Source organism: Spermophilus citellus (assembly GCF_964194105.1).
Source record: "Spermophilus citellus genome assembly, chromosome: 15".
In the NCBI taxonomy this organism is placed as follows: domain Eukaryota; kingdom Metazoa; phylum Chordata; class Mammalia; order Rodentia; family Sciuridae; genus Spermophilus; species Spermophilus citellus.
Genome location: NC_138195.1, coordinates 86096523 through 86168181, shown reverse-complemented (window position 1 = coordinate 86168181; position 71659 = coordinate 86096523). Strand labels below are relative to the sequence as shown.

General features: G+C 47.8%; 1 long non-coding RNA gene across 1 annotated transcript; it reads left to right on the top strand.

The window, feature by feature from the left end:
• Window positions 1–15149: 15149 nt before the first annotated feature.
• Window positions 15150–68085, top strand: LOC308634355. The gene is made up of 3 exons (XR_014019006.1): window positions 15150–15672; window positions 65191–65414; window positions 67561–68085. It is a non-coding gene; the product is annotated as an uncharacterized lncRNA (long non-coding RNA).
• The last annotated feature ends 3574 nt before the right edge of the window (window positions 68086–71659 follow it).

The window sequence follows — 71659 nt, the reverse complement described above, 5'->3', positions numbered from 1 at the left end:
AAAAGTGTCACCTTGTTTCCTTTTTAGCTCAGAAATGCAATGGACTGTTTCCCGGAGGGTGCGGAGGGCTGAGCTGAGGTCTGGGCTGCCCTCCTTGCTGTGTGGGTTCCCTCCGCCACGCTGCTGGAGCGTGTTCACAGATGGTCTCTCCAGGTGAGCTGGACTGGTGTATTTGATTTGTTTCGAATAAGCATTGCTTCCCTTGTTGCCTGGTGCCAGACTCGAGTCTCAGGGACGGGCTCAATTACAATATCAAATTAAAATTTTAACATCAATATTAAACCTGAACTGAGAAATTTGACTAAAATAAGAGAAAGCAGAGTATGCACGTGGGATTTCCAGGGAGGGGTCCTGAAGCAGCAGGCACACGGTTCTGCTTTTTTACCAAGGCTTCCAGCAGCAGGAGGAGGGTTGGGCAGAGGGGCGAGGGCAGTGGGTGCCCATGTGGCTCCCTGGTCTTCCAGTGTGAGGCCCCATTGCGGCTCAGGCCCATGTCACCTGACAACAGGTTGGGGAGGAGACACCTGGAAATCGGGACGTCTGGCAACAGGCAGGTGGCTGAGTAAGTGCACTCTGACGAACCATTTCAGTGTTTTGTCCTTGGGACGTAGAGGCAGCACTGAGAAGGTAGCAGGAGACTCTGTCTCAGGCAGGAACCCGGACCTTCTGGTGGAGAGCACCCCTTCTACCTCGGCAGACTTTTTCCTGTCAAGAGACAGAGAGCAAATATCTGAGGCTTTGTGGGTCTGAGCTCTGTCATTCTTTGGATTGAAATACCCTAGATTTCAGTCCTTTTGTTGAAGAGGCTGCGGGCTGGATTTGGTCAAGGGCCACAGTTTGGCCAACTCTGTGGTCATGTCACTATGTATTGCCCTCACAGAGCCTCTCTCAGTCAAAGTATTATTTTATTTTCTGTTTCTCTGCCACAGTGTGAACCCCACAAGGGCCACGGTCTCCACTGTTTTATTCTCTGCCGTGTTACTGAGGCCTAGCGCTTTGCACGGCACCAGGGGGCCGCTCCAGTACTGGCTGAAGGACACATGTGCCATCAGCCCCAGTCTCATCTTGATGACTCACCTGTGAATGGGGGGACCTTCCAGAACATGCATTCTGTGAGTCTGACTCCAGAGCAACGTGGGGACTTGTGTTCACCTGGCAGCTGTGTGAGGGCTCCCTAGACGTCCAGTGTGCGGCAGAGCCTGGCAGACAGACCAGGGCTTCCCTCTCCCCTGCACCCTTCCCAGCATCAGGCCACCCTGATGGTGCTCACAGAGGGATTTTTCTGTAAAATGAGCCTGGCCCTCAATTCTTAGATGACAGTGTGTCGCCCCAGCTGCTCTCCAAAGAGGCATGATGGTCAGCTTGTTTAGTGGCTGGCAGAAGCACAGGCACTGGGCAATCAGGATTGACCCTGGCTGTGAACGCTGTTTCCGGGCTGCTTCTCCACTGTGGCCCAGCCTATCCTCCACCTGGGCTGCGGCTTAGCACAAACAGCCTCCCTCTGTGTCCATGCTGATTCTTCCACCTGGGCTGTCCTTCCCAAGCTCCTTTCCCTGGGCCTGGCAAACTCCTACGCATCCATCCAGACCTAACTGACCGCCAGCCCTCCGTGCCCCAGGCACACTTGCTGCTCCTTTGTCTGCTTTCCCATCGTCCTTTAACCCTTCTCAGTTGTCAGACGTCTAATTGCCATTGACTTGGGTCTCTGTCCCCTCCGGCCTCACTCCTCGTATCCGGCTTCTGAAAGTGCTCAGGAATGGCTTACAAGAATCGAGAGGATTTCAATCCCTGGCAGGTTCCAGGGAGCCCGAGACCAGGCTCGCCTGACATTTCTTCTCCTGGGTGGTGACACTGGGCTTTATCACAGTTGCAAGTGGCATTTTCGAGAGCCTTGCATGAGGAGGGAGCTGGACGGCAGAACGGGACAGCTGGCCCTTTAAGAGCTGGCACCTGTCCTAATGGTGCCTCAAGCCCACTGTGGCCATCTGGAGGAGGCAGAGCTGGGAGGCTCAGGGTAGGGACTCAGTGGGCTGAGTCCAGGCCAGGTGGTGGTGATGGGGACAGGCCTTAGCCTCAGGACATCAACCTGGTGGCAAGTCCTCACCTCTCAAAGCCCTGGCTTCTGTCCCTTTCCACAGTCGGGCTGTACCCCGATTCCCCCTGACGTCCCTTCCAGGGTCAGTGGCGATTTCCCTGAGGAAGTGTTTGGTCATCTAATTGGATCCTCCTGCTGATCAAAATACCCCCAGCCTTCAATGCTGCCCTGCTGGGGGCCCTCCTCCTGCCCTTGTCACCTTCCCTCCTGGGACGCCTGTGCTAGGAGACAGGGCCAAGGTGCCCTGCAACTCGGGGACAGCTGTGGCTGCGAGACAGAGCTGTGATGACAGTGTGTCGCCCCAGCTGCTCTCCAGAGAGCTCCGCGCGCCCACCGGTCTCACAGTCCTGTTGTTCAGTGAGGCTCAGAGGAGCGAGGGGTGTGCTGTGGGTGACCCCTCGGCCCACGTCTGAGGTCACCTACAGACTGTTCCTGCACGCACCGGTGACTTCTGTGTCTCTCTCTGTGGGTGTTCTCTGGCGGAGGGAGAGAGTGGCCTGTGCGCCTGGCTGGTGTGAGGTGCCAGAGAGTGACACCTGGAGCCCTCCTCAGATCCCCATCCAAGGAGGGGGAAGGTGGGCAGGTGACGCCACAGCTTCCATGCCCTCGGAACTCCCCACGGAGGCACCGCCCACTCCCTCTCACTCATTGGCTCTCTTCCCCTCCCGTGGCACCGCCCACTCCCCTGCCTGTGCTTCCAGACCCTGTGCTGGAGTCCACCTCTGGGGAAGCCCGATGAAGATCCTTACCTGGAACCCACACCTGCTGAGTGGCCAGCCGAGCTCTGACCCTGCACGGCTGGCGCAAGCCCCTCACCACGCTGAGGTTCGTGGGCCTGTGGAAACTTGCTGGGTCTAGGCCAGAACTCGAGGCCACAGGGCCGAGGTTCTGGGTGTTCGTGGCCTCAACCTCTGACTTCAGTGTGGCCTGGATGATTGTCATTGGATGCAGAAAGCAAGACACCAAAGCTGCCTCTGGCTTAGAGCAGGCTGTTGGCTGAAGGGGGAGAGAAGAGGTGGGACAGTGGGGAGGGGACCAGGGATGCCACTCGCTGTCCTTGCCTCTGGTCACTCACATTTCTCCTTCCTGGGCCCACCCTCGGCCCCACGTGCCGTCTTAGCCACTGTCTTCAGGGGCCATGAGCTTGGCAGGGAAGGGGGTCTTCTGGGGCAGGTCTGGCCAGATCCACCTGCATAGCAGGCCCTGTGTGGACTGAAGGGCGTGGACATCCTGGTCCCTGACCTGAAGGTCAGAAAGTGGCTTGGCAAACCACACTGGCTCTCCTGGAACAATTGTGAGCTATTTGAGGCTCAGGACGTTTCTGTTCTAAATCGAGGGCTACTGACTTCAAGTGATTAGGGCAGCTCAAGGAGGGAGCTGGAGCAGTCCAAGGAGGATTCCTCCAGAAGGGGGAAGAGCACTTAGGTCCTGCAGGAAGCAGAGAGGTCATCAAGTAGGGCACCTGAGGAGAGTCCGTACAGGGAGGAGGGGTAGGACAGGACCTCAGCACAGCAGCAGGGATCACAGCACCTACCACTCTGGTGGGAGGGGACAGGAAGGACAGAGCGTGGAGCTAGAGCAGGGTCCCTAGCCAGAGCTGCTGGCCAGGAGGCGAGGAGCCAGCCCCAGCCCATCTGTGGCTTTTCTGGGAGCAGCTTCTCTGACTGTGATCTCCAGCCTCTTGTGGAGGGTGCATGAACCCAACAGGGAGCTGGGGCCCTGGGGATAGGTCAGGCCCAGGGAATAGCACTGGGCAGGGAAAGATGCAGTGGCCACAGGAGACCTCAGCCCGAGGGGCTTCTGGGGATCCTGGCCTGCATTTGCACATGGCAGCGTCTAGCATGAAAGTGGCAGCCGGTTTCTGTGGTTAGGCTGTCGCTGGTTTAATCAGCAAGCGTGCCAGCCTGGAAGCTCTGGGGACAGCTTTCCTTTGGACTGGGCCCCCCTTCTCCACCGAGAGCCACAGAACTGCCTGCATTTGGAGCGATTTCTTAGTTTGCCCCTTTGCTTGTGTTTCACTGACCTTGAAAGAGCCATTTCCAGGACAGTCACTAATGGACCTTCACATGATGACAATAAATATCCTGGCGCTCAGAAAAGAGAAAGGAGAAGCTGACTCTAGAGATGTTTCTTGTGCACCAAGGTCCTCTTACGAGGAGTGTTGTGACCGATTCCCCCAGACTTCCTCTGACGGCCCCTTCAATGCTGGAAATGATGCTGGGTTTAAAAGTCCTTAAACATTTGTGCAAAACCCATTTCACCCCATAGAGTAACGTAATGGCCGATAGCTTATTTGTTTTTATGTGCTTTCTGTGAACACAAAACACCAAGAGCGGAGGGTGAGTTGGCCATGTCAATCAGTAGTGGGTAGGAAAGATTCTGCCGGTGGATGCATTTGGAATGTTTATTGAGTTTTCTGAGACTTAAAAGATTCTGTAAACTAGGGAAGTGGGATTCCAGGCCCTAACTAAGGCTTATTTTCCTCCTCACCTGCCGACATGCTGCTGCAGCCCACCCGGGAACCCTGCCTGTGCAGATGGCCCGATATTCAGGTCTCCATCTGGGCCTGCCTATTCCCTCCTAGCCAAAGGGTGGAAATGAATCCTCTTTGCAGAGCCAGCCTCTCTACCCAACCTGGGAATAAGGAACAGGCTTAGCTAGCGGCCTGAGCAGTTGCCTAACGGCTGTGGGCAGCTGTGGTAAGCTTCCTCAGGATGGGGAGCCCCCTGGGGGTGGGCCAGCAGGGTTTTGAGCTGCCTCTGAGCCAGGTCTCCAGGTGCGCAGGCAGGGTGGAGTTCCTGTGTGGTCTGAGAGCTGAGCTTAAGTGGAAAACCTTGTCCAGAGAGCCTCCTTGGAGGGCTGCAGCCTTCCTGAGCAGACCCCTACCTTCGGGTCTGGACTTGAGGACTTACTTACATTCTGGCTTTGGCCTCAGATTCCTCTGGAACCGGTTCATGGTGGGAGGTCCCTGCTGGTTCAGAGTACCCCAGGCTTCCAGGCTGTCCCAAGGCACCCTGTGCCCCATCGTCATGATCTCATCACCCCTCCAGATCCCTGTGAGGTGGTCACGAGGGCAGTTCATCTGGGGCTGCTGATAACCAGGGTCTGGCCCCTCTGCTTGTCCCATGCCTTCAGACCCCTGCCTGAGCCACCCCCTTGGAGGGACAGTGTCCACCCCACCTGAACTGGTTTGCTGCTGTGTACAAATGGCTACAAACAGGGGCTCAAAATAACACACTCTTCAGGAGGTCAGAGGTTGACAGGGTCCTGGGCAGCCCTGGGCTCACAGTGCCGCTGAGCAGGGCTCTAGGGGAGAATTGCTTCCTCCCCTTCTCTGGCCTTGGAGGCCACCTGTGTCCCTTGGTGCTGGCCTCTTTGTCCATCCTCAAGGGCAGGGAGTCGAGTCTGCTTGGTGCCTCTCCTGTGGCTGCTCCCTTCTGCCGCCTTTTCCATTTTTAAGGACTCGTGGAGTCGGACGGGGTCTGCCATGGTTTCCTTTCCCAAACACGCGTTGAAGCCCGATGGCCACCGTGGTGGGGTTAGGAGGTGACAGGCCGTTGAGAGGGAGTTAGCCTTTGTCTGGCAAGTTGTCTGTGGGACTGGATCAGTGGGTGTAGAGCGAGCCCCTCTCCAGGCTTTGCCTCCTCTGCACAGGCCTGTGCCCTTCTGCTTTCCACCATGAATTGAAGCAGCACGAGGCTCTCACTGGAGCCCGAGAAGATGCTGCAGCCAGGCTCTGGGGCTTCCAGCCCCCAAACTGTATTCCTTGGAAGTCACCCAGTCTCAGGGATGGTGTTACAGCAACTAAAAATGGCCTCAGATAGGACTCATTCAGATAATCCAGTCTCATCACCCGTCTCAGGGTCCTAGGTCATGAAAGGCAACACTGGCAGCCTCAGGGAGGAGAGCAGGCACTTTGGGGGGCCATTATTCAGCCGACCACCCCACCCTGCTCACTCGAAGGCTTGAGGGTTGAGCAGGGGCCACGGCACCTTTCCTCTGGGCCTTGCTCAGGTGCTGGAGAGGGGCTTCTCTTTGCAGCCCTCCTGTGGCTGCCTGCTCTCTGCTCCACAGCCCCGCGCATATTTTGTCATGCAGAGTGGCAGTGCTCCCTGGTAGGTTTCCTCTCTCTGGAGTCCCTAGTGTCCATGGGGTGAAAAGCGAGCCCTCAGGCTGACCCTGGGGGCCTGAGCAGCTCCAGGCTGTTAGCAGAACAGAGAGATTCACCAGGGACTCTGGCAGGAGCCGAGTGGCTATCCTGGTCACACCTGCGTGGATCCTTCCCTTTGATCCTTGGGAAATAAGCACGGATCATCGTCCCATTTTACAGGTGAGAAATTAGAGGCTCTGAGGGGTTCATGACTGCTCAGTCTCCAAGGGGAAGTGACAGCAAATCCTATGGGGCCTCCTCGCTGCCTCTTAGCCCCTCTCCCCATTTTGCTCAGTCAATAAAATTTTTAAAATATTTATCTTTTAGTTATAGTTGGACACAAGACCTTTATTTTATTTGTTTATTTTTATGTGGTGCTGAGGATCGAACCCAGGACCTTGCATGTGTGAGGTGAGCGCTTTATCGTTGAGCCACAACCCCAGCCCCCTGCTCAGTCAATCTTTACTCCACAAACTGCCTTTGGGGGTTGAATTGTGTCCCTTACCCCACCCTAAATTTAGAGGTTCTATCCTAACTGCCACTGTCACAGAACATGGCTTCGTTTGGAGATAGGACCATTGCAGGTGGAACTGGTAAAGATGAGGCCATTCTGGATCAGAATGGACCTTATAAAGGGGACAGTTGGACAGAGATCCACCAAGGAGAGCTGATGAAGATTCAGGTAGAAATGGGGTGACATTTCTCCAAGCCAAGGAATGTCACTTATTGCCATTGACAGCCAGAAGCAAGGAAAGAGGCTGGAACAACCCCCCACCAGCTCCACCCCCAGCCTCAGAGGAACTGTGACTTAGGATTTCTGGCCTCCTGAACTAAGATAGTACACTTCTATTGTTCAACCTTCCAGTTTGTGGTACTCTGTTATGGCAGACCTAGGACATAAGACACTGCTCCTAATACAGTGGTCCAGTCCTCAGGGATCTCTTGAGCCCAGCTGAGTTGGCCCTTCTGAGCCTCTCTCTCCCTTCTCCTCTCCTCTGTGGCTCCAGCCACCCCAGCCTTCTACATGCCCACAGTTGCTTTAAGGGGCCACGAGAGCCTTACAATTCACTGCATGTAAAGCGTGCAATTTGATGGGTTTTGACACATGTAGACACCCATGCAACTGCCACCCCTATCAAGATAATAAGCAGACCGGTCACCCTTAAAGTTTGCTGAGGCCCCCACTGCCTCACCTCCCATTGCTGTCACTCTAGACGAGTTTGCATTTTCTACACCTGTCAGTGCTCTTCCTGTTTTGTGAACTGGACTATTTGCAGTTTCTGGAAATATCCCTGCCCTCCTGCCACAGGGTCCGGCCTTCCCTGTTTCTACCATCCTGCCCCCCACCTGGTTAACATCCCTCAGGGCAGCAGTTTCTCAGAAGCCTCCCAGGCCTCCTGGCTGCAGGCCCCTAGGATGTACTTTGCTGCATCCTCCTCTGACGCTTAGCAAGGTGCAAGTGCACGGTGCATAGCTGATTAATGCCCAGACGACCATCAGCCTCTGCTCTGGGCTGTGATGGATTCTGCTCATCACTACCTCTGGCACCTGGAAAGTGCAGAGCACAGAGGGGGCACCTGGTGGACAAAGGCACACCAATGGGAACAGAAGTGGCAGCTCAAGAGCTGGAGCCTGCAGTCAGCCTGCCCAGGCCAACCTGCTGCCTGGCCCAGGGATCTCAGGCGAGATCTTATGCCTCCTGCCCATGCTTCTCTCTCCTCATCTTTGAAATGGGTGCCATAACGGTGCCTGCCTCCCTGGGTTGTTGTGAGGTCTACAGGAGGAGATGTGCACAAGGAATTTCCAAAGATGGTGCTTGATCGATAATAGACACACATCTTGAGGGTTGCAAAGGAAAATGACAGACCTGCCGCCTGGAGCTAAGTTTGTCATCCTTCTGAACGATGGGCCACAGGCTATTCCACCTCTTCTTGCTAACAAGCTGCGTAGTTACGAGCCTCTTGGTGGCTCAGTAATGCTGGAGAATTCAGAGCAGGGCTTAATCCCTCATGTGAGCCTGGTTCTGGCCTAGTGTTGGGGTTTCATTAGTAGCCTGCAGTGCTGTATTCTCCTTAAGTTCTCTTCCTGGGAACTCAGGCTGGATTCATTTGTGCAGATGTTTGTGCAGGGGGCCCACGAATCATGGCTCTGCAGGGCCTGATGGAAGGCAGAGTGGACAGGAGGGCAGCTGTAGCTATGGGGGCTGGGTTCCCAAGCAACCTGACATCAGCAATATCCCCTTAGTCTCCTTGGGCTGTGTCCTGGTCTCCGGTAGGACATGGTTTAGGCTGAGGAAAGATGAGGACTGGCTCTTGGGTGTAGTGATCTACTCAGGCTGATGTGGTCATGGCCATCTACAGGAGCTGTGAAGACAAGGGCAGGGGGTGTTGGCCTCTGAGGAAACTGGGTAGATGTTGGACTAGGCCTTAGTGAAGTTTGGATTCAAGGTGCATCTCCAAACATCATGGTCTATGTGAACGGCTGCCCTCTTTTGTTAGTATCTTTGTGTTGCTATGACCAAATACCTGACAAGAACAATTTAGAGCAGGAGAAGTTTATTTTGGGTCCTGGTTTCAGAGGTTTAGTCCATGCTGGGCTGATTCTATTACTCTGGACCTCAGGTGAGGCAGAGCATGATAGGAGAAGAGCATGATGAAGGAGCATTGCTCACCCCATGGTGGCCAGGAAACAGAGAAGGAGGGGAAAGGGCCACAGGGAAGATGAACCTTCTAGGGCATACCCCTAGTGACCTACCTCCTTCAGCCATGACCCACCTGCTCACTGTTACCACCCAGTCAGTCCATTGTAGTTTGAGATTAGGTCACAGCTCTCATAGTCCAATCATTTCACCTCTGAGCGTTCTTGCATTATCACAGGTGTTTGGGGGTCACCAAACCATAACCATCTGCTCCCAGACCCCCAAACCCCATGTTCATCTCACAATGCAAAATGAATCTAGTCCATCTGCAAGCATCCCCATAGTCTTAACATTCCAGCATTGCCCGAAAGTCCAAGTCCAATGTCTCCCTTTAGACTCAAGGCAAACTCTTGACTGTGAGCCCCTGTAAAAATCAAAAGCAAATTACATACATCAAGTATATTATGGCATAGAGTAAAGATTTCCATCCCAAAAGGGAGAAATTGGGGCATAGAAAGAAGGGATGGGATCAAAGCAAGACTGAAACCCAGCCAGGTCAACGTTAGGTCTCCTAGCTGCATGTTCAGCATCTGGAGCACGTGGTGGTGAGATGCTCTCCACAGGTTTGTGCAGCTCTGCCCCTGTGGTCTTGCTGATTGCATGGGCGCTCTCTTATCCTGCCTCACTCCATATCCAGAAGCTTTTCTTGGCAGAAAGCCTGTGTTACTGGCATTTCTTAATTCCTGGGATCTCCATTCCACCTTTGGCTTCACTTTCATGACTTCATGCTATGAAGCCCGGTGACCCACTTCTCAGGAGCTGCCCACTTTGCCTGTTCTTCTTTTCAAAGGACTTCCTTCGAAATCTCTGTGGAAGCCTCTATGACCCCTTAACTTCAGCATCCTGCATTCCTATAGAACCAGCCCCATTTCATGACACCAAGGTCTGCTACCTGCTTGAGCAGTAGCAACTGGCCTCCCCTAAAACTATGGCTGACGTGGGCCTCTGAGTGCCTGGGTGGCTGAATGCAGTGGTCAGTCCTGGGGAAACAACTTTCTGGGTACTCCATGTGAGCAGGGTGCATCCAAGATGTCTTAAAGAAGTTTGAGCCTGTGATGGGTGTGGTCTTGCTAATTCCTGAAATGTCCTCAAGTCTTCTTTCCTATTGTCTCTGTGCCAAGTGCTTAACATCTCTTTAGTGGCTGTATTCTCTTCAACAACCATACCTTCTTTGGTTCCAGGTTTACATGCTTTTTTTTTTTTTTTTTGGCCAAACTGCAAGTTTTAAAAATTTTCTTCTGTTTTCAGCTCCCAATTCTCATAATAAACCTGGCAAAAAACTGCCAGCAAAATCTGTGCCACTAACTGAATGCTGTGGTGTCTTGAAATTTCCTCCACCAGGTTACGAGCCTTATTCACTCTTATACAAAGTCTCAGGACATGGGCAAAATGTAGACAAGTTCTTTGTCAGATGTAACACAAATGGCCTCCAGTCCAGTGCCCAGCAGAATCCTCATTTCCCTCTAAAACCTCATGAACACAGTCTTTATTATCTTCATTCCTCTCGCATTCTGGTCTTTTGAACTCCCACCAGAATCACTCGTTAAGCTAAGGCTTCTCCGTCCTGCATCTCCAAACTTTCCCTGCAAACCATTTCCCGGGCTTGGAACCACTCAGTCAGATTAGTCATGGCAACTACCCCACTTCTTAGTACCAATTTCTGTGTTAGTCACCTTTGTGTCACTGTGACCAAACTACCTAAGGAGAACAACTTAGAGGATGAGATGTTTATTTTGGCTTGTGGTTTTAAAGATTTAGTCCATGGTGGGCTGACACCTTTGCTCTGGGCCCAAGATGAGGCAGAACATCATGGTAGAAGAGTGCCGCAGAGGAAAGATGCTTATCTCACAGTGGCCAGGAAGTAGAGAGAGGGGCAGGGGTCACAGAGGAGAAGCAGTCTTTCAGGGCACCCCCAGTGCCCCACCTTCTCCAGCCAGCCCCCTGCCTTCAGTTACCACACAATCCATTCAAACTAGGATGGACTGACGAGGCTATAGCTCTCAAATCTGATCATTTCACTTCTAAATATTCCTGTATTAACACAGGAGCTTTGGGGGGACACCTTATATCGTAACCACAACCCCCTAATGTTGTTCAGTACACGACTTGTAAGGTTGTTCATGGCTACCCTGTGTGTGGGCTGCGGGTTTGTGGATTAATGTTTTAGGGTAAGTGCTCAGATCCTTGGGAACACTGATGAGAGCCATGAGGAGGGAAGTGCTGTGATCTGTGGGCAGAGCAGAGTTGCACAGCCCGGCTCTTCCTAAAGCATCCGTAGGACCTCAGCCCTCCCGGCGCCTCCACTCTTTCATCTGTACCGCAGGGAACTTGAGACATGCCTCGCTCCCGGCACAGCGGGACTGGGGGACTGTGTGGGCTGGACTTTGTAGAATTTCCACTCGCTGCTGAGGGGAAGGATAAGCGTTGCTCTAGTGTCTGATCCAGATGTGAGTTGTAGGTCCCCTGAGTCACAGCTGTCCCTGGGAAATGCTCCCAAGCTATCACTGCTTCTTCATAGGATTTGGGTTCTCTGGGGCCTCCTGGGGACTAGGGCCAGCAGGAAAGAACTAGAGCCCTACATGCTGGGTACGGGCTCGGGGAGCGCCACGAGGGTGGGGAGTCACCTGTTTGCCTCCTGTTCCCCGGGGATTCTTCAGTTGGAGGGGGTCAGGGCAGGCTGGCTGCTGCAGGCTCTGAGCCATCTGGCAGGTGTTTATGGAGGCCCAGGAGGCATGCCACTCTGTGTCCCCAGGCCTCACTGATGCGCACTGACAGTGGGCCATGATCCTGAAGGGCTGGCACAGGTTTGCTGCTGCCTCCTGTGCTATCTGAAAGAGGGGGACAGTGGTTTGTGGATTAGTTTCTGGTCACTGATACTAGCCAGAGTGGGGTTTGAATTCCTACTCCGTCTCTGATCGGCAATGTGGCCTCGGGAGAACTGCTAGACCTCCCTGGGCTTCAGTTTCTCAGTGCTAAGGTGCTGTGTATGACCCAGCACCCTGGAGAGACGAGAACAGAAAAGTGCCCACGAGACCTGCTTGGGACACTCATGTTTTTGTTTTTTGTTTTGTTTTGTTTTTTTGGTACTAGGGTTTGAACCCCAGGGGCATTTAACCACTGAGCCACATCCCTCCGTGACAGGGTCCTCACTAAGTTGCTTAGGGGCTTGCTAAGTTGTTGAGGCTGGCTTGGAATTCACAATCCTCCTGACTCAGCCTCCTGAGCTGCTGGGATTACAGGTGTGCCCCACTGTACCTGGCTCAATAATGGTTTTAGCCAGGCAGGGTCTTGGGCTTCTAAGAGCCCTGCAGGGCCTGGGAACAGGGTGTGGCCCCCCCATGTCCCTGGGGCCTCTGGGCTGTGGGCTCCTCTGTGTCTATTACACACCCTTACCCTCCACAGTCAGGATAGGATGAGGGTGAAGAGCCACCTGTTTGTCCTAGGAATTGTTAGATTTCTTTTTATTTTTTGGAGGGAAAAAAGAGTCATAAAAATTCTTAGAACAAAGCTGAATAAATCCAAGACTTATATAAATGTCATAGTCCCAAAATACCAGATTCACACAGAGAAAGCTCCAGACATAGACCTGGGTACCCCAGAGTGCCCCCAGCTGCATTCCTTGGGCTCCATTCTTTCTCCTGATGCTCAACCAGACCCATGGAGCGGCCGGCAGCATTCCTGCCAACTGCCACCATCTGGCCGGGGTCTCAGTGTTATTTGCAGAAATAGCAGAGTGATGATCACCGAGGCCTTTCGTCTCCTGGGATGAGTCACGTGGCTTGAGCCTGCACCTGGGCTCATGACAGATGAGCACTGGGAGCCGCATCCCAGAGCCTTCTGGGCGGCTCACACACCCTGGGAGTGGGCTGGCTCATTCCTGGGTGCTGTGGTGTGGCCAGGAAGCACCTTTCTCATTGGATACCTTAACTCCGGATCTGAGGGAGTTCATGGAAAGTGTCAGGCACGGGTTGGGCATGTGGGAAGGAGACCCAGGGCTTTGAGGCTTATATTTGAGGCTGTCCCTCCTTAGACCAGCCAGGGTGAGGTTCCTACATTGACACCACCAACCCCACCCTATGTGGGAACCTGAGCTCGTCCCAGTGACTGTGGGAAGCTAGTTTCAAAGAAATGCAGTGTGTGTGTCCCCTCTGGAGCAATTAAGGGAAGGACTACCAAAGGCAGGGGACTCTCAGGGCAGCGTGGGAATTTATGCAGAACCCCTTTCCTCTGTCCTGCTTCCCGGAGCCTTCACGGCTGCTCTCAGAAACTTGGCCCTGCTCTGTCCCCAACACCAAACTCTCTCTGAAAACCCACCTGCTTTTCTTCCCCCTCCTCCCCTCTCCTGATTCAGTACCTGGCAGATCCCCTTTCTACTCGCCGTTTGTCACCCCACTTCGCATTGCAAGGACCCCTGAACCGAGCTGGTGAAGAGAGCGTTCTTTTTAGGGTGGGGTGGAGAGGGTGATGACTGCTTCGAAACTCATTTAAGACATATGTATTATTGGGAGGCAGGTTTTGAACTCCTGGGCTTAAATGATCCTCCTGCCTCAGCCTCCCAGGCAGCTGGGATTAGAGGCATGTGCCGCTGTGCTTGGCTTTATTACTTAATATAATTTTACTTTATGGTCTCATGTTTATCCTAATAATCCACACAGGATCACCTGGTGTGGTCAATACTAGTACCCCAATTACAGATGAGGAAACTGAGGCACATGGAGGTTAGAATGAAACCCAGGTGTTTTTATTCTCAGCCACTCACTCGAATGAGGGGAGCACCTAACTCAGGGCTCCCTCCAGCTGCATCTGAAGGAGGGCACTTGGCACGTCCCCTCTTCTGCCACATCTCCCAGCTGCTGCCAGCTCCCTGTGTTTGCTCACAGCCACCCTCCTGTGTCCTCAATGGTTTGCGCTGCCCCCTGTGCTGCCCACGGGGACTGTAGGTGCCCTGGGCCTGGGCTGTACACCGTGGGTCTTGGTCTGCTCTTGCTGCCAGGATGGGTGCATGTGAATCCGAGTAGTGGTGCCTGCCGGTGATTGCTGCTTACCTGAAAGCCACCGTGTAGGCAGAGCATGAAAGGCCCAGAGCACACTGAGGTCACTAACTCGAGGCCACTGGTGGTGAAGTTGCCCATTGACACATTTCTCAACTATGGGGGACAGGCCATCAGCTCCAGGATCCTGCTTTCTAGGGCCCCTGGGAAGTTCCCCAGGAAGTTTTCTGTGTCTTCATAGGACCCCTCCTGGGAGGCTGCAGGACAGGTGACCCTGCTTTGGCCTTGGATGTCTGGATGTTTTTAGAGGTTGAATCAATTCCATCCCTTCTAAGTCCCCAAAGCTAGGGGAGAGGATGCCTGTCCCTGCCCCCTTCACCTGCCTCCAATGGGAGATCGTGCCCCGACCAGGGGACAAAGATGGATGAATCTCAGGTGCACCCCCTGCCGTCTTGTTCAGGTTGGCCCCTGACCCGACAAGGAAGTGGGTGTGTGGTTTTTCCATGCCACACAGCTTCATGGGGACATAAAAAGAAGTCCCCAGGTTTACCCTTGCACTAAGTGTGCATGCTCCTAGGGCTGAGTGATACTCAAAGTGACCCTCCTGGAATTTCAGTGGAATTTCTTGGCAGAGCTCATCTTGGGAAGGGGGGACAGTGGGAGATGTGGAGGCAGGGTGGAGGCTGGGATTCTCTGGTGTCTCACGGTGTAAAGGCCATTCTTCTTCCTTTCCTGGAACTCCCAAGTCCACCTTCACATTAGACGTCCATGTCTGTAGGGCTGAGTGTAGCTTTTCCACTGACCCCTGCCCTATGAGGACAAGGATACCACCTGGAAAGGGCCCTTAGGTGGGGGTCAAGTGCTGTACACATTCTGCCCCCCACAGTCCTATGTGGGAAGTACTCTTCCTTTCTGCGTTTTCCGCATGTGGAAGCTGAAGCCCAGAGAGGCTGTTTAACAGCCCACTGCCACACAGCTGGAAATCAGTGGAGTCAGGATTCAAATCCAATTTTCCAGCCTGAAATATGGCTGTGGATCAGGGTGTTTCCTTGGCTGCCACTGGCTTCTGTCTCTTGTTGTTGTTTCTGTTCTCCAAGTTCCTCTAAAGACCCTCACTGTCTTCTGGCTTCTAAGCCACTGTCTACAGGCTTCCCAGGCTGGAATGTCCTTTCACCTGGCTAACTCCCACCTGTTCCCAGGACCTGGCTGAGTGACTGCCTCCTCCAGGAAGCTCTCCCTGATCAGCCCAGCCCCAAAGTCCAGGCTGGTTCTTCTTGTGGTGCTCCAAAGTCTTTCTGGGTCACCGGCCAGTACCACTGTAACTGGTGCTCTACATGCATCTTGAGGACAGGGGTTGCTCCTATGGTTGATAAATGTCATGGGTTGGATACATGGTGTCCCCTAAAAGCTCATGTGTGTGAGACAGTGCAAGAGTGTTCAGAGGCGAAATGATTAGGTTATGAAAGGTGTAACCGAATCAATGGTTTAATCCCCTGACATGGATTAACTGGGTGGTAACTGTAGACAGGTGGGGTGTGCCTGGAGGAGGTGGGCATTGGGGTGTGGCTTTGGGATATACATTTTGTCCCCGGTGAACGGACTTCTCCCTCTCTCTCTGCTTCCTGATTGCCACGTCCTGAGCTGCTTTCCTCCTCCACACCCTCTGCCATGATGTTCTGCCTCATCTTGGGTCCAGAGCCATGGAGTCAGCTGTCTGTGGACCAAGACCTCTGAGACGGTGAGTCCCAAATAGACATCGCCTTCTCTAAAATTGTTCTCTCCTGGTCTTTCGGTCACAAAGCGCTGACAAAAGTGTCTGAAAACAGTGACTGAAGGAATGGGCTTCTCGCTGCAGGGTCTGGGATGATCAGCCCTGTTTCTGGTTGGCGGGGAGGTCTGGGTTCTGCGGTGCCATGCCTCCTCTCCTCCCTGTGCCTCAGCCTCTCCTCTGGAGTTGGAGGAGAGTCAGACTTCATGCTCATGTCATTGTGGCAAGGCCTATGTGAGTGGATCGGGTGGAGCACTGGAACAGCCAGGCCCTGGGCCACCATTATTGTTCTGTCGGGTGCTTTTCACACTGTGGGTCGGGGGATGTCACTGCCCGAGGCTGACCGACTTCTCTCTCGGGCACCACTCTCTTCCAGAATGATTCAGCAGGTGAAATCTGACTTCTTTTTTGAGGAGCCACATCATTCTCTTACCAAGGACATTCAGTGAGGTGGCAATGCCAGCTGATTGTGTGTGGGGTCAGGGCGGGGGGGGTGGAGGACACGGGGAGGGGACACGAGGGTATGGACAGAGGAGGTGCCTGGAATTCATGTGCAAAGTGGGACCAGAGTGCACTGCTCCTGCTGCCCATGTGTGCCCTGAGATCTGAAGAGGCCACAGTGGGGAAATGCATCCTCCATGGGTGACGGTGACTGTAAACTCCCACAAGCCAGGCTTCCTTGTTCCTTTACCACTGTACTCCACTCTGCAGAAACCAGTTCCACCAGAGACTCCAAGAGAAGGCTGTCTGGTCATATAAGTGTGGGACAGCCATTCCCGCATCCCTTCCAGGACATTCACAAAGCACATCAGTACATTCAAGGCCCTGGCGAATCCCACATTAAGGAGGTCCATGCGTTGTGAGTGAGCCATGATGTTAACCTAGATGTCTTTCCACACTGTCAGAATTTATTGACAACAATAAATTCACAAGCTGAAACGGGTTCACCTTCATCAGTTACAATTCACCAAGCATCAGTGGGTCACTTGGTAGTCATCAGCCAGACAATCACAGGTTCTTTTATTCAAGCCTTAATTACTGATGCCAATAACACTCCAACCACACATCACACTTTACACCAGGATATATAGAGACGACAGGAAAGCTAAGAGTGGGTTAGGGTGGCCACAGGGTTTCAGGGGGTTTCCCTAGAAGCAAAGGCACAGAGCAGCTACACAGGCAGAAGAGTCGCTGTTGTGCTCAGATAAGATCACAGCCACAGAAGTTGTCGGAGTGGGGAACGTATTGTAGGTCAGGTCTGGAAGGCATGAAGGCGGGCAGTTTGGGCGGATAATTTCAAAGTGGACAATGTCAAGCAGGGAGACTGAGCTGATCTGAAGCCTGGGGACAGAGGCAGAGGTCCACTGCCTGCAGACCTTGTGACACACTCACTGGACGGTCTGATAACAGGTCCATGTGTGCTGCCACAGCTAATCTTGGGGTGCTCCTTTTATGGGTATCAGGTGAGGGGTTGCTTCATTTGGTGGTCTGTTGTGCTTGATAAGATCATAGGCCTTGTCTTTTCTGATATAGGGTTGATACCCTCATGCTTCTCTGTGCTACTGACCGAGTTGGATAAGTTCACAGGTGGTCATTTTCATGAGTACAATTTGTCAGTTTGTCATTTTGTGCCTTATGGTTGTGCTAGGCAGATGGTTGCTTATTAGTCCAAACAAAGTGTAGAGTCGTTCTATCTTGGAACTTGGTACACAAAATGGAGTAACTTGTGAAACACTACTGGTTTATAAAACTGAGTCGCTTGGGGTTAGGCACAGCCTGGAAGCTGCTGTTCTGTTCACCACGGAGTAACTTGGAGCAGGGCACAGCCTGCCCCTTGCTCTGTTTAACTCCGTCCTTTCTCCGCTCACTTGGACACGGACCCCTTTCCGCATGATGGTTTCTATGTCAACCTGTCTACATTCCTGTAGTTCCAGATACACTTTGGGAAATATTCATTATGGTTGAATCTACTTTTTGAGGTTTAAAAAATTAGATAAACTCTATATTAGTGTCCTAGAGCTGTTAGGACAAGGTGCTAGGAGATGGTGGCTCAAAACAGCAGAAATGGCTCACAGCTCAGGGTGCTTCAAGCCCCAAATCCAGGTGTCGGCAGGGCCTTGCTCCCTCTGCACCTTTTTGGGGGAGGACCCTTCCTTGTCCTTCCAGCTGCAGTGGCAGCTTGCAGCCTTGGAGTTCCTGGGCAGCGTCATCCACTCTGCCTTTGTCTCCACGAGGCCTTCTTCCCTGTGTCTGTCTCTGGGTCTCTTCCTGCAAAGACACCAGTCATGTTGGTTAAGGATCCAATACTGCAGTATGACCTCATCTTAGCTAATGACGTCTCCAGCATCCTGTGTCTAAGTGAGGTCACATCCTGAGGTAGTGGGGAATACAGTTCAACCCTGAACAAAAATCCTTCCCTGGCAGCTGGCTCTGGGCTGGGAGTTCACTGTAACCAGTCAGAAGGGTGATTTTTCCGTCTTCTAAGACCTGGCAGTGATGTCATCCATGCCATAATTAGCATTTATTGAGTGTCTGCTGCATGCAGTCACTGAGCAAAGTGCTTTACAGACATCATCTCATGAATCTCATGGGGTTTGGTTATTATCCCTGTTTGGTAGACAAGGGGTAGGGCAGGTGGCTCGGCCAGGCCCTGTCCTGCTTGGATGCCGGGCAGCTTCAAGTGGACCTGAGCAGCCAGGCTTCGGGCGAGGTCCTGCACCTCCCCCAGGAGCCTTTTCCATTGCCCACTCTGTTTTGTCCTCATATGTTTATTGGCCATTCGGGTTTGATCCTTAGTGAGTTTATGTTCTGTTCTTTGCTCCTCTCTCCTTCCTCCTCCTTTCCTCTTTTCTTTCTTCCTTTCTGTTGGTGCGTTATAATTATACATAATAGTGGATTAATTGGGACATGATAATACATGCACATGACGTGATGTGATCGATCTCCCAGCACCCCCTCTTTCTCTTTTTCTAGGACTTGTGTTTGCAGATAGTTTGAGGCGGGGGGTCCAGTGGTATTTTCCTTCCACTTGGACTAGCATTGTTTGTCAAGCAAATGTCCTTTCCCATTCAGTGGCCACTCGTTCACTTTTATTGGGGGGCAGGGGTACAACATGGAAAGCTCCATGGAGCCGTTGGGATTTCAGAGGCTGCAGGAGTGTTAGGATGAAGGTGGGGTAACTGGGGGATGGAAGGGGGTCGTGGACAGAGGCTCTGAGGAGAAGGGGCATGCCTCAGCGAGCCAGGCTACACGGGGTTAATACATGGTGGGACACACCTGGAGGGGCCACCCCTGAACTACAGTCTCTAGCTGTGGTAGGGTCAGGGCTGCATGCCTATGTTCACCGAGAGTGGTCCCAAGGGATGTCACTGGGGTGTTGAGGGGGAGGCAGAGCACACAGCCTGGGAACTGGGGAGAGGAACCAGTGGGATCCCCCAGCGGCTGGAGAAGAAGGCAGGAAACAGCACTGTGCGCTTGGTGTGGGCCACAGGTGTAGCAGCTGCTGGTGGTGCCCTGCCCATGCCCTTGGGACTCGCCTTCTGTGCAGCAGATGGATCTTCCAGAAACACCTGCTACTCCACCTGGGCACGTGCCCACTCTATTCCCAGTGCCGCCAATAAAGCTAATTAACGGTGGCTTCCTCCCTCCCTCACCCTCATACTGGGATTGAACCTAGGGCCTTGCTCATGCTAGGCATGCCCTCCACCACTGAGCTATATATCCTCAGGCCCCTAATTGATGTTAATTAATGAAGGAGAGGTCTGAGTATTTTGCCACCAGGAGGACTTAACATTGGAGGTTGTAAGCAGCAGAAACTCAACTCCAGTGTAAACCAAGGAAATCCTGGCACAGGAACTGAAAAGTTCTTGCGATGCTACAGCTGGATGCCTTGCTGTATCCAGGGGCTCAGACCCAGGCGTCGGATCTCTCCACCGCTTAGCTCCGCTTTTTCTTGCAGCTGGCTTCATGCTCAGAGCGGCGTGTTCACCACATGGTGCCCCTACAAAGTATCCTGCCAGCTAGCCATCGGATCAAAAAGGTCATGCCTCCTGCCGGTCGCGGTGGCGCACGCCTGTGATCCTTAGCAACTCTGGAGGTTGAGGCAGGGGAACTGCAAGTTGCAGGCCAGCCTCAGCAACTCAGCGAGACCCTGTCTCTCCCACCCAATCGTGCCTCACTCTGTCCTGAGTAAAGGACACACATCTGCACCAATCTTTGTGGCAGAGACGGGGAGAAGCAAGCTGATTGGCCAAGTCAGGTTCTGGAGGCTCAGTAGCTTGAAAGAGGTGGTCTGAGAATGGGGGTGTCGCCTCACTGGGCAAGTTGGGTTCGGTTTCCTGGGGAGAGGCACAGTGAGCAGGAAACAGGTGGGCAGGTGGGGAGGACAAATATCAGAGAATAGAATGATGGACAGAGGAATTCCGGCGTGTAGCCCCAGGACAGAGAGAAAGACAATTTAGATGACTTTCTTAGGAGAAAGTAAGGGTTGAGAGAGAGAGATTGATTTTGTTTTGAGTTTGTTTTAAAACTTTTTATTTTGAAGTAACTTTAGATTGACGCAAGCATTGCAAAGATACAGAGAATCCCTGATTCAGTTACTGTCTTCTGTAGCCCTGAGGTGTTCATCAAAACTCAGGAATCAACACTGGTATGTCAGCCACCACTGGGAACTAAACTAGGGACTTGATTCAGATGCCTCCAGTTTTTCCACGATGTGCACTTCAGCTCCAGGATGCTGGGTGGCTTTTAGTTGTCACACCTCCTTGGTCTCCTCTGGTCTGCTACAGCTCCTCCCCTTTCCCAGCCTCTCCTTTTCTGGACTTTTTTGAAGAAGAGTGATCAGGTATTTCACAGAATGTTCCTCAATTTGGGTTTTCCTGATGTTTTCTCACATACAAAGGAGATTATAGATTTTGGGGGAGAAAATCACCACCTGTGGCTAGGCATATGATATGGTCTGAATAGTGTCCCCCCAGAATCTATAATGTTGAAACCCAGCCCTGCTGTGAGGTTGTATTTGGAGACAGGGCCTTTATAGGAGTAATTAAGGTTAAATGAGGTTGTAGGGGTTGGGCCCTAACCCAGTGGGACTGGCATTCTTATAAGAAAGGAAGAGATACCAGAGTCTTTTCCTACCCCTCACTGTGGGGATGCCCCAACCCAGCTCACTGCCGGTGATGTTACTAGGTGATCGCATGGTCCAGGTGCTGCCCGCACATCTCTCTTTGATGAAGTCAAGTTTTTCTCTTGCCATACTCCGTTTGTAACACAGGGGCTTGGGGCGAGTTTTGCCCCAGGAAGGAAATGGCAAACGCCTCTCTGCCCTCCTCTGTTCTTGCTCTTCTGAGGGCCAGGGCCAGGGCCATCTGCTGTCAAATGCTAGACTAGACACAAGCCTGTGCTCTCTGTCATTTTCCAGGAAGGTGGGTGGTAGCTGCTTGCGGTAAAGGGTTCTGAGTATTGGGTGCATCCTTCTCCCATGATGGGGAGATGGGGTGGCACTGTTCATAGGACCATGGTGGTTTTGACAGCTGGTTTGGGGCTCAGGCTGTGCACATCTGTTTTCTACTTGGGAAACCTGGGCCTAAGCCAGATGTGGTTCATCTTTCTGGAGAGAGCTGGAGCATCCTCAGCAGTAAAAGAGCGAGGAATAACCGAGTTACCTCAGAGGGAAGCTGGCGGCCTCTCGCTTGCTGGGAGGACAGGATGTCTCTTTTGAGATGATACGGTGGTGGTGGGAGGTACTTTTGATGACTTGAGTGAGAGCTCACAGTCCAGGGACAGGAATCAGGGCCCTGGCACCGAGCCCTGGCTGTTTGTCAGGTATTCCACTGCCCTTTGGTTGCCCTGGAAATGACACAATTTGCAGGTTCATTCATTTGAGTCCTGTGTGCAGTTATGTTCTGAAGGATAATCAATCGTCACTGCAAGTAAGACCCGTGTGCTGTTGGCGACCCTGATGAACTGAGGGTCTGTACGACTCCTGAACTCCCATGGAATTGAACACTTCAGATCTTGCCAGCTCTGAGGGTCAGAGCGCACTGACATTTGAGTTTACAGTCAGCCCACATAGGTTCAGGCTCCGGCCATGACCTTTATTATCTTGGTGGGCCTCTAGCAAGTCACCTGAGTTCCTGAGTCTAGTTTGCTCTTAGAAATAGAGATAACGATAGTGCAGCCGTATAGCCCAGCTTAATGACTTTCAGTTCATTAAGAGGAAATTATTATTATTATTATTATTATTATTATTACAGCATTGGATGTTGAACCCAGGGGCTTGTACATGTTAGGTGAGTGACCTGCCCCTGAGCCACATCCCAACCCTAAGCAGGAAATTTAAAAAAATTATACATGAAGAATCTTTTCTACTGGGTAGAAGGAGGCTGATGATGTCTCCTTGGGAGCTTGGGTGTGCCCAGGAGCACCCAGGCAGATTCAGAGAGAACCTGTGAGATATGGGTGGTCAACACTGCTCCCTCGAGGCCACCTCTTTGTGACTCCTCACACCCCATTTATGAAGTGGGGTTGGTAAGAATGATCTTCACTCTGGGTTGTTTCAAGAATCAAAGGACATATATTTCTCTCTCTCTCTCTCTCTCTCTCTCTCTCTCTCTCTCTCTCTCTCTCTGCATTAGTGGGGGTTGAACCCAAGGGTGCTATACCCCAGTGCCTTTTATTTTTTCTGGTGCCAGGGATTGAACCCAGAGCCTTGTGCATGTGAAGCAAGCACTCTACCAACGGAGCTATATCCACAGTCCTCTTTTTATTTTTTAGATAGATTCTTGCTAAGTTGCCTAGGCTGGCCTTGAACTTTCGATCCTCCTGCCTCCGCCTCCAGAGTAGCTGGGATCATAGGTGTGCACCACCATGCCCAGCTACTTCTTAGAGAGTAAATGGCAAACACGAAGGCACACAGCCAAGGGCATTGATGCCAGCTGCTGACTGACCTTGCTGTATTCGGCATTGTTCCATGAAGCCAACTTTGGTTGAGGGAACAATCAGGTGCTGCTTCCACACTGCATGTCGCCCAGGTCTTGGAGAGGCTGCTTGATTTGCCCAAGGTCATAAGGAGGTTAGAGGCAAAGCTAGAACTTGAAACAGGTGGTTAACTCTGAAGCCCAGACTCTCCAGCCCTTCATTTTGTGGCTGACAAGAGAAGTTCCAGGTATCCAGCGGCTGGACTCCATCTACACCGTGCCTCTGGTGAACCAGCCCAGGACCCCCACTGCGCTGCATTGCTAAGGAGCGGGCTGTGGGTGGTAGCTGCCAGGATGCGCGGGGCCCTCGGCTTGTTCCAGGAACTACGTGAGGGGATTAAGAGGCACAGATTGTTTCAGAGTAGCTATTGGAGCCAACAATTATTATTTTTTTGTACAATGGGTAAAAATTTCCTCTCCTTACTTGCTCCCCTGCTAGAAGACTCAATAGAATAAGTAAGAGAAACAACCGCATGTGTTATTTGAAAACTGTTTAGTGCAATTACTGCTGCAGATTTTACTGAATTTGAAAATGATAGATGGCAAATCTTAATTTCCCAATCTCTCCATCCTGGCAAGCAGTTTGTTAAAGACTAGCGGTGCGGCTAATCGCCGGCGCATAATGCCCACCAATACATGGTTTTCCTTTTTATATAACACATTATGCTAATCACCCTGTATTCCATTTTTCAATAAAAGGTCAGCAGAGCACTGTTTGTTCAGAATGTGCAATTTAAACTTCATGTCTGTCATTAGAGATAATCTAGGTTTGCTGCATCAAGTGGGGTTGTCATAGAAACCAGACCCGCAAGCTCTGTTTACGGCCTTTGGAGAATAAACACTTTGCATGTATTTCTTTGGAAAGGAAAAAAAAAAAGACCAAAACATCAAAAATCATCGAACAATTAAGTAAGGTTTGAAAACAAAGCAGTAATAGCCCAGAAGAGAGAGCTGTGTCATTCATCAAAAATCAATAACTGTCACACAGTTTGTCTACCCGAGCATTCAAGCAGGAGACTACGTAAGTGGTCAAATATTTCCCCTGAGAAGAGCAAGTGGGGGAAGAGCCATGTGTTATTATGCTGAGTACGGAATTAATTTAAGTGTGCTAATGGGTTTTATCCAAGCTATTATACCCTTGAAAAATATTTTGTGTGAATTGCTTTGAGTGTCTGATCAAGCTTTTTATGCATGTGTTTGGACATTCATTTGTGAATTCCAAATAGCCCAGATGATTCCATATTATGGTTTCTCTCATACTCCTTCTGTCATCTATAGGAACCCTCCCGGGAATCAGTTCTGGGGTCCTGGGCCTCGACATTTTAAGATCCTGCCTCAACAACATTTTTGTGTTTATCAAATAAAACGACAGGATATCCGGTTAAATATCTTAGCATAAGTGTGTCCCAAATATTGCCTGGGGCATACTTACACTGAAATTATTCATTGCATATTTGAAATTCCAGCATAAAGGGAGATCCTGGGTTTGGTGGTGGCTCTGTGCCCGAGGGGCCTCGGAGGTGGGAAGGCCTTCTCTCACCTCCACTGCCAGCCTCAGGCCTGGGTGTCCTTTAACAGGGCATGAAGCTTGTGCGCAGGATATGTGTGCATGACTAATCCTGTTAAGTCACAGTGTAATTGTGCCTCTAATTTGCTGAAGGCACCAGCAAAGTCAAGTTCAAAAAAGTCACTCACTCAAAAAGGACCAAACACCCACAGGGCATAGCCACTGCACAGGGAAAAGCACAGGGAAAAGCTTTTAGGGGTTCTTTGTTCCTACTCAAAGAGGCTTTCTGTACCTCCTTTCCTGGGGAGGAGCTAACCATCCCCAGTTATTTTTGGAACCAGGCCAGAGGAAGGACCTGAGGCTGATCTGTGGGGTGTGATCTTCAAACTAGGCCTGGAAAGGTGGGGTTCTGGGAACTACAGCCCTGGCTGAGGGAACTGTTGTGACCTCTGTTCACAACACCATTCCCAGGAGCTGGTCATTGGCACAAAATGGATTCAGTAGGCTCCTTTGTTGTAGGAAATGATGGAGTTTCCTTCAGGTTGATTCCAATACATGCTTTCTGTTCAACAAGTGGTAATTTAGCATCTGCTGCCTTGGGACAAGAGCTGTGGGGGACCCGGAGGCAGCTGATGTCCGGATCCAGAGGGAGAGAGTTGTGCACAGATGTCACCCTGGAGCCTGAAGATGGGGACAAATGCCTGAGCAGAGGCGCAACCAAATTGCCATGGGAACGTGGGGAAGAAGGGGTGAATTTCACCTGGGAACCTGGGGGGGGGGTCTTCTTGGAGGAGGGGTCCTCAGCTGGGCCTTATAGTAAGTCAGCGTGGTTAATAGTAAAAAAAGTGCCTGGAGACTGGAGGTGGGGCTTAGCGAGGATTTCCTACAGTTAAAATCTGGAAAGGGGAAAGTCTGATCCCATCCTGGGCAAGGAAGTGCAATGGTTAATGATGGGTTCTGATGCCAGGTGCCGTGAGTCACGCCTGTAATCCCAGCGACTCAGGAGGCTGAGGCTAAGATGCCCCCAGCCAGAGAACTAAATGAAATAAATAAAAGGGTTGGGGGTGTTGCTCAGAGGTTGAGTACCCTGGGTTCAATCCTCAGTACTGGGGGGAGGGGAAGGATGGGCGGTGGAGTTGGAGGCTGGACTTGCACCATGCTCTGCTTGCTGCTCACCAGCTGTAAGCCACACCACCTTCTTCTGCCTCAGCTCCTGCCTCTGTAGAATGTGAGTGGTGGTTGAAAGAATTCCCCACGCAAAGACACTTCGCCGGGAGAATTCCAATTTTATTGCAAAAAGCTGTGTGCTTATATAGAACTAAGGGGAGATGGCAGGGCTTAGATAAATGGCAGGCTGCCCGTTTATTGGCAAATTCTTCCAGATATCAGCTCCCGCGCCCAGGAATTCGTTCTCATTGGGCTAAGGTTCCCCGCCAGCGAGGTTTGAAATTGGCGCCGGCGGGAGAGTTCACAAGGGCGGGAACTTTTCGCGCCACTGCAGAAAAGAAGAAGGTAGGAAGAAGAAGTCCTTAGGCGCCATGTTGGGGTTTTTTCTCTGGGGTACGGCTGCCGTTTATACTTTTCCCAACAGTGGTTGTGTCTGCTTTATCAAAGTGGTCTGAGAATTAAATGAGATAATATGAATAGGCTCTTGTTCCAGGGCCTGGAATGTCCTACAGGGTTGAAAAGTGTTGTGATGAGGTCGATTTTTCTCCATTGCTCTCAGCCCCTTTGATTCTGATCCTGCCTCCAAGCATTTGCTCACTGCAAGCTCTATGCCCAGGACTGTAGTCCATTTCCACCTGACCCCTGCTTCCTGCTCCTTGGCTTGCCTGCACCCCTGCCACCTCTGCCCATCCCTGAGCTGACCCTGCAGAGGGCTTGCATAGGTCCTTGGACTTGCTCATAGGTCCCGGCTCTTCTCACTACTCCAGATCTGGGTCCTGGGCTCCTACATAGATTGGTGATCTTGGAACAGCATCCAGAAAGGCGGCCTTGAGTGGCCTGCCCTGTGTTCTGGATTCTGTTCTCAGCTTCTGGTTTGGCTCTGTCTTCCCCACGACCTTTGGGAGAGGGTCTGGAGAGTAGAGAAGGCCTTGCAGAAGGAGGAAGGAGAAGGACTCTCAGGGAGGGGAAGCAGCGTGAGCAAGAAGAGGTGCAAGAGGCAGGTTTAGATAAGAGCAAGTGGTTCAGAATGGGAAGCAGGATGCTTGGGGAGGAGAGTAGGAGGGAGTGGCAGCTGGGCCGGAGGGAGTTCCTTGTGGCATGCAGGTCTGCCCTCTGCTTCCATGGAGTTTTTGTGAGACTCTGACATGGTGACTCTGGCTGGGACCTAGGCTGTTCAGACTTGATGATCTCTTGTGCAGGGGCTGAGCATGGGGCATAAGCAGAGGTAATTAGCATCCCCTGAGGTTGCTATATCGACACAGAAATTCTCTGCAATGAGTTAACTAAGTGTATCAGTCACGTAATGCCACAATAGTGCTGTGTAACGAGCAATCACCTAACCTCAGTGGCACACAGCAATGGCAATATATTTAGCTCTCGTCTGTGGAGCTCTGCTGAACATGGCTGGGCTTGTGCACATGACTGAGTATTGCCTAGATGTCTGTGATCTGTACTGACTGTGGCAGGGATGGCTGGGGTAGCTCAGCACAGAGCCTTCTGTACCATCTGCAGTGGGCTAGCCCAGGCATGTTTCATTGGCCAAAGTCAGTCACATGGCCAAACTCAGAGTCAAGCGATGGGGAAATGGATAAGAGGAATTGAAAATTCCCACGGACAAGGCATAGATTCAGGGAAGGTTGAAAGATTGGGAAGATGAGGGCAATCATGCTATCACACTATGCTGAGCTAGAAGGTTGTGATTCAGGGCAGCTGCTGAATCTTTTGCCTCCCATTGGAAGAGAACGTATCCGAGAATGAAACCTAGCAGAGGGAGACTGAGCCAAGTAGTGAGGAAGAAGCCAGAGCCCTGATCCAGCTATACCTGCATCCTCATCCCCCTTGGACTCCCTAGTTATATGAACTAGCAAGTTCCCTTGTGTGAGTTGAGTTCTTGCCACTTACAATGGAAAGAAGCCCAACTAGCGCTGCTCTGAATGCCAAGCAAAGACATTTAGATGTTAAAAATGTCTAAGGAGAGACATTTATGTCTAACTCCTTGTGTAAGGGATGCAAGTGGTGGTAGGGTGAAAATCAGGAAACTGTTGCCTAGCTCAAATGCAAGGAGGATGAGAGCTGACATAGGGCCAGGGAAATGGCAAGGGAGAGGAAGAGACACAAATGACACTTTGCAGAGAGAGGACGGATGGGATTTGGTGACTGGATGGGAAGTGCCATGAGAGAGTGTGAAATAAAACATATTTGGACTTTTTCACCTGGAAGACGGAAGGGAGGTTTGGGGGGCACGCTGGCAACCTGACTCTCGGAAACACGAGTCTCTGTTGTGGGACTTGCCAGCCTCAGTGGTATAAATACTCCCAGCATGACTGGTTTCACAGGACCAACCCTTTAACAACCAGCAGTGCTGAGGGCCATTGCCAAGTAGGAATGACGCATCAAAATTTCCTTGCCAGCGTACCCCATGTTAAATGGACTTGCCTTGGAAATTCGCTGTGACATTGCATGTGTGTTTGAGAAAGGTGACCCTGCTCAAGGACGAGGGTGGATCCAGGTTTAGGGTGTATCCTGCAGGTTTTAGGAAGTATCCCGGTTTAGGATAATTTGGGTTTAGGGCGTTCCCGGTTTAGGACAATCTGGATTTAAGGCAGTTCCAGGTTTAAGGTTATTGCTGCTGGGAATAGGGCGTATCCTGCTGCCTGAGTTCCCGTTGAGTTCTCGTGGAATTGAGAAATTATTTGGGACGTGAATTGTGCGGCAGAACTTGGATTTCCCCAGAATTGCTGTTTGAATCTACAAAGCTGTGAGTGGCTCGTGATTTTGTGCCCAGCCAAGACTGCGGCACAGCAGGTACAGTTTCTGAGTATTAAGTGGTTGGCTCTTGGGAGCTGTGGTGACCAGCTGCGGCACACCAGTCCACGTCCTAGGACGTCCACACGTTAGGGAATGCAACCAGGTTTTGGACACTTTGAGTTTCCTGCAACTCTTGCAAGAGAAGGCACCTGGAGGATATTGGGAATAACAGTTCTAGGCCTCAGAAGAGAGGCCCTGTCTGTGCCGACTTACTGGGGAAGTGGCACCCCTGTTTTCTGGGAGAAGGTTCTGGGGCAGGAAGTGCCCTTTGACTCCAGCTAGAGTGGCAGGCGACTCCCAGGCCTAACCTGGAACACAAACGGATTTTGTTGGCTCATGTGGTATTATTAAAAATTAAAGTTCATTGCTGTTTTTGTTTCCTGGGGCTGCCATAACCAATTACCACAAACTGGGTTTCTTAATACAGCAGAAATTTAATCTTTCGTTCTTCTGGAGGCCAGGCTTCGGAAGGCCAGGTGGGCACAGGGATGGTTCCTTGTGGTGGCTCTGGGGGGAGGAACATCCTGAGCCGCTCTCCCGGCTTCTGGTGGAGGCTGGCAGGCCTTGACCTTCCTTGGCCAGAGTGAGCATCACGCCGGGCTCTGAGTCTGTCTTCATATTGCCTTCTGTGTGTCTCTTTATTTTTGATACTGGGGAGTGAATCCAGGGGCACTAAACCACTGAGCCACATCACCAGCCTTTTTTGTATTTTATTTAGAGGCAGAGTGTCACTAAGTTGCTTAGGGCCTCACTAAGTTGCTGAGGCTGGCTTTGAACTCACGATCCTCCTGCCTCAGCCTCCTGAGCCCCTGGGATTACAGGCATGTGCCACCATGCCCGGCTCTTCTGTGTGTCTCTGTGTGTTTTATAGGAGGACATTATTGGATTTGGGACCCACCCACTTTAGTATTATCTCATCTCAATCCTTACCTTTGCTACTCTTGCAGGGACTCTGTTTCCAAATAAGGTCAAGTTCACGCATGGAGTTTCCAGGTGGGATGACTTTATTTAACCCACTATAGTTGCTAGAGATTAAAACTCGATGGGTTTCACACACACAACACACAGGCACATGCACACATGTACACACACGAGATTCCTAACTTCTCTTGAATAGTGCAGTTGGTCCAGTGGCCAGCAACAGGCCGGGGTGCAGAGGCAGCTGCTCCTGTTTCCAGGCACCTGGGGCCCTTGCTGCCATTCAAGTGGAGTCCTTTGTTGGGGGGGGTCTGTGAGGCTGGAATCTAGCTCCCACTCTCTCACCTGCTTCCCAATGTCTCCTTAGCAACAGACGTTCATTTATTCTGTGCATGAACCACTGTTTAACAGTATTTATTTCCAGAGTCAGAAATATTTGATTCCAATTAGGGACAGCAGATTGAAACCCATGCAGTGTCAAAGATGCAGGTCAAGCAATAATTGAGAGCCCGTGACACAGGACTGGGAGGGAGAGCCCAGGCTCCAGGAACAGACCAGCCATGGGGCTCTGTCGGGATGCTCGTGTGCTCTTGGAAACGCAACTCAGCCTGAGCCTCGATTTCATAACTGTGAAATGGATCTGGTAACAATTCCTCCCAGTGTGTAAGAAGTTGAAAAACCGTATGTAAGGCCTTACATGCCGTAGGAGCTTAATAAGTGTACGGTGAGTAAATGATGAATGATCTAGTTGTTTGAATTTTGTATCACTTCCAGCTGAAATAGGAGAAATATTTCAGATGTGGATAATGTCCCCATACTACACTGACAAAATCAGACAAGAAGGTGAGGAAATGTTCTCAGATCAGTCGTGGCCGTGCAATCAAATTGACTGCATTTTTCAGACACAAGGAAATTTACTCCAAGGTCAAGAAGTAGGAATTCTAGAAGTAATGACGACAGTGATCATCCCAACAGATATGATGTTTACATAGTCAGAGGGAAAATAAGATGGTTTTAAAGCAGCTAGGACCGCCTTTCCAATTGTGTGTGTTCTAAGGGAAGTCAATAGGTGCTCTACGAAGCAGGGTTCCTGGCTAAAATTTGGGAAAATTCTCAAATATTTCTTTTTTTTTTTTTTTTAATTTTTAAAAATTTTTTAGTTCTCGGCGGACACAACATCTTTGTTGGTATGTGGTGCTGAGGATCGAACCCGGGCCACACGCATGCCAGGCGAGCGCGCTACCGCTTGAGCCACATCCCCAGCCCTCAAATATTTCTTTACTGCAGAACTTTTCAGAGCCTTTAATGTGTTACTATGCAGTGTGAATTTCCTACATGGAGACAGAGCATGGAGTGCTCCCCAAATATATTCAGCCGTGGGAACCCTCCCCTCCCTTCTTTGGAAATCAGTGTTGATGCAACACAGAACTGGGTAACACACCATGATTTTTGGTGAATGTCGTCTGCCCTCCACCAAATGGCACACATTCTGGTGGGTCTTGAGAGGCTCTGATGCTGATTTTGGTTATTAAATGATGGTTATTAAATGATGGCTTTTGGTATGGAAGGAAGGTCACCAGGCATTAAGCCTGTCTGGGAGATGTCACCTTTAAGGCAACCATTGAGATTCCTGCAGGCAGTTTGTGAAAGGAGAGTTGGGGTGAGCCTGAGGGTCCCTGGGTCCTGCAGGTTCTCTTCTCTCCTTCTGCTTTTGGGTCCTCCGGGGCCAAATCTAATCTCCAGAGGAGATGTAACCAGCTTCAGCTGAGTACTTAGATGCAGAGCTACCTTCCAGATGCAGGGCTGGAGCTGAGGGTGACCGGTATTCCTGGAGTTATCACTGTTTAATCTTGTTATGTCTCTGCCACCCAACTCACCAGCAGACCCTGACCAGCAAGGCCCTCGCTCCAGACCCCAGGAGCCAGGCAAAACTCCAGCTGTCATCCTCTTTGCCTCTCAGGACTGTGTCTCCTGGCAATTCAGTCACATGACTCTCCCAGCTACAAGGGAGACAGGGACCCGAGTCCTTCGGCAAGGTGTCTTTGTGCTCACCTAAACCTCAGGGCTGTCTTTTGCAAGGAGGAGGAGAGAATGGAGATTGGATTCTGGGAGGTGACCTGTAGCCTGCCACAAGGTCCCTTACTTTATTTTGGACAAAACCCTCTTTCTTTTGTTTTTAATTATAATATTTTAAATCCAGAAGACCAATATGCTCATTGGTGAAGATTGCAAAATATTAAAAAAAATCAGAAGAAATGCAGTGACCAGGCATTCTGCTTCCTAGAGATAACCGTCATAAGCATTGTTATGGTTTGGGTCTGGGATGTCCTCAGAGTCTTGCATACTCAGATGCGGGGCATTTGGGAAGTGATTAGATCATGAAGACTCTGACCTCATCAGTGGATTAATTCATTGATGGCTGAATGGGCTCCAGGGAAGTGGGACCTAATTGAAGGATGTAGGTCCCTGGGGTGATATTTTCTCTCTGGCCTCTCTCTCTCTCTCTCTCTCTCTCTCTCTCTCTCTCTCTCTCTCTCTCTCTCTCTCTCTCTCTCTTCTCTCTCCCCCCCCTCTCTCTCCTTCTAGATTGCTGTGAGCCAAGCAGCTTTCCTTCATTATGGCCTTCCACCACAATGCTCTGCCTCCCCTCAGGTGTGGAGCAAAGGAGTCGGCCCACTATGGACTGAGACTTCTTAAACTGTGAGCCAAAATAAACTTTTCCTTCTTCCTCTTCCTTTTTTAAAAATTTTGGTTGTAGATGGACACAATACCTTTAATTTATTTATTTGTATGTGGTGCTGAGGCTCGAGCCCAGGGCCTCACATGTGCTGGGCAAGGGCTCTACCACTGAGCTGCAGCCCCAGCTGAAACGTTCCTGCTTTAAGTAGTTCTCATCAGTGGTTTTGGTCATAGTGATGCAAAGCTGATGAACAAGCACTAGAGACACATGTTTTTTCCTCCCAATTTTGAGGTCATGTCTTAAATTTGATTTTATATCTTGAGTTTTCACCATGTATTTTGCATACCACTGGGAGTTCTTCACAAAAAATTTTAATGATGACCTTAGGTTCTATCATCTGGCTATAATTGAATCTACCATAATTTACTTAGTCAAGTCCTCTAATGGATGCTTTCACTGTTAGCAGTTTTTCATCATTAACTATAAAGAACATTTCCTGGGCTTTGACCTCATTTTGTACCATTTCCTCAGACTGGGTTCCTAGAAAAGAAATGACTGTCTCCCTTGAGCTGGGTGCTTACATTTCTTTCTTTCTTTCTTTTTTATTATATTTATTTTTTAGTTGTAGTTGGACAATACCTTTATTTTTATGTGGTGCTGAGGATCAAATGAATGCTCTACCACTGAGCCCCAGCCCCCAGCCCGTCGTGTTTATATTTCTTGACGTACACTGCCAAGTGTTCTCCTGAAGTGGACTCACTTCACTGTCTCCAGGATGGAGAAGAAATAGAGTTGGAAAACACGCTGTAGTGTACCTTCACTTTGGTGCGAAAGTGGTGGTGAAATGATCATTTGTTGGAATATTCTCCCTGGGCCTCTTTGCTGACCATCAGTCCCCCACATGACTGACGTGCTGTGGAGAAGATGGGCCTTGGGTGGCCCTTGCTCCTTGTCTCAGTCAGTGTTCTGTAGAGTCCTCAGGCATTGCTCAGTGTCTCATGTGCGAGGGTCGCCGACCATCTTGCAATAATATTTTCACTTTCTCAGTATTGTTCTTCTTTCCCTTCCTGACTGTTTCCTTGAGGGTATTGACAATCAGGAAAGAGGCACAAACCACCTCAGAATGGCTTATCCATTCTGAAGGGCTTACTTCATAGCTATCCTTAGTTACTTTTCTGTGACCAGTTGTCTTGGTAATTTTGTCATCAAGATTTTTGGAGATGGACTGGTGAGTGGGTGCCATCTCTGGGGCCAGGGCAAACATGGGACCTTTCCAGGCATGACATCTGGTGTCAAATAAACCTAGGTATGGAACAACTCCTGTGGACTAGATTTGTGTGTCCCACCCAATATGTATGTTGAAACCCTAATCCCCAAGGTGCTGGTATTAGGAGGTGGAACCTTTGGAGATCATAGGGTCAGAATCCTCATGATGGAACTGTGTCCTCATAGGAAGAGACAGAAGAGGCCGTCCCCTGCTCTGTGCTCTGTCATAATATGACCAGGAAGAGGCTCTTATCAGGAATCAAATCTGCCAGTGCCTTGCTCATGGACTTCCCAGCCTCCAGCACCATGAGAAATAAATTACTGTTGTTTAAGGTACCCAATCTGTGACACCTTTGGTATTGCAGCCTGAACTGACTAAGACAGTCAACAAAAGAAATTTGACACTTTGCTTTTGTGAACCGAAGAAGAGAGCTCTCTGCCATTCCAATCCTTTTTAGAAGAATTAAAACACAAAAGACTTTCTACTTTAGAACAATTTAAGATGTAGAGGACAGTACAGAGAGCTTTCATATACTGCACACTCAATTTTACCTATTATAAACACCTTACACTACAATCTTGCAGTTGATGAACATCGATATGTCATTATTATCTAAAGTGCAGACTTCATTCAGCTTTCTTTTTTTTTTTTAAAGAGAAAGTGAGAGAGGAGAGAGAGAGAGAGACAGAGAATTTTTTTTTTAATATTTATTTTTTAGTTCTCGGCGGACACAACATCTTTGTTGGTATGTGGTGCTGAGGATCCAACCTGGGCCGCACGCATGCCAGGCGAGCGCGCTATCGCTTGAGCCACATCCCCAGCCCCTTCATTCAGCTTTCTTTAGTTTTCACCATATGTTCCTTTTTCTGCTCCTGGATCCCTTACAGGATTCCACATTACATTAAGTGGTCACATTTCCTTAGCCTCCTCTTGGCGGTGACAGTTTCTTCCCTTGTTTTTGATGACCTTGATAGTTTTGAGAAGTACCGGTCAGATATTTCATAGTGTGTTCCTTAGTGGGACACGTCTGATTGTTTTTTTCTTGATTAGACTAAGTATAGGCATTTGGGGGAGGAAGATCACAAAGATAAACCATCATTTTTATCATATCCAGGTGTGTTGTTATGGCAAAATACCTGAGGAACCCAACTTCGAGTAGGAATGATTTTTTTTTTTTTTTTTTTGGTTCATGGTGTCAGAGGTTTCAGTCTGTGGTCCCTAACTCCAATGTTTCTGGACCTGTGGTGAGGCAGAACATCATGGCAGGAAGCACTCAGGACAGCAAAACTGCTCGCCCCATGGTAGCCAGGGAGGAGAGAGAGAGAGAGAGAGTGTGAGCGCGCAGAAGCAGTTGGGAACAAGATATATCCTTTAAGGACACACCCCCAGTGGCCTACCAACTTAAATGAGGCCCCATATCCTGCTATTTCCACCACCTCCCAGTAGGGCCACCAGCTGGGGACCAAACCTTCAATGCATGAGCCTTTGGACGACATCCAGACCCAACACTTGACATTGACCTTGATCATGCACTTGAGGTAGTGTTTACCAGATTTATATAGAGTTAATTTTTCTTCCTCTTTTCCATACACGCTTTTTGGATGGAAGTTACTAGGTACAGCCTGTGCTTAAGGAATGGAAGTTACGCTTCTACTCCCTGGAGAGAAATTACATATATAAAAAATTTGGAATTCTTCGGCATGAAAGGTTTGATGATTTCCCCTTTATATACAATCATTTGTTTATTCAACCATTTGTTTGTATTACTATGAATTCATTCCCTCGGGGAGCACAAATTATACATGTATATTTTATAACAGCTTTATTAAGGTATAATTCATATACCATAAAAGTCACCTATTGAAAGTGCACAAATCAATGTTTTTTTCCTAAACCTATAGACTTGTGCGACCATCACCACTATTTAGAACATTTTTTTTCTTTTTTTTTTATGTATATAAGACAGCGGGATGCATTACAATTCTTATTACATATATAGAGAACAACTTTTCATATCTCTGGTTGTATACATAGTATATTCACACCAATTCGTGTCTTCACGCCTGTACTTTGGATAATAATGATCATCACATTCCACCATCATTAATTACCCCATGCCCCCTCCCTTCCCCTCCAAGCCCTCTGCCCTATCTAGAGTTCCTCTATTCCTCATCCGTTTCCTTTCCATTCCACCAGCCCCAGGCAACACCTGGTCTACCATAGAGTCATATTCCAGACATTTCATCTGACACAAACAACATGTACACCTCTGTGATCGGCTTCCTTCATTTAGCACGGTGTTTCCAAGTCCCATCCACACTGAAGCATGTATCAGTATGTCCCTTTTTTTACCCAGTAACATTCCATGCATGGATAGACCACATTTTACTTATCCACTCATCAGTTTACTTGTATTGTTGCCACCTTTGGGCTATTATGAATAATACTGCTATGAATAATTATGTACAAGTTTTTGTGTGGACATATACTTTTACTTTCTCTTGACTGTGTAAAGTAGGAGTAGAATTACTGACTAACATGTTAACTTTTTGCTTGAGTTTTCGAGGAACAGCTGAACTGTTTTCTGAAGTGGCTGTATCATTTTACATTCTCAACAGCCGTGTATGAGAGTTCTAATTATTCTCCATCCTTGTCAAGTTTTCTTGTTTTCCTTTTTAAAATAGTAGTCATACTAATGGGTATAAATGGATATTTCATTGTGGGGTGTGTGTGTGTGTGTGTGTGTGTGTGTGTGTGTGTGTGTCTGGAGATTGAACCCAGGACCTCCTGTATACTAGTCATGCATGATAGTTGAGTGCTGTGAACTTTACCACTGAGTTACCCTCATTTGTGGTTTTGATTGGATGTCCTGTTAGCTAATGATATTGAGCATTTTTTTCATGTGTTCATTGACCAGTTTTATATCTTTGGAGAAATGTCTGTTCAGTTCCTTTGCCTATTTTTAAGTTGAATAGTCTTTTTCTTATTGAGTTGTAAAAGTTCTTTATATATTCTAGATACACGTATCTTTTAAAAATTTTTTTAATAAATTTTTTTTGATAAAATGTTTTTATTGGTAGATAACAGGTATCCTATCAGGCATAGGACTGGGAAATATTTCCTTTCATTCTGTGGACTTTCTTGCTTGGTGATGTGCTTTGAAACACAAAAGTTTTTAACTTTGATGAAACCTGATTTATTTGTTTTTAAATTTTATTGCTTATGCTTTTGGTGTCTTATCTAAGAAAACATTGGCTAATCTAAGGCCCTGGAGAGTTATGCTCATGTCTTTTAAGAGTTTTATAGTTTTAGTGTTTACATTTACGTCTTTGATTCATTTTGAATTAATTTTTATATGTGGGGTGAGGTAGGGGTTTAACATCATGTTTTGTTTTCTGAAGTGGCTATATCATTTTGTTTTGCTTTGTTTTTTTGGTATGTGGATATATAGTTGTCCCATCAGGATTTGTTGAAGAGACCATTCATCCTCATGGATTGGTTTTGGCACCCTTGCCAAAAATTAATTTTCCATAAACATGAGGATTTATTTCTGGGCTCTTAATTCTATTCCATGGATCTATTTGTCTTCCTTGTGCTAGTACCACACTATCTTAATGATTACTGTAGCTTTATATTAAGTTGTGAAATCGGGAAGCATGAATCATTCAAATTTGTTCTTATGTTTCAAAATCATTTTGGTTCTTCTGGGTCCTTAGAATTCTCAGATGAATTTTAGGAGCAGTTTGGCAATTTCTACCAATTAGTCACCTGGTATTTTACTTACAATCGCATCGAATCTGTAGATAACTTTGGGAAACATCACATCTTAACAATAATAAGTCTTATCCATGAACATGGGATGCTTTCCCATTTAAATTATTTGCTTATTAAAATATTTTGGTACTAAATAAAAGCAGCATGCAAAGCAATAGAGCTTGGCATTCTGCAGTTATCATCAACATTATGATATCCAAAATAGTTTTTTTTATATGAATTGAGAACCTAGCATGTCACTATGATTATGAGCATTTGTTTACTTACACCTTGATGCCTGATTAGGTTGGAAATGTCACAAAAGAGTATGTGACAATATTATATATCCTTGTTTTTTACTTGTACCATTGAATATGGTGTGACACAATAATCCCAAGGTAGCTTGCATGTCAAGATTCTTACCTATGAAAGCACGGAGCCAACAAAGTTAAAGTGGTCCCTTATGTCTTGAAAATATGTGGTCTGCTTCTTTTGTCTGAATAAAAGCTCAATTGGAAAGAGTTGGATTTTGCATGAGTATTGCCTTGAGCCATTCTGTAAGATTGTTGGCTCAGCAGACAAACTCCTTGGTTTGTTTGGCTCTGGAGATTGTTAAGCCACTGTGTGCCTGGGAAGAGAGTTTTTTTTTTTTTAAGAGAGAGTGAGAGAGGAGAGAGAGAGAGAGAGAGAGAGAGAGAGAGAGAGAGAGAGAGAGAATTTTTAATATTTATTTTTTAGTTCTCGGCGGACACAACATCTTTGTTGGTATGTGGTGCTGAGGATCGAACCCGGGCCGCACGCATACCAGGCGAGTGCGCTACCGCTTGAGCCACATCCCCAGCCCGGGAAGAGAGTTTAAAAACTAAAACAATGCCTCTGTCCAATGTTCTCTTCCATCCCAGAATCTCTCAAATCTGTTCCAATATTGTGAAGCATATGGTGGAGAAACTGCCATTTCCCTTTGTTGGGATGAACGTATTCAGCATCCCTTGGCGAAACCAATTCCCGGTTTCTGTGTTTTATTTGCACAAGGGCAGCATCAAATAGAGTTCTGTTTTTGAAATCTTTTGGTAAGTGAAAAGACTTTCTGTTTTGTTTCTTAAAATAATTTTTAAATTGAGACACTTGTAGGTTCACTTGTGGTTGTAAGACCTAATACAGGGCTGGGACAACAACAACAACAACAACAACAAAAACCAAACAGGCAAACAAACCACCACCACCAACAAAAAAAAAACCCTAAGCAGAAACGCAAAACAAAACAAAAACACCAGGACCTAATAGTGTGATTTTGTGTACACTATGTACAGTTTCCCACAATAGTAACATCTTGCAAAATTACAGGGCAGCATCACAACCAGGATGTTAACATCGATAGTCAAGATACAGGACATTTCCATCACCTCAGGAGTCCTTCGTTTTGCCTTTTACAGTTAGATCCATTTCCCTTCTGCCCCCATCCCTTTCCTGATCCCTAGCCACCACTCATCTATTCTCCATTTATGTATTTTTGTCATTTCAAGAATGTTATATAAATGCAACGTTGGGAGATTGAATTGAGAATAATTCTCCGAAGATTCATCCATGTGATAATGTATATCAACAATTTATTCCCTTTTATTACTAATTAGATTTCCATAACAAGTACCACAGTTTGTTTAATCGTACATCTATTGAAGGACATCTGGATTGTTTCCGACTTTCACTATTATAATCAAAGCTGCTGTATACTTTGGTGTATGGTGGCTTGGACACAAATCATCATTTCTGTGAGATAAATGGCTCGGAGTGCAATTTATTGGTCTTATAATAGTTGTGTGTTATATTTTTAAAAGAAACTTCAAAAAGGAAAAAAGACACTGGAAGCATATTTCCCAGAGTGACTACCATTTTATAGTCAGAGCAGCAATATGTGAATGATCCATTTTCTCTTCATTGAAAGCATTAGAGTGTCACCTTAAAAAAATAACCATTTTATATGTTAATAGTAATATCACATCATGTTTTAAATTTGCATTTATTTCCACAATACTAATGATGAACATCTTTTCATGCACTCAGTTGCCATTGTATGTTCTTTTGGTGGAAGACCTGTTCATGTCTTTAGCCTGTTTTCTAATCGGATTGGGTTTCATTTCACCCTTGACTCTTTATATTCTGAATACTAGCCCTTTGTTGGACATGTGACTTGGAATATCTTCTCCCTCTCTGTAGCTTGTGTTTTCATTCTCTTAACAGGGTCTTTTTGCAGAGCAGATATTTTTAATTTTGATGAATTCCAATCAATTGTTTTTTTCCTTGTATAGATCATGTTTTTATAAATGTCAAATCTAGAACTAGTCCCATAACCATAGTCCATGAAGATTTTCTATTTTTTTCCTAAAAGTTTTGCAGTTTTATATTTTACATATAAGTCCTTGATTCCATTTGAGTTAATTTTTACATAAGGTATATAAGATGTGTGGCTAAGTTTGAGGTTCCCTCCTCTCTATTTTGGTCTACAGATATCTAATTGTTCTAGTATGATTTGTTTAAAAGACCATTTTCCCTTCATTGAAAGTTGAGTAGCTTTTAGAGCTGGGATGTGGCTCAGTGGTAGAATGCTTACTTATCTAGCAAGTGCCAGGCTCTGAATTCAACCCAGCACCACCCCCTAAAAAAAAAAAATTGCGTATGTATCTTTGTAAAGAAATCAGCTGGACATATTTTTCCTTTCATTCTGGAAGGATATTTTTTTGGCGGGAAGAGACTACATATAGGATTCTGGGTTAACATTTCTTTTCATCATCTGGAAAATATTGTCCCACTTCCTCTGATCACCATGGTTCTCAATGAGAAATCTACTGTCATTCTAATTGTTTCCCCCTAAAGGTAAAGTGTGATTTTTCTCTGGCTGGTTCCAAAGTTTTGTCTTTGTGATTTTTTAGAAACTTAACTATGACATATATTGATGAGTATTTCCTTGGGCTTATCCTGTTTGGGGTTCACTTGACTTTTTCAATCAGTGCTTTATGCCTCTTGCTAAATATGGAAAGCTTCCAGCCATGATTATTATTATTTTAAGTACTTTTTCAGCCATCCTGTGTGTCTTCTGGGATTCTGATGATATGAATATCAATTTTTTAAATCATTGTATCACAAATTCTTTTTATTTAAAGTTTCAGTTTTATTTCCGTTGTTCAAGTTGGGTAGTTGCTCTTGCTGTATCTTCCAGCTCACTAATTCTCTCTCTGTTCCCTCCATTTTGCTATGGAACTCATTTACTGAGCTGCTGTTTTAGTCAGCATTTTTGCTGCCATGACTAAAAGACCTGACAAGAACAATTTAAGAGAGGAGTAAAAGTTTATTTGGGAGCTCATGGTTTCAGGGTCTCAGCTTCATTTCTGGGGGCTTGAGGTGAGACAGAACATCATGGCCAAAGAGTGTGGCAGAAGGAAGTAGTTCACATGATGATCAGGAAGCAGAGAGAAAGACTCTACTCACTATATACAAAATATACACTCCCAAAGCATGCCCCCAGGGACCAACTTACTCTTGCCATACCCTACCCACCTTCAGTTACTGATCAGTTAATCCCAATTAGGGGATTAATTCACTGATTGGTTAAGGCTCTCATAACCCAGTCATCTCACCTCTGAATCTTCTTGCATTGTCTCACACATGAGTTTTTGAGGGATACCTAATATTTAAATCATAATGCTTTTTATTTCAGTTATTATATTTTTTAGCTCCAAAATTTCTGTTTGGCTCATCTTTGTGTGTTCTATTTCTTTGGTGAGACATTCTGTTTTGCGTTCTTTTCTTTCCCCCAGTTTTATTGAGGTACGATTAACAAATAGGAATTATGTATACTTCAGGTATACAGGGTGATATTTTGACATAAACATGTTTTGTAAAATAATTTCCATGATCAAAGGCTTTCTAGTTTTCATTTGTTTCAAACACATTTGTAATTACTTGCTGAAGCATTTTTATCATGGCTGCTTCTACATTTTTTGTCATATAAATCTCTAATCTCTGTCATCTTGGTGTTGCTATCTATTGATTGTCTTTTTCCATTGAATATGAGCTCTTCCTTTTTGTATGCACGATGAATAACTTGGACCAAAACCTGTACATATTTGCAGTGTTGTGAGATTCTATCTTACTTAAACCTTTTGACTTAGCTGGATTTCTCTGGCACGTCTTCAGCAGGGAAAGTTGCATGCAGTATGCCTTGTAATTGCCAGATGGAGGTTTCCACTTGGTGTCTGTTGACCTATAAAGTGGGGGAATCTTTGTTCTTGCTGGGTGGGAGATCTGATTCTCTATTCTTCACTGACAATGCAGTGCTCATTACCACCTGGTAGCAATAGGATCAAGTTCAGGGCAAGGACGTGGGCACCTTGTGACTGCCTCATGATGCCCTTAATGATATTGAAGAAGTAAATGGCAGTTTTTACCATGGTGTTTGGCAGGATGGAATGGTCACTGGCTAATAGTTTGTTGTCTTACTAGGCTGTTTCTTGAGTGGCCTCTGTGTTTGTGAGGCAGGATTTTGTTGGGGCTTTTTATTTATGTATTTATTTTTATTGTTGGGGCTTTTGATTTTTCTTTTTCCTGTGTGTTGTCATTTTTGTGACGTTGGCTTATACTCCGTGTGTGGGATACAAAATTCAAAAAGAATTTGACTTCCCACTGTGTCAGGCCTTGGATCCTGACTGTCCTAGATGGGCTGCCCTCTTCCCTCCGCTTTTCAGAGTCTTCTTAAGTGTGCTTCATATGGACTATTTAGAGTTTTCAGCTACATTTAGTGGAAGAAATAGGGAAAAGTAATTCTAATCCATCTTCCTAAAAGTGGAAATCGTCTCTAGACTCATGGGTATTTGAACTTCGGATTCTAATCCCTTTCTTCCTTTTTCCGCCCTCCCTCCCTCCCTCCCTCCCTCCCTTCTTTCCTTCCTCCCTTCTAAAAATTTTCCAGTTGTAGTCATTGGAAGTAGTTATGCTTTTTGCATTAGGGTCCCTCTGAGCGGCTTCAGTGTCCAGGGAAGGAAGAAGCCTCATGGGAGGGCCGGGCCTCTATTGCAGTGTTCAAGGAGAGGCCCGACTTCTTTCACAAGCTTCCCTCACTGTCAGTACCTGGAATAAACAGCTGAGGAGGAGGAAAGGTTCATTTCCGGGCATGGTTTCAGCCCGTGTTTGGTGGCCCATTGCTTTATGGGTGGCACTGTAGATCATGGTGGGTGCTCATGGGGGAGGAGGCCTGTCCACCTCGTCATAGCTGGAAGGAAAGGGAGACAGGGGAGGGCTCTGGGGTCCCAGTATCCCTGTCAAGGATGTACCCCGAGTAACTGAACCTCCTCCAACTGGGCTGTACCTCCTAAAGGTCAGTTAGCTCTGGATAGTGCCATAGGCAGGGACCCAGCCACTAACCAGGGGCCTTTGAGGAACATTTAAGCCAAGTCCCTCTTCCATGGGACAGCTTGAGTAGAGGCTGAACATAAAGCCATCCCGAGGTTCCCTCAGTAGCCATCAGGCATCAGTTAGAGGTGGGCCACTTACCTGTCTGCAGGGCAGGACCCAGCCCCGTCCTCTCCTTCCTAGGGCCTTGACCTCGCCCGTTGGCATGAGAGGTTCTTCCTCCCACCCCAGCTTGTGAGCAAATGGGACACAGCGCGGGTGATCACTTATCTGGGGTGACAGCAAGTAAACATGAAAAATGTGCTGGGGACAAGGAAAGGACAGTGATCAGAAAGGCTTTTTCTTTCAACCTAAATCATGATGTTTGGGGCGTCGGCTAGAGTTTTCCAAGTTATTTATAACTGTCTCCCCCTGTTAGGGGATATATGTTTTATCTAAAAATACGTAATCTTTCCTAATCAGATGATGAATGTGTGTGTCCCAGATGGAAGCCCTGTAGTTAGCCACCTCGTTAGCACAAGTTCAGGTGAGTAATGGGAATATTGCCAGCATGACACGGATCAGGCGCCTACGGATGCTGGGTATTTGGACATTAGGGTCCTTTGAATTTTCCTGATGGAAGACCCTGATGTTACAGAGGTGGTCCTCATAAGCCACATCTTCTAGGATGACATTCACGGGGCTCCTTATTCCTAGCAGCTAATTATTGTGTGCTTTGGGGGTTCCAGTGAGTCTCCTTGGAGCTTCTGGTATGCAGGGCCAGCCTCTCCAGTCCTTAGGGGATCTGGGTGTGGGGAGGCCTGTAGGCCTCAACCTCGTGGACGTTGATGCTCACTTCCTCTTCCCACATAGAGAAATTAGTGTTAGAGCTGACAGGCGCCTACCTACTGCTCCCGGTCCTAGCTGCTCTTTAGTAACACCTGGAAATGCAGTCAGGGGGCATCTGTACTTCCTGCTTACCTCTGAGTCCCCCCAGGCCTGCAGCTGGCTTGTAGTACTTAGTAGATGATCAATTAAATATCTGTTAGCCGCTGATTCCTGTGAAGCTCTGTGGACTTTCCCCATGTTCCTGTTGGGCTCAGGCCTGGTCTGTCTTTGCTCTGCTCTGAGGGTATCATATGGTCCCTCAGTGAGTGAGAGAATCAATAAAAAGCCTGCTACTTTCAAAGCAAGTGATCTTATGAATGAAATACTGAGCAGGGGCACAATTATTTCATCCCAAGAAACTAATTAAACCCAAGGTTGCAGCCAGTGCTGACTTGGTGGGATGTTTTAGGTAACATCAAATTAATTATGGATTGTTGCAAATGGCCTTCCTTTATCCAGCTGTGGTGTGTTTGCAGTCAGGAGGCAGAGGAGGTTCAACCAGAGGGGGACGGGTGTTCAGTAACCAGAGCTGGCTCCATGTCACCCTTCTGGTGACTGCTTGGGTGTGGCGCCATGTTGTATGGTTGACTGGGTCTGGCCAGCCATCCCTGTGTCTGGTGGTGCCAAAGGAGTTGGCACATTTAGGTGACCAGCCGTCCAGGTTTGCTTGGTCTCCTGGTTTTCATATGTAAAGTCCCATGTCCTGGGAAGTCCCTCTTTGTATGTGAACAATCCTGATTTTCAGGGATGGCTACAGAGGGCTGTGGGAAAAGTACAAAACCCAACACACAGCCAGAAATACAGAGACGAATGCAATGGTCAGAGTGTCCAGTGTGACCGAACAGGTCACTGGCCTCCTATAGTTGCTGTGGCTGCTTTTGCCCTGACTGCTGATGTTGGAAACCATGGGTGGCTTTTTGAAGGTGCCTCTGCTCACCCTTGTTCTGGATCTGGACTGACGGGGTTAAGGGCAAAGCTCAGCCTCTGGAGTCAGTGTCCAGGTGCATTTTTGCCCTTGAGCCTGCGTTAGCCATGTGGCCTGGGGCAACCCTGCCTCACTGCCTTGAGACTTGTTTCCCCTCTCCACAACAGGGAACAGAAGTACCGGAGAGCTGTAATGGGCCTGAAGTCGGGCGATGATATGGAGAGCCTGCGGAGGGCTTGCTTCAGAGTAAGGGGTCAGTGCATGGTAGCCGCCACTGATGAAGTGCTGTGCAGTGGCTCTGGTTGTCACCATCATTGTTGGTACAAGTGGCTGAGGGGTGTGTCGGGGATGGCTTGGCCTGGGTTTTGCTCAGCGCCCTTTCCACCAGCACTAGCTCTTCTGTGACTGAACAGGGATGATGGGGACTTCTCTTGCACGTGGCAGAGAGACAGGTGGCAGTTGTCTCGCACCCTGCTCTCTGGTGGGCCCAAACCCCAGACATTGTGGGTGGAGATGGGAGGTGAGGAGGAGACCAGCTAGGGTCCCCCCAAACCCAGGTTTAGAAACACGGTGAACTCGGCTGCCCTTCTCCCTGGAGACTCCTTCCATGCAGGATGACAGGGATGGGACAGAGAAATGATGCGGGTCCCTACATGTTTAGGGCACTGTCTTTTGGTCATGACTGTCTCACATCAATGAGACAGTCTGCAGGTCTGTGGGACTGAGGAGTCTCAGGGAACATGGGTGCCACACATCTTGTCCCACCCCCTCTGTCCTTCAGACCCTTGTGAGCTCCCCTTGACCCTCACTCTGGGTGGGGCCAGAACGAGGCCACTTCTGCAAATTTGCATTAGCTTTTTTTTCTCATTAAAATATTATTAACACAAGGGAACTTGGGCAGTTTAGTCTAAATGAAACCTGGATTTTAAAAATAGGATTATTCAAGTATAACAGACTGCACAAGGGGCTGAGGTTGTGGCTCAGTGGTAGAGCTCTCACCTGGCACGTGTGAGGCCCTGGGTTCCGTCCTCAGCATCACATGAAAATAAATAAATAAAATAAAGGTATTGTACCCAACTACAACTAAAAAATAAATATTAAAAAATAGACTGCACAAATTTAAAAGATACAGTTTGATATTTTGTCAAATATGTACAACTGGGAGACTATCCCTAAATCAAGACAATGAGCATGTCCATCAATTTCCAAAGTTGGTAATCTCTCGTTCCTGTCCTTTTCTACTTGTCCTCCCAGCCTACCGTCCCAAGCAGCTATGATCCACTTTCTGTTACTGATTATTTGCATTTTAAAGGAATTTTATATAAATGGAATCATCCAATGGACTCTTAGTCTGGCTTCTTTCAGTATTGTTGTGTGTATCAATACTTGGTTCTTTTCTCTTGCTGCATTCCATCGTGTGGATAGACCACTATTTAGGCATTCACGTGTTGATGGACACTTGGGTGGATTCCAGTCTGGGGCTCTTACGTACAGAGCTGCTGGGAACATTTGTGCAGTCTTTATATGGATATATGGTTTAGTTCTCTTGGGTAGTAGGAGTGATAGATGTCTGTTAACATTTTAAGAAACTGTCAAAACGGTTTTCTGATGGCTTCTTAACCCTTCATGTTCCCATTAGTGGTGTGTGAATGTTCTAGTTTCTGCACATCCGTGCTGATTTTAACCATTCCGACAGGTGTGGACTGGTACCTCCTTGTGGTTTTAATCTGTGCTAGGATTTGGAGATCATATCACTGTCCCCCATTGGGTGGTGCCTTTGACAGGTGATTAGGATCAGACAGGGTCATCAGGGTGGAGCTCTCATGACAGGATACTGGTGGCTTAAGAAGAGAGACCAGAAGTCACACTCAAGTGCTCAAGTGCTGCCTGTCTCTTTCCATGTAGTGTTCTGAGGCTGCCGTGGGACTCTGCTAGCAAGAAGGCCCTTGCCAGATATAGGCCCTCAACTTGAAAAAGAACCTGAGCCCAAATAAGCCTTCTTTTTTTATAAAGTGACCCAGCCTTAGGTATTCTGTTATAGTAATACAACGTGGGCTCATACATCTAAGACAGTGGTGTTGATCATCTTTTCATGTGCTTGTTTGCCACCTATTTGCTCTGTGGTGATCAGTTTAAAAAGGTAGGTTGTTTGTTATTATTGAGTGTTATTAAAGATTTTTTAAATATATCCTATACATAGGTTCTTTACCAGATATATATTTTATAAATATTTTCTCCTAGTCTGTGACTTGTCTTTTCAGTCTCTTGAGGCTTCAGAAAACCAGTTTTTACTTTTGATGTCTAGTTTATTAATTTTTTTTCCTCTTATGAATTGTGATTTAGTATCATACACGATGGAGCAATTGGGAAAATGAACATATCCAACATGTCCAAAACGGGCTTCGCACAGCTCACTCCCTAACCAAGGTCACACAGGTTTTCTTCTGTGTTTTCAACTACAAGTTTCTTATTTTGTTTTTACATTTAGGTCTACAATCCATTTGGAGTGAATGGCCAAGGACAGGTCAGAGTCTGTGTTTTTGTGGGGCTATCTGTTGTCCCAGCACCAGCTGTGGACAGGCTGGTCCCATCTCCTTGGCATTATCTTTGCACTTCTGTCAGAAATTAGTGTCCACATATATATGTGGGGCTCGTTTTCAACTCTGTTCTGTTCCACTTATATATTTGTCTATTTCGATGATAATATAATACTTGATTACTGTGAATATCTCCAGCTTTGATCCTCCAGTACTATATTGAGAAGAGGTTGTTAAAGTAGGTGTCCTTGTCTTGCTCCTGATCTTAGAGGGAAAGGCTTTCAGTTTTACTATTAGATATGTAGGTAGCTGTAGGTTTGACGTAAATGTTCTTTTAAGATGGGGATGTTCCCTCATTTTTTATTATTATTTATTTATTTTTATTATTTTTTATTATTTATTATTATTAATTATCAGGAACATATGTTGGAAATTGCCAATTTTTTTTCCTGCATCTGTTGAGATAATCATGGTTTTCCTACTTTTAGTTTATTAATATGGTGAATTATGTTGATTGATTTTTTAAATGTTAAGCCAATCTTGGATATTAAGCCAATTTCCATTTGATCATGATGTGTATCCATTACATATGCTGTTTGATTTGTCAAAATTTTGTTGAGAATTTTTGCCTCTGTGTTCTTGAGAGGTATTTTTCTGTAGCTTATATATTTTTTTAATTGTATCTGTGAAGCTTTGCTTTCAGGGTAATGCTGGCTTCAGAGAAATAGCTAGATCTGTTCTCTATACTTTTCTGAAAGTTGTATAGAATTGGTATTATTCCTCATATTATTGGTAGAAGTCACTAGGGAAAGCATCTGGGCCAAGTGTTGGTTTCTCTGATTTTTCTTATTCCTATCTTCTTCTTACTCTGACTTTAGTTTTCTCTTCTTTATTTAGTTTCTGAAGGTGAATGGTGAAGTCATTAATTTTCTAATTTAGGCATTTAGTATGATAAACTTTCTCCTAAGTACCGTTCTAGTGGCATTCACTAAAACATACGGTACATATAAAATTTTAATTTACTTCAAAATATTTTTTTAATTTCCCTTGTGATTTCTTCTCTGAACTATTATGAGTTGTTTAGAAATGTGTCATTTAGTCTTCAAACATTTGAGGACTTTTGAGATCTTTCCATTGTTAATTCTTAATTGAATTCTCTAGTGGAATGAGAGTATATATTGTTTGAATTAGAATTTACATTTATTAAAAATATGAATTTTTGTGGATTCTTTTCCTCAAAAAACTTACATTTATTGAGGCTTGTTTTGTGGGCCAAAATTTTCACGAATGTTCAGTGTACACATGAAAAGGATATGTATTCTGTTATGAAGACTTCAGAATATCAATTTGGTCAAATTGATTATGTTTTCTTGTGTCTTTATGGATTTTATAACTGCTTTTAATATCAGTTATTCAGAGAGGTATTGTAATATCTCACAATATTTACAAATTTGTTTTCCCTTTTGATGCTCTCACTTATTGCTTTGTGTATTTCAAAACTCTGTTACTAACAGCATAAATGGTTAGAATTGTTATATTCTTATTATAAATGAGCTCTTTTGTCGGTGAAATTTTGCTGATGCCTGGCAATATTCTTTGCTTGGAGAGATGTACTTTGTCTGATATGAACATATCCAACCTGACCAATGGAAACTGTGAGGTGATAAGTGTGTGCTGCAGCTGTGTGCAGTGGTGCACACCTGTAATCCCAGTGGCTTTGGAGTCTGAGGCAGGAGGATCGTGAGTTCAAAGCCAACCTCAGCAAAAGCAAGGTGCTAAGAATCTCAGTAAGACTCTGTCTCTAAATAAAAAATACAAAACAGGGTTGGGGATGTGACTCAGTGGCCAAGTGCTCCTTAGTTTAATCCCCAGTACCCACGCCCAAAGGAAAAAAAAAAAAAAGAAATGTGTGCTGCTCCAGGCCTCCATGTTTATGATAGTTTATTATGCAGCAACAGAAAACCAGTACACAGGATAGACAATTCTAGGTTGAAGATTTTTGTTTATCCTTTAAAGGTGTCACCCACTTTCTTCTTTCTCCCATTGTTTCTGAGGAGAATTCTGCCGTCACCTTCTCTTTGTTTCTTTGTATGTGTCTTTAAAAACTCTGCCTGCTTTTGAGATTTTTTTTTTCACTATAGTTAATTTTGAACAATTTGACTAGAATGTGTTGGAGTCATTTTCTTCATGTTCCTTGTGTTTGACTGTGATGAGCTTTTGGGTCTGTGGGTGAACAGTTTTCATTAAATTTAGAGAAACTTTTGCCATAATTTCTTTAAATATTTATTTACTTTGCCTTCCTCTCTCCTCTCCTTTGGGAATTCACTTACTTACGCTTTAGGTTGCTTAAAGTTGTCTCACAGCTTATTGATGCTTTGTTCATTTAAAAAATATGTTTTTTATCTTTTTCATTTCAGAGAATTTTTATTGCTATGTATTCCGTAATGTCTAGTCTGCCATTGATACCATTGAATATAGTTTTTGAAATGTCAGACATTGTGATTTTAATCTCTTGATTTGAGATATTTTAAAATATATCTTCCATATCTCCACTTACCTTTTCAAGCATATGTAATATAGGTATAATAATGTTTTTGTATGATAATTCTAATATCTTGTCAGTCCTGGGAAATTTTCAAGTGACTGATTTTTTCCCCTCAAACTGGGTTATTTTTCTACTTCTCTGCATGTCTGATAACTTTCTTTTTTTTTTTTTATGAACTTTTCTGAATGCTGGTTATTTTCCTGGATCCTCTCAAACAGTTAAGATATACTATTTCGAGTCTTCCAATTTATATTTTATTCATGATGCTACTCTAAGCATTTCTGTAAATTTATAATAATTCCATTGTAAGGTACTCCACAACCAAGTAATACAATAATCCATACAATAATACAAGTTATTATATGAAATTATTCACCTTAAAGATAGGTATGGCCACCCAAATATTTATTAAGCTGCCAGTCTGGAAAATGCTGTATTTCCCCACAAAGGTTAAAAATCATTTTATTCTTATAATGCAGTGTGAATAAAATGTTAACAATAAGTATTTATTTTTGAAAGCGATGATTTTAAAAATCAATTAGTAGTTTAAAACACATCGAAGAGACCATATATGATGTTGTGTTAAGATTTCATTCTCTTTTCTTCAAGGTGAAATGCCAATCATTTTATCAATGCTGTGATCCTTACAAAACTCCTATCTAAAAATGCTTAGGACAATGCATTTTTAGTTTACAGGGCATGCACATACGATTAAAAGGTGTACTTTTTTTTTTTTCTTGTCACATTCTTTTTTTTATTTTTTTATTTATTTTTATTGGTTGTTCACAACATTACAAAGCTCTTGACATATCATATTTCATACATTAGATTGAAGTGGGTTATGAACCCCCAATTTTACCCCAAATGCAGATTGCAGAATCGATAACTTTCTATTAGATTCCTCACATTTGAATTTTAACTTTCAGGTCCTGGGTGTTTTTCTTATAAATACCACTGAACATTGTTCCGGGATGTGGTTGCATTACTTGGAAACAGCTTGATCCCTCTGAGTCTTGCTTTTCAGCTTTGTTACACAAACCAGAATTGTGTTTAGTTCTGGGATTGGTCACTCTGCACTACAGCAGGACTCTTGCCCTGTGAGTTATGGAGGGGACAGGCACTGGTTCCCAGCCCTGGGTGAGTGCTGTATGCCATGGACTGTAATCCTTTTGGGTGTTCAGTCCTGGGTCTTGGGCAGTTTCCTCAGATACATGTGCTGATCAGTACTCCGCTGAATACTCCTACGAGACCCTCTCCTTACCTCTGGAGTTTTCTCTCTGCAAAGCTGTCTCCTTTTTGGTTCTTTGTTCTGTGAGCTTAACTGCTTGGTCTGTCTGGACTCCCAGGTGTTCTCAACTCAGGTATCCTCCTCCATGCTTCCCAGATTCTCTTTCTCTGGGCTGCAGCCTGGTGACACTCCCAAGGCAGCAAGATGAGACAGTTTTAAGTTTCATCTGATTTAGGATAACTGTCTTTCATTGCCTGATGTGTTCAGTGTCTTGTTTCAAATATTTTTGTCCAGTGTCTTTTTTCTTAAATATTTTTTTTAGTTGTTGATGGACCTTTATTTTACTCATTTATTTATATGTGGTGCTGAGAATTGAACCCAGTGCCTCACACATACGAGACAAGTGCTCTACCACTGAGCCACAACCCCAGCCCTGTTCAGTGACTTTTTTTTTTTTTAAAGTTTTTTAGTGGTTTTAAACAGGAGAATTTCATGTAGATTTCATGTAGATTCCTCTTATATTCTGTTTTAACTCATGGTCATGATCACAAGAATCAGAACATTTTGCCATCTTTCTCTTATTTAATTTGCTTTCCCACAATGTTTTGAAGATATCCATGCTTCTCATTAAATTCTGTCACTTAATACATTCTACTTTTACTCACCACCCTTGGTTGGCTTTCATCTTTAATTGCAACAGAGTCCTCTTCTGACCAATCCTATATGACACACATGCATTCCTGTTCATCCTCCCATCCTTCAACCAAGGAACAGGGAGTCCTTCCGCCATCTTTTTGCACACATGTGCTCTGTCATCCTACACGGGCTGCCATTGCTTTTCCTTTCCTTTTCTTTCTTTCTTTTTTTTAAATTATTTTTTAGTTGTAGTTGGACACAATACTTTTACTTTATTTTATTTATTTTTATGTGGTGCCGGGGATTGAACCCAGGGCCCCACATGTGCTAGGCAAGCGCTCTACCGCTGAGCCCCAACCCCAGCCCCGCCATTGCCTTTCTATCTCTTTATTCCAGTGTACTCCTCTGCTCCCTCCCTCCTTTCCCTGAATTCTTCTAGACCAAACCTTTCTTATCATTGGTCTATAACAGCCTCTTTCTCTCTAGGCTGATTCTACATGTGATACTGTGGTTTTTATGTGAAGCCACAGTTCTGGTCGTGGCTTACCTCATACGTCTTTAGTGATTCCCATTGTCCTCAGAGATCATGCCCAAGGATTTTAGTTCTTTCCCCCATAAAGCCTTTTCCATCTACCAGTTGCATATATTTTCTCCTTTGTGTCCCCATAAGTTGTGTATTTCTCCTCTAATCATTGTACGTATCACTTTCTTCCTTGAGGTTAGCCTTGAACTACTGTCTCCTTACTGGCTCACTACCTCCTTGAGAATACACCAGGATCAGAGCAACTCACAGAGCCTTGTATCTTTTAGATGCTCACAAAATGTCCTGCATGCCATCTTGTCTCTGCTTGGTCTGCTCTCTCCACCTGAAACAGGCCCTTCCCTCCATGTTTCGTGGAAGGCTCACTAGGACCTTCTAGGAAGTCTTGGGGCATGGGGGCTCTTACTGGTCCAGCTTGGGCATCAGGGTCTCCTCTGGACCAAGGCTCAAGGAAAACTGGATACTGTGATAGATTGCAAGTCCAAGATGGAGTGGTAAATAAGAGAGAGGAGGAGATTGGAGAGATGGCACACGAGACAGTGGTATTCTATAGCACTGGGGAACCCTTCCTGCCCGCATCTAGGAAACAACTGCTCATATTGGTGACACGGTTTTGAATTGAAGTTTCCATGGACTCTTCTTGATTCCTTGTAAGCTTAGGTGTGAGTCTAACCATTCTGAAACTCTTTTCTAAAAATCACATTGAAATGAATGTGATCATATGATCTATTTCTTTTAAAGAGAGAGAGAGAGAGAGACAGACAGACAGACATCAGAGAGCTCTAGACTGGGAGTCAGCTGGCCCAATTTATGAGTCATGGGTAGTTTGAATCCCCACACCTCTCTGGGCATCACTTTGTTTGTTAGGTTATAGGGTTTCACTTAGTAGTCTCAAAGGTCCCTTCCAGTTTGAATAGTTCATAACCCTGCAAATTTTCTCACGATAACAGATGTAGAGAAGAAAATCAGTGTAGTCAGTAGAGGCAGCTTTTATTTTTGATTATGAATGCCCACCTGTGTCTCCAAAGGGATCTGATGAGGCAAGTGCTCTAGATGTCATATGGATGCCTGTGTCCCTCGCCTAAGGGGAGGTGGCTGTTCTCATAAAAGTAAAGACTCATTTGTACCTCAGAAAATCCAGGAGATTCTCTTCTGTCGCTGCTTCTACTCATTGTGAAACAGTTCTAGTTTTGGGGCTCACAATATCTTGTGCCTTTAAGCTGGATAAAATATGTAAAGAAAATAAGGCTTAGGGGCATGGTATAACACGTGCCCTGAATGATCTCACAGTAGAAATTTAATTTTGTTTCTAGTTATTTGGGGTTAGAGATAGGATTATATCTCTCAGGCAGAGAAAGTCATTAATCAAGAAAGGAACCTCCTAATCCTTCTCCCAATTTTAATGAGACACTGGAAAATGCCTTTTGCTGGCGAATGGTGAGTCTCAGCTGGGTGTGATTAGCAGGCTTTGTGGCAGGTTTGCTGTGGCACTGTGCACACAGTTATACACCAGTCTAAGCCTGCCTGACTGTCACGGGGGCAGGAGTCGACAAAGATGGCTTTATGGCCTCCCTCAAATTGCAGGCTGATGTGTGAGCATCTGAAACCCTTGGGATCAAGGCCTGGATGATGACGTATAGGATACATTATTAGAAATCAGTTCCCAAATATTAGCATAGTATCCTAGGCAGAATGCTCACAGTGTATGTTATGTTCCAGAAGCAGAGTTTCACTTTAGGTTGAAGGTAGTTCCTCCTTTGATAAGGTCAGAACTTTAAACCTGGTAGAACTATGCAGGAGAACCGGGAGTCTCCCCACTTCCCTTCTTTTCCCTCCCCCTCCCCCTTTCCCTTCCCTCCTCCTCCTGTGTACTGGTAGCTGGCTGGTCACTGGGGAGATAGCCATGTGTAAGACACAGTTCCTATCTGCAAGAAGCCCAAGAGTAGGAGTGACAGATGCATTATGTTGTCCAGTTATATATGGTATGACAAACCCCCTCAGGACAGCTCAAGAGCAAGTTCTTATTTCGTTGATACATCTGGGTGGGCTGGAGCTTGACCCATCTAGGCCGGACAGAGCGGCAAGTCTATTGGCCAAAGTATGTCACGTGTGTCGGCTTAAGCACCGAAAGATGGGTAAATGTGAGGGGAAGAATTCCAGAGTCATCTGATGAAGGGTGTTGACAGGAGGAAGGGTAAAGAATTGGGGCAGTTATGCAACCCATCTCCCGTTAGCCAAGTGGAGCCAGAAAGCGTCTGCGCAGGCACGCTGAGCTGCAGCCAGAAACCCTCCTCCAGCCCGCTCCAGCTGAAGGAGGCTGACAGCCTCACACCATGGAGGAGCGCAGCTACCTGACTGTGTGCGGCTGGCCCAGAGGCTCTGACAGTGCGGTCAGGGCTGTCTCTCTGGTCCTCTTGGCCCAGCTTCTTAGTGTTGGTCATCCCACAGATGGCTTTTTAAGGAAATTGGGCAAGGTGGTTCTAGCAGTTCCGTGTCTTTATCACTGCCACTGGAAGGAAAGAGAGACCCTCTCTCACACCCAAGTCTGGAATATGCCTTTGATTGACTCGGATTCTGCCATGTGTTCCTCTCAGGTCCAATCGGGATAATGAGAGAGATGGAGTGTTCTGATTGGCTACTCTGTGTGGTGTGTCCGTCCCTGTGTTAAAGGTGTTGAAGGACCTACAGTGGGCAAACCAGGCACAAGGAAAGTGGGGAAGGTTGTTTTCCTAAAGTCCAGCAGGGTGTTTGTATCGATGGCAGACGGAGAGGGGTTGGGCACGCATGGCCCCAGATGTCTGCTTCAGCCCAGGGGCCAGCGTGCCGTGGAGGGTGTGGAAGGACCTCCTCTTTGCTGCCCACAGCAGACTCATACTGTCGTTGGCTCCATATGACCTTTAGTGCTATTCAGGGACAAAGTGGACATCACCAGGGAAGAGTGTTGGTGTGGTAGGAAAAGCGAGGGGCCCATGACCCATGCCACCAGCCAAGTTAGGCGTACTGAGGGACTGTGCCATTGACTATCAGGTGGACACCAAAGTGGGGCACCAGGAGATCTGTAAGGTCTCCAGCTGTCCTGCTGCAACTCTGTCTCTGACCTTGGTTTGCAGAATGAGCTGGAACATCTCAAAGAGTTGTTCTAACCATGTTGATGAAACACTCAGCTGGGGTGGAGGTCAGGCAGGGAGCTGCCCAGCTGATGACAGTGTTTACCTTAGTGCATTTCCCGACACAGCTCCTTGGCTGTCAGGGGAGGCAGCAGAGTTGGTCAGGTTGTGTTTCATGTGAATGCTTTAACTTCAGATTGGGTAACACCTCTGTGTGCTTGGCACTGGGCAGGGTGATGGACATAACATGTGCACAAGCCAGACATGGTCCCTGCTTGCTGAAAGATGTCCCAAGTTTCAGTCTTGGGGAAGTCACTGAGCCTTCTTAAGCCTCAGTTTCCTTGTTGGTAAAGTGGAGATGTGCGTCCACTTTACTTACATTACAGGGCTGCTCATGAGCATCAATTTATAGAAAAACAGATGTGGCACTGTTTTGTAAAGGTATCGTTTACCTGAAGGGATTCTGTTCAGACAGGATCTCCATCTAACTGAGAGCAGGGATTGCTTGGTGACAGCTGAGCACTCCCGTGACTCCCAGAGGGCACCTGCCAAATGGCTGTCTGTCTTTTCACATGGGAACACATGGGTCCAGAAAAGCAGCATGACATCGGCAGGCCACATAGCCTGTTGGGGACAGGACTGGTGACCTCAGATCCCTGCTCCCTACCTGTAACCTCTTCAGTGTGAAACTGTGGGTTGGTGGATGAGACAAGACCGATGGGTGGACGAATCTAGACCTGTGGGTGTCACCATGTCTTCCTGACATCTTCGGAGTGTCAGCTGCTTCAGTGTCTCTGCCAGGAGTGTGACAAAGGGAAGAGAGACTGCACAGGGACACTAAGGTTTCTCTGACCCACCAGCCTGTCCCTTACCTGATGTTTGCGTCTCTCGTTCTGCTTCCTAAGGGCTGGAGCCTGTAGGCAGCACCTGTGCCATGCAGGAGGAGTGAGACCCAGCAACCGTTGCCTCACCCAGGACGACCTTGGCCAGACTAAGTGTTTCGAAATGCCTCACTGGCCGGGGCACTCAACCAGTAGGGGAAAAAGCCAGTATTCTGTGGGTCTTTGGAGGGGCCCAGACCTGGGGGACCAGTGGAGGAGGGAGATGGTCTCTTGGGGCAGTGACATCCCAAGACTTGAAGGACTTAGAGGAATTAGAGGGCAAGGGGAGAAGATTGTTCAGGGGAGAGAATGTCACTTGTAAGACAAGGTGGACAAGGGAACGAGGTGGAGAGCAGGGAGGCAGGTCGGAGAGGTGGGCAGGGCCCTGTAGAGGTGGGTGGAGTTGGACCTCACCCTGAAGGTGTGGCAACCCTGAAGGTCAAGCATGACCCTTGGGCCTGTGGAAGGATAACTCCGGCTTGAATAGGAGGGAGACCAAGTCTAAGCGACTGGGGACCTGGCTGAGGAATGAAGGTGGCCTGGACAGGTGTGAGCAGATTGGAGAGTGCCATGTCTGAATGGGAGCAGGTGGGAATGAAGGACACATGAGTGTTGGGTGACTGGGGGGCCGATGGGCTCTCGGTAGGTGGAGGACACAGCAGGAGGGGCAGGTTTTATTAGGGACAATAAAAAATTTGATTTGACCAGATATCTTTTGGGGTCTTATAGGACTCCCTAGAAGAAATGTCTGCTAGCATGTGGGTCTGCTGCTAGGACAGGGCTGGGCCACGGACACAGGGTTTGTAAGTCATCAACGCATAGTTTATTTTAACTACATTCTTTTTTTGACATACTGGGGATGGAACCCAGGGCCTCACATGTGCTAGGGAAGAGCTCTGCCACTGAGCCCCACCCCAGCCCCACCATCAGCGTATAGAAATCCCCAGGGAGAAAGAGGAAGTGATAAGAGGACCTAAAAGCTTGGACCCCGAAAGCTTGAATATTTAAGGGGTTAGTGGAGAAAGAATTATTGGCAAGTGGGGGATGGGGGTGGGGGATGTATCAAAGTAATGAGCGGGGTGTAATGAAGGCCCCAGGAAGTGAGCTGTCAAAGCTGGCCATTGGGATTTTGAGAAAGGCCAGAAAGGTCAACAATGCCAAATGCCACTAAAAGATCAGGAAGGATAAGGGCTGACAAATGCCTTTGGCATTTAGCAATAAGGAGGTCACCAAGGACTCTTGTGGGAGCTGTGTTGGTGGGAGGTGTTGGCGATGGCGGCGGTGGTGCTGAGGCTGGATCAAGTGGATTTAGGAGGGGAGGGGAGCAGACAGGAGTGGGGTCAATTCATCCAAAGGGGGTTTGCTGTGAGGAAGGAAGAAGGGAGGCAGCTGGACAGAGAAGGGGGTCCAGGGGGAGGCTTAGCTTTTTGTATCTTAAGACGGCAGGACACTGAACTTGGTGGGCAGTACCTTCAGGAGCAGCTCTGACTGAGACAGAGAAATGGTCTTTGTGTACTTGTTTCATCTGTGAGTTCTTCGAAAATTCCAAGGAGACACTTCTGGCTGCGCAAATGTCATCCATGAATTTTGTGGGAATCTCACTTAACAGAGAATGGAGTTCCATAAGCTCCGAATCGGGGTGGAGGTAGCAATAGGTGGTAGCCACTTGCTCTCTGGCCTCTGGCTGTTGGGCCATTGGATCCACTGCCCATCGTGATTCCTTGAACTTGGTGGGCCCTGTGTCTGCTGCCCCTCTGTGCAGCAGTTGGCCTGACGTGACCCAGAAGTCACCTGTCCTGTTGTCCCATACAGGTATGGGTGTCTGGAGTAGACGGCAACCAACACCAGCTGTTGGGATCCTTGTAGGCCTGATGGAAGGGGCCAAGGGCACTGGGATTTAGAGGCTGGAGGACATGCTGTTTGCGGGAGGAAGTGGACTCATCTATATTCATGTCATTGAATTTAATCCCTGAACTGAATCCAGAGTTTTCCTTTCTAATCTCCCAAAATAGAAAGTTGAAGAAAGGGGATGGTGGGGGGTGGGAAGAAATGGGGACCGAGAGGACTAAACACGGGCATGGGTAAAGCTCTTGTGTCTCACTGTCCTCCATTTTTGGGACTTGGGAGGACCATGGAGGGCCACGTTTCTTCCTAAGTCAGTGAAGTGCTGAGAGGTCTCAGGGATGGGCACAGAGAAACTCTAATTAGATAAGTTCCAATGACAGATTCCAGAGGCAGAGGGGAGCAGGGATGAGGGAGACGGTCTCTGTCCTCCCCAGAGATGACAGATGTGGGTGTGTGAGATGCTAGAATCGTCTCCCCTGCTCACAGGTTCTGGATCATGGGATTGTGGGTTTCCCATGGCTTCTGTATTAAATTATAAACCCAGTGGGTTAAAGCAACACACGGTTATTACCTTGTGGTTCTGGAGGCCAGGAGTCCTGAAACCAAGGTATGCGCAGGGCTGGCTCTTTCTGGAGGCTCCAGGAGGGAATTGTCTCCTTGCCTCTTCCAGCTCCTCGAGGCGGCCTGCCTCCTGGGCCCATGCCCTTCCTCCATCCCTACAGCCAGACGTGCAGCATCTCCCGCCTCGCGGCTTCCAGTCGCCCCACTTTCTCCTCTCCTCCCTGTTAGGACCCTGCCATTGAGTGAGGCTCAGCCGGATAATCTCGGAGAACCTCCCTGTAATGACCTCTAACCTCATCACTCTGCAAAGCCTCCTTGGTCATGCAAGGTAACATAGTCACAGCTTCCAGGGAACAGAACATGGACATCTTTGGGGGACCACTATTGAGCCTGTCCAGCAAGTATCTAGTCCAGTGTCTTCCAATTGTGACACACAGTATCTGGTGTTCTGTGGTGGGTCACAGGGTGTGCAAGGAGGGGCTGGCTCTGAAGCCACCTCCCTTGAACCTGAGAGACTGTTTGAGCCTCTGGTATAAATCAGAGTCCTGCTGAAGGTTTCATTTGAAGAAAAAGTTGAAAAACCACTGATACAGTGCAATTCCTTTGGAACGCAGCCCAGAGGGGGAAGGTGGTTCACTCAGTAATGCACAGTTAATAACAGCAGGTCCAGTGCCAACCTTGCATCTCCTTCTCCCAGTCAAGTGGCCTCTCTCAGGGATAAAACAGTGGCCAAATGAAGAAGTGTGTGTGTGTGTGTGTGTGTGTGTGTGTGTGTGCGCGCGCGCGCGCGCGCATGTGCATATGTGTGCATGCGTGTGTGTGTGTGTGTGTGTGTGTGTCCTCATTTATCACTGCAGTAATCTTGAGCAAAAGGAGAGGGCCTTTTTCTCCCCACCTCCCCATTTAGGGTAAGGAAGGCCCTGTCTTTCTAGTGAGGACAGGTGACATTCTTGGTATACGATCAGGAAGTGACCAGAATGTCAGTGAGGTCTCGGACAAGCCCCACCGCTCCATGCTCTCCTTCTCTCTATTGTCCCCTCTTGTACCTTCCTGGGGCCCAGCTGATTAAAATTGGTATCAGGTGAGACACTCATCACATTCCTGCTCTGGGGCTTCTGGGCTACAGACTGTCATCAAATTAACTGTGAAGGTTTTCCATGTGGGCCAGGATCAGTGACACAGGGGACATGGCAGGACACAGGCATTGTTGTTTGCTGCCCTGAGCACCAGGAGATGCAATAATTCAATCAGGGGACCCAGTGCCTCCCCCAGCCTGAGTCAGCCCCAGACACACGGCCCTCCAGCCCGGCAACCAGAAGGATTCTCGAAATGGAATAATTAAATCTAAAGCGAGCTGTCGGAACTGATTTTCCCCCTTCATCCTCAGCCAGCTCTGCAAACTCTCCCCAGCATTGTCTCGTCAGTGGCTAAGACAGTCTGGACAGCACTCAAACAGCTTGCTCCAAATTGTGTTCCCTGTGCCCTGAGACACATCTACCACTTGCCCGCGCTGCTTCAAGGTCCCTCTCCTGGTCTCTCTTGAGTCATTCTGCGCAAGCCTTCTGATGTCAGGGGCCTGGCAGCCACGCCCAGCGCACAGCTGAGCAGGGCCCACCTTTGGGCAACGCTTGCTTATGCCCCGTGGGAATGGCTCCTGGAGGTGTAGAGGCCCTTCCAGCCAGAAAGAAAGGGGCCTCTGAGTCATTTCTTACATTCTGGTGTTTGGTCCTCTGTGCCTGGTCCATGTGGCGATGGGGGAGGGAGGCGGGGAAGGAGGAAACTCTCCTCTGGGAGCTGGAGGAGCTCGGTTTCATCAGTCACTTCCTTTTGATCTCATAAACGGATGCTGGGTTGGTGGCCCAAGCATTTGTCAGGGGCAGGAAGAATGGGACAGAGGGGTGTCTGAGGGGCTCTGGGCAATATCCTGAAGTCGTGTCATTGAACCAGCAAGTGTCAGCATTGCAGGAGAAGCAGGCTGCGTGTGTTCATAGCACAGGGCACAGAGAGGTGGGCTAGGCCCAGCATTGAGCCCCTGGGCATGTAGCTCCTGGGCCCAAGCACAGTACCTGGCACCTCACGGCTGCTTATTCACTGTGGCCGAATGAGCTCATGGGAGCAACTGGATGTGTCCAGCAAGAAATGGTAATGAGGCCCTGAGCTCCTCCAAAGGGGCCTGTGTGGCAGGAGGCAAGATGGCTGGGTCTCAAAACAAAGAGTCCACCCTCCCCTGTTGAGTATTCATTTGGGGAATTCAAGTAAATTGTCCTTCCAGGACTTTGGGCAAAGCTGAGAAAAGCTCTGGGAGTGAGGAATGTACCCTGGTACTGCCTTGGGTGTCAGGAAACCCAGGTCCAGTCCCCGTTGTGTATTGTGGATGGAGCCTCTTCTCCACCCTGGTAAAAGGGGGTTTGCCTTGGGCTAGGGGGTTCCCCTGGCCCCATTCAGCTCCAACTTCTTGAGAAAAACTAGGGACTCTAATGAAGCCCAGGTTCCCAGGGAGCAATGTCATTCATCCTGGGACTGGGAAGGTGGAGAGCTCCATTTTCTTTCCAAAGACTCGCAGGCAGCCTAGATAGATATCAGGGATGGGATTGAGAAGGAAGGTGGGAGGCTGGGCCCTGGACTCTGGAGTAGCTGGGGACGGACTCCCCAGCAGCCAAGGAAGAGGAGCCTCTGCATAGGGACAGGACCAAGTCAGCAATTGGATTTTGATGGCCCTGGTACACATACCTCATCTCCATCAGAGACAGGTTGCTGACCTTGGGTCATGAAGAGCCATTTCAAATGCCACTACTGAAACAAAAAGGGCCACTTCTGGGGAGAGGGGCTGTCCTTAGGGGACATTAATAGATGGCTTCATGTCCATCACAGCCTTTAGCAGGGCTTTGATTACATGGAATCTCAGGGTTAACCCCCAACTGCTGCAAGAGCTGAGGGAGGGAGGGTAGCCCCAGTGGAAGGTTTGTCCCTGGAATTGCTTAGTAACCCAGTTGACCTGCCATTTATGTGTTGAGCTGGGTTGCATGCAATGACATTTGTATCTTCTCCAGCTCTCTTAGGGTCTGCTTTCCTCCTTTAACACAAGTTTGGGCCATTTTTCAACCTTTGTTACATTGCATTTTATTTGTGCTCTCAACAGTATTAGTTCAATAGCTGCAAATGCCAAAGCTTAATTCTCGTGGCTTATGTAGACACACAAATAAGTGTTCATAGGGTAGACTTAATGTGTATGCTAGAGAAAACCAGACAGGCCGTCCCTGCCCATGTGAGTACCCAGTCACACAGCCAGCTTCTCCAAGAACCCGGGTTATCTGCCGAGGGCCTGCTCCTTCCCTACTCTGTGTTCTCTGTCACTGAGCACAGCATAGATTCTTCTCCAAGAACCGGAGAGTCCTCTGTGACTCACACACGTAATTAACCACCAAGCCTGCTGATTCTTCTGCCTGAGTGGCCTGGGGACCCCGCTACTGTGTGTCTGGAGACAGAATGGCCTGGGGGACCCCCGAGACTGTGTGGAGACAGAACGGCCTCTTCTGTGTTTTCTGGGCTCTCTTGTACCCTTCTTTAGCTCCTGGTATTTTGGTAACCAAACTTGATTTTTCCTCATCCTCTGGATTCAGCCCAGACACCCTTCCTCCTGTAGCCCTCCACACTGCCTGTGTGGCTGTGTGGCCTCATTAGTGTCAGTGCCAAGCCTGCATGGGAGCCTGTCGGCTGGCACCCCTACAGTCTACTGTCATATACTATGGTGCATAAACATGACTCCTGTGTTCCACAATCATAGGTGACATTACATGGGCTTCTTAATCTCTGGGAGGCAGCGTCAGGGAGTGACTGATTCAGGATTTGGATCCTGTTTCTATTGCTACGTAAAAAGTTGTCTAAACTCCCAGTGCCTCAGTTTTGCCAGGTGTGAGATGGATCTGGTAATAATGTTCATCTCCTAGAGAGGTGAGAATTACACGAGAAAACACACAGATAAGGTGCTTGGGACAGCCTCCGGCTAGAGTCGGAGCTCATTCATTACAATCTATGATTTTCCTCCCTATTATGTTTTTGAATTCATTCTCCAGACCGGCTTACTGGAACCACACTTAGAAGGATTTCGTGGCCCTCGAACCATTCGGCATGTTGTTTTTGGAAAAAGCACACCTCTGTCCCTCCTGTCAGCAAGACTTGAGCAAGAGCTGTTGGCTTTCTCCTGTCTTCCCGCATAGAACACTCCATAATTCACAGTGCTGATTGTAGAAGGTAAAAACCATGATGCACTCCATCCCTGGGCTATTGGATCCTCCATCTGCCCAGGCCCGCTCAGCTCAACTCCCAGGCCAGGCAGCTCTCACTCTCCTTGATTGTATCCTGTGGTGCTTGGCACTGTATTTTTCTCTAATTGTTTTGTGGCTCAATGATTTATTGAGAGATTAATTCATGGCTTTTTCTCACTGTGATTAATGTTTCCCTTCATTCCAAGATGGCGGCCAAGCCTTGTTCCCTGGCCCGGCCAGGTTTTGTGTTGTTGAAGGGCATTCTGGGCCCACAGGCAGGGTTGGGGTGGGCAGGGCTGGGCCAGGAGATGTTGGGGCTGCCTCTCAGGATTCAAGCTTCAGCTATTGAAGCACTCAGAGGTGACCAGGGTGGCAGGTGGCAATGCAGGGTTGGCCGACCTGCCTCTAGAGTCAGGGAGGGGAGGGGTATCATCTGTTCTGTGCCTTGTTGATCCTGAGCATCCAGTGCACAGCGGGGCCTGCTTTGCAGGGAACAGGGCAATCAGGAAGATTTGAGGAGGGGTCAGAATGAAAACCCCAGCCAAGGAGAGCGTACACTCATAGAAAAAGGGCCGGGGGTGCTGGGACTTGGGACCCAGGAATGGTCCTGCCCCAGCCCCTGGCTCTTGCAGACTGTCATCCAGGAATGCTGGCTGCGGGTTTAGATGGACCCCAGTCATGCTCATTGTCGTTCCAGCCTGGATTCTTGATAGAGGTGGTAGCGTGAGGACTGGAGAAGGTGACCACCCCTAGGCTGTCAGTCAAGACCAGTAACTGGGGGGGTCATGACTGTTGCCCCACAAGCTTGGATGTATAAGGAATGCCCTAATCCCTCTTTAAAACTGTCGTAACCCTGACTATGTGCCTTTGCCTGCCTGGCTAATGAGGACTGCCATCCTACCTGAAGCCATTCTCACTGGGGCCCTCTCTCCTGGCCCAGGCTGCATTCAGACCCTTAGGAGTCTTGGGCTGGCCAGGCTCCTGTGGCTTCTGTAGCTGCCCGTGCTAGGCCCTGGGAATCCTGGGGCCCCAGCTTGCCCCTTATCCAGCAGCAGAGTGGTCATCACAGTCACTTCCCCAGAAGTCCTGCTACCCTCTGGGATGCTTTGGGTCTCCCTCCAGAACCGGGGACCTCTGCCTTCTTCCCAGGCTTGGAGAAGTACCTCCCCCACCAATTGCCCATTGCTTCTGCCCAGAGATGCTTGCTCTCTCTCCTCACCTCCTGGAGCACCAGCATTGGCTGCTCAGTGAGCCAGGCGGGGAGGACTTCTGCAAGTAGTCTCTATTTTAGGCCCTTGGGGCCAGCAGCTTCCTGCAGGGTCACTTAGGCCCCTAGCATTTTCTTGGGGGAAGAATTGGGGGTAGATGAGAACAATGCAGCAAGAACCAGATGCCAGTTAATCACTCAACACATGACCTTGCTGCCCCAGGACCAGCCATTCTGGGCATACGACAGGTGTTTCATAAATTTACTGATAAGAAATTTAGCCTCCCCATGAAAAAATCTGACATTTGGAAAAAGGCAGACATTGGTGTCTTTTGTTTTGGAGAGCAGAGGACCTGAGTGAGTCTGAAGAATGATTTGCAGGGATTGAATTCAGCTTGCGCCACCCAAAATAGCTGTGGAGGCAGCAGGTTGGTTAAGAAGCTCATAATTAATATTGCATCGTCATTCAGGTTCCCCAAATGGAAGATCCTTCACATTATCCCTCAAAACCCCCTCAACTCCACCACCGAATTACAGTCAGCATGGTGCTGGTTTAAAAGAACAGCACGGAATCATTCAGCAGACATCAGCCCAACAAGTCAGGGTCAGTTATTCCTCAGTCATTTAATAGCTAATCACATGCTTCATGATGTAAAAATGCAGCAAGGCCCCATTAAGAAGAAATCCAATTGTTTGCAAGGCGTATTAGAGAAGTTGAAGCTTGGCCTTCTTCCACTTTCAATGACTGTGTATTGAGGCTTTTGGCAAATGAAAGACCCGGAAATAGAACTGCTGTTTTTATAACGACCCTGTTACCCTTAATGCCCATTTTCTCCCTTTAAGTGCAGCAAAGTATGGAAATATTGCTATGCTCTTTGGTGCAATTTTCCTACTGTGATTTTTTTTTTCCCCGTTAAAAGCCCCAAGAGAGTGCATTTCTCTACCTATTTATTTGCCACTGTCAAAAGATAGCAAAATTCATGAAAAACTCTGCTGTCAATCCCCAACAAATATGCAATTATTTCAGGCTGGTGTTTTAAGCAACAATGATTTTCATGGCAGAACTTACTTCTCTTTTCTGAACAGAGGTGGGGTGGTAGGTGGGAGGGGGCTGGTGTTGCTTCTAGCCCTCTGGCTTTCCTGAGGACCTCACAGGGACACCTGTTCCAGCACTCGGTGGTGAATTTCCCTTAGTGGGACCCTGATGGGCAGCTGAATTCCCTGCTGGCTTTGGTGCCCTTTTGTGTATTCCTAGGCGAGGGGGGAGCGCAGAGTCATTTCTCTTGCAGCCTCATGGAGCCCGTCATTCCAGGATATTATACCAGTAATTATACCAAGTAAGTGACAGCAGGGCTTGAAGGGGAGGTGAAAATAGATGATCTTGTCCCCACAAGAATACAGGGAAGATATATAAAGGGAAGGAAGTGGTAATGTTCTTGAAAGATAAACAATTGACGCCTGTCACAGGTAATTGATGACTGAGATCCTGAAGAGCTCGTGCAGCCATGATAAAAAATACATAGAGAAGAACACGCCACCTCCTCCCGCCATCCGGTGCCCTTCTCTTTGCAGGAATCTTCGCGGGATCAAATTAGAAGTACTGTTTGCTGAAAGGCAATATTCTCCCCTCTCGACTTGTCAGAGCAGAGCTCCTTGTCTCCCGGGGAGCCTTGGTTTAGCTTTCATCTTGATATTGAACTTAAGCCTTGTAGTTTATGATAAATGCATGTAGCCCTTGGCCCTCCTGATAAGAACAGCTGTGTCTACTGTGGCCGTTGCCTTCAGTGGAAGGGCTAGGAGAGGACTCACCTGATTACTTGAACTCTGGTATTAATTAACTCAGATCTTGCTCCGGTTTGAAAGGTCCTTTGTGGGATTCTTCCTGAAGCGCATTTGCTTGCTCTGCCGTCTTGCCTGAGTGAAGAACCACCATCGTGAACAGAATTGAATTCCTGGAGGAGGGCGGCTGCCTGCAGCTCCGCAAGGTCTAGAGAGCAATGCGAGACCAGCAGGTGGAAGCTTCAGGGAGCCGGATGTCAGTGCGCAGTGGGGAGAGCTTCCTACCCCAGGAAGCTTGCTGAGACTGGGTAATGAGTCCCCTAATACAGGGGACAGTGTGGATGGAGTTCGATGAGCTCCTTGGAGGGCTATTTATCACTTTGCATTACTGACTCAGACAACCTTTACCCCCACCCCCATGCACCCCTCCCCAAGCATCATTACCTAAAGGCATTTCATGGCATGGAGACCACTTTGCTTACCCCTGCTGCTCATGTTGGAAATACCAGGGAATTAATGCCCCCTGCCCATGGGTCCCTGCACAGGGACTGGTGGGTATACATATCCCATAGCACAACTCTGATGTGCTAACTCTGGGGTTTTGGTCTATACTGCCTCCTTGAATTTTATCATGGGGATTAAGTTGCCCCTGTTGGTAGCTGGCTGGACATAGCCACAGCTGTTGGTTGAAGCTTAGGTTGAAGGGACTGTCCTTCCCTGCCTCACCCCCTCTGCCCACACTCTTCCACACATTTGTTCTTTACCCCCCCCCCCTCATAAACTACCTATCTTTAATTCAGAGACTGCTCCCAGGGGAGCCCCAACTAAGGCAGTGAATATCTTGTCCAAGTGACAAAGGTGCCCTTGGCCTGACAGTGGGGCATATTTGGAGTTGGGGCTGGTGGGCATGGTCCTGAGCTTCCAGGCACCACATCACGAGGGGCCTTTTCAGCTGTGAGAAGTACAGAAATAATTCTCAATAATTTCTTGTTGCTACTCCCACACCCCTTGCCATCACAGCAGGGTCCCTGTTGTCCCCACAGCCACTGCGGCTGCATCCACTATGCCTGTGTCCAAGGCGTACTCCTCAGGCTAGGTTTGTAATGATCTGTCTGAGTCCACCTTGTGCTCTGTGCTTCAGAACTGAGGACTCCACGTAGTACACACTCCTCTGGGTACTGTGGTTAACTTCCTGTTCCTGGACACTTTTGAGAGTGGCTCCCTGCCCACTCAGGCTCCCCTTCCCATTCCTGAGACATTTGTCAATTCTGGCCACCTGGGTGTGATCTGGGAGGTTGGAAGATCAAAGAGGCACCCTTCTGAGTATTGAATCTTATTGTGGATTTAGGGGTAGAACCGTCAGGAGGCTGGGCTGAACATGCCCCGGCCTCAGTGAGGTACGAATGCATTTAGATTTCATCACATTTTCCTTCTTAAAAAGTCCAGAATTCCAGCAAATTGAAGCCACCAGGGCTGAACACGTACGAGTTCCCAAGTCCTAGTTTGAGGGTATTTTTATGTTTATGAAAGTTATGGACAAGGCTGTTCCTGGGTGTGTTCGTGGCACAAACAGCTCTTCTTGTTCAGGAACTGGGGGAGAAATAACTGGAGTCTCAGCTGTTAGGGGCTCTGCCAAGCTGCAGGGAGCTTTCGTCTTCCACCCAGATGTCTGGGTGCATGTCTCTGGCTGCTTCTGCCTCCCTCCCTGGTGCCCAGAGTGGGCTCCTCCACTTCTAGTGCATCAGCCTGGGCACAACTGGCCTGTTGGCCTCACCAGGAGTCTAAAACTCACTTGAAGAGCTTATGGCCCTTTAAATGATGCTAAACGTTCCACCTCGCTCTAGACTGAAGGAAGTTCAATTTTTCCCCTAGTAACTAGTTCTCTCTCTCGCTGATGTTTCTCGCCTTGTCTGTTCGAGATCTTTACCTAAAGTATGGACTTCAACACGTCAAACGTGGTTCTACTGAGGAAGACCCTTTTATTTCCACAAGTTAAAAAGGGGTTTCCTTGGGCTGCTAGTCATCTGCTAAAAGGTGCTCAGTAGCATAATTTTTTTTTTTTTTTTTTTTTTTTTGGTACAGGAGATTTAGCTTAGGAGCTCTTTACCACTGAGCTGCATCTCCTGTCCTTTTCATTTTTAATTTTGAGACAGAGTCTTGCTAAGTAGCTGAGGCTGCCCTTGACCTTGTGATGCTCCTGCCTCCAGAGTCCCTGGGGTATAGGCGTGTGCCGGTGCGCCCCGCAGCCTAGCCATTTAAAACTGGGAATCCTCGTAGTGTTAAAATGGAGTGCCAAAGAACATTTCCTCAAAATCCCCCTGACCTCGCCCCTTCCCAGGGCCTGCCTGCCTTTCTTTCCTGTTCTCTATCAGCCCTTGTGGGGCAGGTGTTATGTCCTTGGGCAACTTTCACCAGGGAACGCTCTATCGGAGGTGCTTGTCTGTGTTTCTACAGAGACTGCATAGTGAACCTTTTAATGGCTGCAGAACCTCAGTGTGCTGATTTGCCACACCAGCCCCTCACTGTGGGAGATGGAAGGGGCCTCCAACCTTGAGCTGTTATAATGAGCATCTTCACAACAGCCCTGTTGCTTCCCTTGAACTCTTCCTCTGGTGTGCAGTCAGTCCATGGGGGAGGTTCCTGGGTAAGAAGGCGGACATGTTTCTCTGGATCTTGGTAAGTATCTCCACCCTGCTTTCCAAAGGGCGATGTACCCCCGTGCCATCCCGTGGGCTCTGGGAGGCCCATTAGATCTCGGAGGATGGAACACCGTCTAGGATCCCAAGCTGCCTTATTCCAAGCCACCGAAGCCATCCCCAACCTCCTGAAGAAGAGAGAGAAATGACCCCTTCAGAAAAGAACCTGATGTGGCCTGCCACCCAACCAAGACCCCGAGTCCCCTCCCGCCCGGCGACGGCGATGGTGATGCAGTGTACTCGGGTGTTGGGCAGTAGCTTTCTCTTTCACTTGGTTGATTTCACTGAGTTATTAGAACAACTCTCCAGGGTTGGTATTTGTTACCCCTGCTTAAAGGCGAGGAAACGGAGACTCAGGGAGGTGAAGTGACTTGGTGACATGACTAGCAGGTGACAGAGCCAAGATGTGTCTGTAACTGCTCTGCCATATGTTCTGAGGACGTGTGGCTTGTCTAGAGTGTTACAGTAAAGTATAAATGAGACTTAGCAGATATTAATAGGATAAAAATTGTGACACAGGGTAACACTGCAATATATAGATGAAGCTGTCAGCTTCAGTGCATCTCGAGGACGAGGGCTGTGACCGTGGCTGGAGGTGGGGTGAGACAGTCTGAGGGGCAGACAGAGTCAGATTTGGTCTCAATCTAGAGGACTCACAGGCACAGTGTTATGGTGGATGCTGGTTGATGGGGCTCAGCCTCCCTTAATAATGCACAAATGCTCTAATACTATGTGAGCATATCCTGGGAAGTTGATCTAGTCTGGGGAATCAGGTCTCCTGGGAGGAGGTGTTATTCAAATTGCAATTAATATTCACTAGATGGATAGAGTGGCAGGTGTGGTGGGGAGACCATTGTACAGTGGAAATAGTGTGTGCAAAGGCCCTGTGGCTGGGGAAAGTTTGGCACTTTGAAAGAAGGGTTGGTGACTGTAGTACAGGGAAGGCAGTCTCACGTTCTTCCATCCCCCATAGATGTTAGCTTCTATGGTATGCAGAGCAGGGGCCACAGTGTGTGTTCCCCCATCAAGGAGGGGCTCAGATGGAGCACAGGCCATTGGAGAGTATGGTAGACAGCACTTTGGCTTCCTCAGAACTTGCTGCACCCCTTTTCAGGTATGGAGTTTGGTAAGCTGAACACCACACTTTCCAGACTCCCACAGAGCTAGGGTCCTGGCTGCAAGTTAGGCTCTGTCAATTAGATGTGGACATACAGGACGTGGGAAGGGGACGGTGTGGCAGAGACCTTCTTCCTGCCCCTTTAGGCCACCTGCTGATGATAAGCAAAGGTCACAGCAGTGTGGGGATCTTCCGAAGCCATGGTGCAGGTCCATTCTGAGGCCTCCTGGCCTCCTGGTGGGGGGCAGCTGGAATGGGTAGCAGTGATGGCCTCAGAGGTCAAAGGTCTGTGGTGGTATGTTCTCTTTGCTCCTGAGCCCTCCAGTGATGTGTCTGATCTCCCCACTGAGTCCTTCCCTGTTGAAATGCCAACCATCCTCTGCTGATGCTCCATGCCCCACGCCCCCCACCTGTGGTCCCCAAAGGAAGCCCGCTGGTTCACCTGCGGCCATGATCGGCAATTCCCAGCTTCCCTCCTGAGGTGCCGGAGCTGATCCTGTTTTCTGAGCCTTTTCCAGCACGTGCCATTTGCTAAATGCAGGTCAGTCTAGAGGGTGAAGGTGTTATGTCCTTGGGCAACTTTCAGCCAATATGGCATGGGATTTGCCCCTAGGTGCTTGGCTTTCTGTCCTGGCCAGGCAATTTGGGGCACATTCCACACAGTTTCTCAGAGGAGACCTGGTGAGACGGAGGTCCGGTTGCCCACAGTGTAACCCACTCGCTATTGCCCATGCTGAGCTCCCTTCCTTCCTGCCTCACTCTCCCTACTTCTCTCTTGAACTGCATGAGATCACCACCCTCCTCACCACTTGCCCCAGGGTCTGCTTTGGCAGGAACTCAAGCTAATGCCAATAACTACCTATGGAGATTTTTTTTTGCACTCCAAGTCTAACTAGCTCAGAGAAGTATAAAAGACTCGTTTACAAAAACAGGTATTGATGCTTTTTAAGCAAGTCAGACATATCCCAGGCCAATCACATTACCTGGTTTTAAACTTATATCATTACCCTTTCAGCCTCTCTGTAACCAGGTTGGTTTCCTGACACATTAAAATAAACCTAGAGGTGCATCTTCATAATCCATTGATCTATCAAATCAAGGATCCACCCTTCTACCCACTCATCTGTCCAGCTGCCAATCATTTATACCATCTCTGCTGTGGCCAACACTGTGCCAAGAGCTGGAGAGAGAGAGAGAGAGAGAGAGAGAGAGAGAGAGAGAGAGAGAGAGAGAGAGGCGCGCACAGACAGATACAGACAGATTAATAAGATAGACTTGCTGCCTGCAAGTTATGGTGGGATTAGACCCTAAAGCAAATGTGGCTCTGTCATTTTGAGAGCCACTATGATTTCTGCACATGATGCCATCGGCATGGACATATAAACTCAAGACTAATGCCAACTAGTGGTTTTTTCATGTAATCATACAAATCAAAACATTTCCCTCTGCCCTGAAGAGTACCTTCAATATTCAAACCATATCTCTATTTTATTAAAATGTCTGATATTAAGACACCGCTCCCAAGGAACTAAATTTAGTTTGAAAAACTGCTCTGAACTTTGGAGTCATTAAACATAGCCTTTTTTGTGTGTGCACATACGACAGAGAAAAATTACAGTCAGTCGCGTTTATATTGAAAATCCTGCATTAGATTGCCATCAGTTGCTAATAATACATCATAATTATTCTTATAGGGTTAAGCTTTTCTCTTTCCTCTCCCACCTGCCTTGCTGAGATAACCTCTAAGGCTGTCTGGGAGGACGATGGGGATGGAATTCAAAAGCTTTTGCGACAGCTGAGCTCTCTGTGCAATTCATTATATTGAAAAGATGGGGATGGGGGTTGTCAGCAAAGATAATGGCCATGCAATTTCCAGTCCACTCTCCTTGCAGCCAGATCTTGGAGGCAGCCCATGGACCAATTTCATCAAACACACCCTGCTCATCTCTCATCCGTCTATATTGGGAAAGAGGTTTTGTCTGGCTGGAGCAGGAGCAGGCTGGAAGCAGGGCCAGTGTGGGAGAATGGGAGAGGGAGGTGGCTGGGGAAATAGACCAGGGCTCATCCCCAGAGTGCTCGGTCCTGGGGTTCTCGGGGCATAGCACCAGCTGACATCAGTGCCAAAGGGATTAAGCCAGTGGGCAGGCCAGTAGCAGGAGGTTCCCCTCCCAGCCTAGGCTGCAGTTCTGTGCTCTCTCTGCATTTCCAGCTTTGAGCCCAGACCAGGCAAAGCAGGAGCTCGATAAGTGTTTGTTGTCGGACTGATTGAGAGGGAGATCAAGAAAGCACAAAGTATAGGATTACTGGCAGCAATGAAATCCATTGTGCCCGGTTTCCATGGGGCATGAAAGTCGCGTGCTTCTCCAGTTCCTGCCTAGGGAATAAAATTCTCTGCAAGAAAATTCTAGCGTGGTTGCAGTGCCAACATGGAATTATCTAATGAGAGAGAGCTTAGACATTTCTAGCATCCACTCTGCAGGGATGGAGGACTTCAAGGGGCTGGGAATGCTTCGGGTGCTGAAGGAAGTCCTATGGGGTCCCCAGAGGGAGCCGAGTGCTAAACACAAAGGAGGTATCTCCTTCTAACTGGAGGGTGGCAGATGTCACACAAACCAAGGGTCCTGTGCGGGTTTTCATCCTCATTCACACTTTGAGGCTGTTTCATTTTCTTCCCCAGCTCAGCTACCCTCCTTCCTTTGTGTCCCTGTTACTCTGTGTGCCCTTGGCAGATTCTCAAGGT